General features: G+C 41.8%; 2 protein-coding genes across 4 annotated transcripts; one reads left to right on the top strand and one right to left on the bottom strand.

The window, feature by feature from the left end:
* Nucleotides 1-15,567: 15,567 nt before the first annotated feature.
* fam120b (family with sequence similarity 120 member B) lies at nucleotides 15,568-35,964 on the bottom strand. Of its 3 annotated transcripts, XM_074667220.1 has the most exons (15): nucleotides 35,881-35,964; nucleotides 35,522-35,659; nucleotides 34,231-34,421; nucleotides 33,956-34,089; nucleotides 32,726-32,848; nucleotides 32,377-32,568; nucleotides 32,022-32,286; nucleotides 31,744-31,927; nucleotides 30,841-30,936; nucleotides 28,693-28,865; nucleotides 26,101-26,193; nucleotides 23,516-23,722; nucleotides 22,782-22,929; nucleotides 17,066-17,378; nucleotides 15,568-16,856 (listed from the first exon to the last, which is right to left on the bottom strand). In XM_074667220.1, the coding sequence occupies exons 2-15, from the start codon at nucleotides 35,655-35,657 to the stop codon at nucleotides 16,826-16,828; spliced, it is 2,286 nt and encodes a 761-aa protein (XP_074523321.1). In that variant the 5' UTR covers nucleotides 35,658-35,659; nucleotides 35,881-35,964; the 3' UTR covers nucleotides 15,568-16,825. The 3 variants fall into 3 exon arrangements, with proteins under 3 accessions (XP_074523321.1, XP_074523322.1, XP_074523324.1); XM_074667221.1 differs by lacking the exon at nucleotides 35,881-35,964 and having other exon boundaries at nucleotides 35,451-35,537; XM_074667223.1 differs by lacking the exons at nucleotides 35,522-35,659; nucleotides 35,881-35,964 and having other exon boundaries at nucleotides 33,956-34,102; nucleotides 34,231-34,393.
* Nucleotides 35,965-44,434: 8,470 nt separating this feature from the next.
* dldh (dihydrolipoamide dehydrogenase) lies at nucleotides 44,435-52,639 on the top strand. The gene is made up of 12 exons (XM_074666428.1): nucleotides 44,435-44,880; nucleotides 45,047-45,352; nucleotides 46,065-46,125; nucleotides 46,955-47,212; nucleotides 48,666-48,726; nucleotides 48,818-48,948; nucleotides 49,056-49,225; nucleotides 49,324-49,540; nucleotides 49,646-49,819; nucleotides 49,907-50,627; nucleotides 50,732-51,011; nucleotides 51,108-52,639. Exons 1-12 carry the CDS (start codon nucleotides 44,827-44,829, stop codon nucleotides 51,111-51,113), a joined length of 2,439 nt encoding a protein of 812 aa, XP_074522529.1. The 5' UTR covers nucleotides 44,435-44,826; the 3' UTR covers nucleotides 51,114-52,639.
* Nucleotides 52,640-72,089: the final 19,450 nt, after the last annotated feature.

Here is a 72,089-nt window from a genome sequence, read left to right as displayed (position 1 = left end):
CCCCCCGCATACAAAGAGCTATATTGTGTTCATCATCATTATCGTCGTCTGTCAGCAAATCTAAATTCACTTCAGAGCTGAGAAACAAGAAGCAGAAGCTCCAGAAAAATAACTGGGGGAAAAAACTGAACATGTGCTGAGACTCTTAACAGGCAGCCATCAATAGGAGGCATTAAAAAGTGACAGCACTGTCGAGGCGGTTTATGAAAATGATTTTTAAATTCTATTTGGAGGAAAACTTGCAAGAGAGCAAAAAGTTTAAAGCTACAAACATATTTTATTCAAATACACGAGTCCTAGTGTTAAAGATGTCAGTTGAAAAAAATCATTGGTTGGCCACGAAAGATGCAGGTTCTTGAATAGAATAGAATAGAATAGAATAGAATAGAATAGAATAGAACTTTATTGTCATTGTGACAAGTACAACTGAATTGAAGTCACAGCAGCAATAAAAAAAAAAACAAAAGTAAGAAAGTGTATACAAAGTGCAAAAAGGTCCATAAGAAAATAGATGATGACAGCTTGTCCATCATTCTCCAGTTCAGCCAGCCTCCACCTCCACAGGGTCCAGGACTGAGCTTCTTCAGTCACGCTCCATCTCTGTCTCCTAGATCCTGTCTGCTCACAGCAGGTGAAGTTCTTTCAATGTGGTGTTGGTTTCTGATATTAGCTCCATTAGCCATGTCTGTGAATAACATGATGCTACTCTGCCTTCTGGTATTCCCTCTGTTGCTGGGTTAGCACAGCTAGCTTGTCCAACTTATTGGAAATAGCTCTTAGTTCCCAATAACAATGGATGGAAGGGCAGGTCCATGTCGTCACTTCTTAGCTCACACCTGAGAACCAGCACGTTGTCCTCACCTCCTTCTCCTCACCTTGTGGGGAGACATCAGGCCTTACACCAATTAGCATTGACATGCTAAAGGCTGCTAACAGCTGATTTCACATGTAAACAATGCAGCCATGGTTACATGTAGGATCTCTAGACAAACACAGGAGAAAAATTAGTAAAAAATATCACTGAAGTCACAAAAAGTTTGGTGTCCATGACCAACAAATGAGCCAAACAAAGTAATGATCCACTCCAAATACAAAGATTACAAAAAAGAGATGAAAAAAAATTACAAGGAATGGACAAAGAAGAGAGAGCTGCTGCAAAAGGCAGCCATAGCCAAAAGTGAGTGAACAGTATGCTTATTAGAGAGATAAAATGTATGATCCATATCCCTTTTTTCAGAGGCACCTTTTATTAAATTCTTAAATAGTTCAAATGAAGAATGATTAAACAGGACACAAATTTATCTAGATACTCTGCTGCCTAAGGACTCATCTTCCCCAATGAAGCTACATGTCTATGTCAAACAGTCCTCCTGAGAAAACACACCCACAACTGTCAAAACACTAATGTTAACCATGTCTTTTGAGTTTTGTTTTTGTTCTTCGTTGTGGATGAAACAGGCCAAACTTTCTCTTTCTTGGAGCTTTCAGCCTCATAAATCAGGAAACAATTGTCTTGTGGGACAAGTATAGCATGATTCTTTCAATAACCACCATCTGGCATTAACACTAATAACAACGCAAGAATGACTTCTGGAAAAGTCCGCAGTATTCAGGGATTGTCTGATAGTGGAGACAGTGGTGGGAGACTGACAAAAAGGGAAAGAATTTAGGTGGTTGACATCAAACCAGAATCATAATTTGGGTTCAAACACAAAACCCCACAACATGGAACGAGTCTCAGCTGCTAACAACCACAACGCTCCAGGAAGAAGCGTATTGTTTTGTTGAAGGGGGATCCCCCCTTTTTTAATACTGTACTTGAGGCCCTACATGTGTGCCTACTCCTTTTCTATAAGCCTGCAACGCCAGATAAAAGCTCACTTGTACAACACGATCTTGTTGACATAAAAAAAAACAGGAAAACACATCCCGCTTCTGTGAGTAAAAGGCATCCCTTCAGCGTGAGGTGGTCTCAGGGGGCAGCAGGTTAAAGGGCTCGTCCAGATGGTCTTCTCTTTACCCTCAGTGAAGCTCTCAGTAAAAGATTCAGAGGACTACTCGGGTCAGATGGGGAATGATCTCTGGGTCACCATCTCTTCATCCACATGCATGGAATACCTTCACATAAAGACTTCCTACTCAGACCCAGTTTTAACATGGAAATACATACTCCGTGATCAGATAAGACTAAGTACTCATTTTCACAAATACAGAACATACTGATAGCACTCTGGGATTGGATCATGAAGGCAACATTTGTAGGTGGTCTGGTGAACTGAGCATGTACACACACGTGTCCTGGAAGGCCACCCACTCATCAAAGGTACTAATTACGCTGTGACAGACCTTGACCCTTATGGTAAATTGATTAAAAGTGCAGTGTGTGGCAAAATTCAGCTGTGCAAACTTAGCGAAACTGGAATGTCGTATTCTTAAAGGTCTCATATTATGCTCCTTGTCTGCAGTTTAATATGGATCATTGATGTCTTCATGAAATGGTAGAAACATGTTTTGGTCCAAAAAGCCAATAAATCAAGCACAGCAGCATTGTTTCCAGGCTCTCATAGCCCCTCTGTTCAGAACGCTCTGATTTAGTGGGCGTGACCTTCATATGTAAATGAGCCACCGCTGATACCGCCCCGCTCTTCTACATCACTGAGCTGCTCCGAGTGCACAATGTTTAGAAAACAGCGAAGCTCTTTTACCGTAACATTACAGGCTAAAACAACAGGCTAACAGCAGCTAAAGTTAGCATCCTGAAGCTAACACAGAGACAGGGGGACACTGAGGAAAAGCTCTTACATCTGCTCCACAGCACACAGCATTTAAAATACTCACATTTCCAGGGTCCGAGGTTTGTTGGCGGATGGTTGGCAATGCGCCTGGATTCAGGACCAGTCTATTCGCTAGCCCTCTGTTGTACTGTCCAAAGTTGGAAAAGCAGTCGGCCATGAAGTGAGAGATTTCTCTCCAGCAGCAGGGAGGGGAGTAGGCGGGGAGGGGGTTTGGGGGTATCTGCACCGGTGGACCAATCAGGTCAGACTTGCTCCTGATTGGTCAAAAAAGAGAATCGCTGACGTCGGTAAATCCCCAAATTCCAAACAGCTCGTTTTAGGTCAGGATTTTACATCCACAAGCTCTACTAAGTACAGGTTTGGTCATCAAATATTACATTTTGTGGACTGGGAGGAAAGCCAAAGACCCACAAATTTCACTAAAAGACTTAATAAAGTGATTTTTGCATAACATGGGGCCTTTAAGTGTGTTGAAATAAGTGTTAACACACCTGTATTTATAAACAGTTTTGTTAACTCAGAAAAAAACATTTTCCATCTTAATGGAGGCCACCACCTTACACCACCATGTTTCTGTAAAGAGGCATACAAACAAGAACTCTAAGACCCTTGTTTTGCTATGACAGTTACTTTTCTGAAGGCTAAATATCTCAAAATATTCCCCATTTATACACACTGAATATCAAATTTTACAGATTGTATTTTTGTCCATTACAGTCGATTAAATTCACATTGTTGGCATATCTGGATTGTCTGCTCAGTTATTCCTCTTTTAGGATCCAGAAGATGCAGGTGAACAGATCAGGTGTGATGGATGCTACCTCTTACACAAAGCACTCTAGATTTTTTCATTTCTTTTTTGTAGCAATGGGGAGACTAGGAAAGCCCTTTGAGTCAAGAAAGATGATAGACACAGTCACAGAGGATGGCAAAAACACAGTATATGGGGACACACACACACAGCCCAAACATACATGTACAAAAGAGGTGTGGGTCCCAGGAGAGGTGTTTCAGAGGAGATGGGCTGACATATGGCCTGCAGACCATGGAGCTGGGTGGGGCAGGGTGTGGGTGCGTGTGTGTGTGAGGGTGGGGCAGCTGATTGGTCTGACTGAGGGTGTGTGTGTGTGTGTGTGTGTGTGTGTGTGTGTGTGTGTGTGTGTGTCTACAGTAAGTACAAAACTCATGTCTGAATTTTATCTTTTTTGAACAAATGTCAAAATATTTTTCAATTTCTAAAACTGTATGCTTGTTTCATTGCTCCTTTTAAACTTGAGCTCAAAACAAACTTGTCCTTAAAGAAAGGATGAGCGCTCAGTGGAGAAACCCTCCCCACCACTGCCTCTCCTGATAAGTCACCCACTACCCAACACCTCAAGTCCTCCGGACCCAAACCTGAGGACAGAGCAGTGAAAGCTTGTACATCACAGCAGTTATTAAGTGGGCATCTCCTTCCACTCGTGTTTTTTGTTCAGTGGGATAGGCCCAAACCTCAACTGTGGTGTCCCAGAGTGATCACTGCCTATCCTACCCTTAGCCACCACCACCACCTAAAAGGCAGAGCAAGGACAATGGGACGTTCTGGGCTGGAAGGCTCCTAAGAGGAGAAAAAGAAGACAAGCGCTACAAGTTACCATCCTTTACATTTCCTGATCTGGTCATATTTATAATCCACTATGACTGAATATAAACTCAGGAAAAAAAACAAACAAAAGAGGAGTAGACCTTTTTTTAAGAGATATCTGACTAGATACAGCTAATTTTTATTTAATTTAATTTTTCACTTTAAATGAAAAATAGGATCTCAAATGCACCTTTGTCACTGAATCCCACACTGTTTTCCTGCGTGAGTGTTTAAGTGTTAATGTTGTGTTGGTCCAACAGGAGAATGAAGGAAAGAGGAGCGTCAACCTCATTTCATCAACATGTGTGAATTCCTCCACACTGCTGGTTAATTCCTAAACATCAACAAGTGCACACACACACACACACACACACACACACACACACACACACACACACACACACACACACACACACACACACGCACACAGCCAGGGGTTGTTTGATGGGCTATTTGACTGAATGGCCTATTTCCATGGCAACAGCAGCACTCCATCAGTCCATTCAAGGAACAGATGGCCGATGTGCAACAGGAGGCATATGTTTCAATGAAAACACACACACACACACACACACACACACACACACACACACATATTCACACAGGGACAAACACTAATACACACTGACAACATTCTCTGTTGCACACAAATGCACCTACACACAGAGACACACACTCACACACTCATGGACGCGGTCCTGCTCGGAGGGAGGGCATTGAACAACCAGCAGCATATGTTCCACTGGTCAGAGAGCATTCATTCAAAGAGGAGAGGGGGGTTATAGAGGGAGGAAATGACGATGGGGGAATGACAGACTAAAAGAGGGATGAGGCAAAAAAGGAAGATTATTTTTACCTTCCACTTGTCAGCTCTTTTCCTTCTCCTTCTGATACTAAGAGGGAAGAAGCAAAGAAGAGCTGCTTACCCTCAGAGGAGTCACACAATCTGTCTCTGGGGGTCTATGTCAGCCTGGCGATGAAGAAGAAGGCTCCACCTCTGTGTTCAAACATGTTGTGAAGGTCAAGGAGCCATGACTTCTAAGTTGTGTGTGTGTCACAAGTAAATCCTCATGTGAAGATACAACTGACAAATAAACACTGAAGTAACAAATACTTGGGTTTTTTCGGTGAAATTTTACACTTTTAGAAAACGGTTTGCAAAACCTGTGCAAATTCCCCCTCTCAGTGAATAAAAATGGAAATTCCTTTACAGTTCAGGCATACCTCTGCTCTTTCTGTTCTTATCTTTCCTAATTAATCAGTTCCAATCCATCCCTCAATCTTTTGTTTACCAAGAACCAAAGACGACACAGTTCATGATCTGTAGAATAACACTTGCTCCTTTTGGCCCTGCACACAGCACACGCTATTCAAATATGTTTAGCAAGATGCTCTCTGGCTGTTAGCTAACTAAACGTACCTAACTACAGACCCTATCAGATTGATAATAGTGAATTGTATTGAAATGAAAGCAGTTTCCTTAGGCTTGACCAGAGGTGTCAAGTAACTAAGTGAAAATACTCCATCACCTTACTTAAGTAAAAATTTTGATTATGTTGCAGAGATGGCAAAAGTACCTGGATTCCTTCCTTGAATAGAAGTAAAATACCTATGTGAAGAAGCGGCTTGAGTAAAAGTTAAAGTTCTGATCCAAATGTCTACTGGAGTAAAAGTAAAAATTATAGGCTCTAAAATGTACACAAGTTATAAGGTTGGTAAGAAAGCTATGTGATAACACTGAGAGTTAGTGAGTAAGGGGTTCATGTGATTCAGGGTTAGGGTTAGGGTTCATGTGGTTCAGGGTTAGGGTTAGGGTTGGTCTGTTTTAGGATTAGGGTTAGGGTTAGGGTTTGTGTGTTATAGGGTTAGGGTTAGGGTTGGTCTGTTTTAGGATTAGGGTTGGGGTTTGTGTGTTATAGGGTTAGGGTTAGGGTTGTTTTTTTTTAGGATTAGGGTTAGGGTTAGGGTTTGTGTGTTTTTGGCCGAGGGGTTGGTCTGTTTTAGGATTAGGGTTAGGGTTAGGGTTTGTGTGTTTTAGGGTTAGGGTTAGGTTTAGGGCTAGGGTTGGTCTGTTTTAGGATTAGGGTTAGGGTTAGGGTTTGTGTGTTTTAGGGTTAGTGATGGGGGAGGGTTGGTGTTAGGGTTGGTCTGTTTTAGGATTAGGGTTAGGGTTTGTGTGTTTTAGGGTTAGGGTTTGTGTGTTTTAGGGTTAGGGTTTGTTGTGTTTTACGATTAGGGTTAGAGTTCATCTGTTTTAGGGTTAGGGTTAGGGTTGGTCTGTTTTAGGATTAGGGTTAGGGTTGGTCTGTTTTAGGATTAGGGTTAGGGTTAGAGTTTGTGTGTTTTAGGGTTAGTGATAGGGGGAGGGTTAGGGTTCGTCTGTTTTAGGGTTAGGGTTAGGATTAGGGTTTGTGTGTTTTAGGGTTAGGGTTCGTGTGTTTTAGGGTTAGGGTTAGGGTTGGCGTTTGTGTGTTTTAACGTTAGGATTGGGGTTTATCATCAGCCTTATGTGTGCCTTTCCTCTTACACACAGGGTGAGAGAAAGAGCAGTCAGGGAGTTGTTTTCTTTGTGTTCTGGCTTCAGTTAAAGAAGGCACTTTATATTTATAGTCACTGGTGTAAATACAGAAGGGTTATATTTGGTCACTATGGCTCTGTTTATTTTGGGCCCTCTGTGTCACTTTGGTGCGTGCGTCTGTTAAATCAGAGCAAAAACAACAAAATAACAGAGCTGTTTCTGTGGCTTGAATTCTTTTTGTCCGTGCACAGACACACACACACACGCACACACACACACACACGCACACACACACACACACACACACACACACACACACACACACACACACACACACACACACACACACACACACACGAAAACAAACAGTCCCCTTTTCTTGCATACATGTAAGGCTGCTATCACAGTTTACAGAACATAGATGTATTTAAAATAATTGAGTGTTAATCCCTGTTTTTGAAGAAAGTCATTACCATACGATTGGTATTCAAATGTCTTTTTTATCTGTAATCATACATTGCATCTTTCACGTGAGATAGTGAAAACAGTAATTAGAAGGTCTTACATAGCAGCACTTTAATCTGAAGGTACCTGTTAACTGACTCTAACATGTGTTTAACACCATGTTATAATAATAATTATGCTCTGTAACAGCACACGCTGCTGTTAACAAACTGTGCTGTGGTCCAGGTGAAGTTGCTCCCACTCGCCGAGACTACTGCTACTAATAATGTGATTCGACACGTCTAAACACCAAGAGTGCACCATGCCCATTAGCTTTCAGGAAGTTTAACTTACCTGGATAAAAGGAAGAGAAACTTATCATGACTTGAAATATAAGGAGGTTGCCAGTATATGCCACACCACAGCCCCTGTAGCACTATGTTACACCTGTTCTGAGGTGAGTGTGGAAGGTGACTGACAGCTGAGTCCCAGTGGATATTTTCCTGTGTAAAGATTTCTGAGGTGGTTTGTGGTCATGATGAGATCCACTTCGATGCTGCACATTGTGGATGACACTGGACACCACCAGGGTGTAAACCTGGTCTGCTGGTGGTAAGATGATACAAATTGTTGCCTCCTCTGAATGAAAAGTTTTTAATGACATGTAGAGAAGCCGTAGAAAAAGTTCAAGACTGAATCTAAGTCTTAAACGATGAGCAATGGAGAAAAGACAAGGTCTAGGCCCAAGAGGAAGCCTCCAGAGTGGGTTCCACTGTTGCTGCTGGAGCGACCTTGCCCAGACCCACACACACACACACACACACACACACACACACACACACACACACACACACACACACACACCAGACACACACATACACAGGAAGCTGATCTGTCGGGCAGCCAACAGGGTTTCCTGTGGTTGAGGCATGACTACAGACACAAGCTGCTCTTGATCCTTCACCCTCCTGTTTTCTCCACGCCTTTAAATTAACCTCTTCTCTTTTCTCCACTCTTATCCGGTTCTCTCTTTTCTTACTCTCCTTCTTCTGGTTCTTCTTCTTACTGTTACTCTCCTCTCTCATTTATTCCCTTCATTTCTTTGTTTCATTCTGTTACTTTCCCTCTTCCTCCCTTTTTAACCCTCTCCATCTTTTGCTTCCTCTTCACCACAGAATGGAGAGGGGGCAAACAGATCCAAGTGTGTGTGTGTGTGTGTGTGTGTGTGTGTGTGTGTGTGTGTGTGTGTGTGTGTGTGTGTGTGTGTGTGTGTGTGTGTGTGTGTGTGTGTGCCACACCCATGTCTCACCCCTCCTCACATACACCCACCCCACTCACCGCAGTTACTAACCCAAACACACACACACACACACACTCACACACACACACACACACACACACACACACACACACACACACACACACACACACACACACACACACACACACACACACACACACACACACACAGACTGTCGTTCCCTCTGATCTGCAGCCTCTGGACTGAGGGAGTAGATGGGGAGTGGACTCTTACATGTGACTCTAATAATCATTAAGCCGAGCCCAATAACCCTAAAATACGCGGAGCTGCATCAAAAACATGTAACTTTTCCAACATCTGAGCGGTTCATGGAGAAGAGCTCTTTAAACACACAGAAACACTCTGTTCATACTCACACAGCACCATCCCATGTGTACTCAAAGTAGTCATATTCAGAGATAGAAACTTTGTCAAAAAGTGAGTTTATGCAGTAGACTTAACCACGAAAGTTTCTCTGTAATACTTTTGAGAAAGTTGAACCTTTTGAAAACAAACATTTGGATCAATTATGAATAAAGGTATTACCTGTTATGCCTTTGGTTAACTCCCAGCTCTAGGCTCACCCTGATGGATTTCCTCTGCTCCAGTGAACCACTCACTGGTCATTCTGGTTTCTACATGGCATCTTTCACAGAAGTTTATGATTTTTTCCTTATTTGATAAGAAACTCACTCTCACACACAAATAGAAGCTCAGGGTCTGTGGGATTTCCTCTGTATCCTTTAACTGAAGCCAGAAAAGAAATGAAACAACTCCCTAAATGTTTTTCTCTCACCCTGTGTGTAAGAGAGAAAAAGCACAAACAAGAATGATAATAAAACCCCAATATTAACATTGAAACACACACACCCTAACCCTAAAACACAAGAACATGTACCCGATCCCAAACCCTAACACAAACAAACCCTAAATGTAACCTTAACCCTAAAACACACGAACCATAACCGTAACTGTAACATTAAAGCACACAAACCCTAACCCTAACCCTACCTGTGACCCTAAAACACACGAACCCTATCCCAAACCCTGAAAAACATGAACCCTGACCCTAACCCTAAAACACACGAACCCTCACCCTAACCCTAGAACACACAAACCCTAACCCTAACCCTGAAATATACAAACCTTAACCCTAACCCTAACTGTAACCCTAAAGCACACGAACCCTAACCCGAACACAACCCTAACCCGAAAACACGCTAACCCTAACCCTAAACCTAACCCTAACCCTAACCCTGAAACACACAAACCGTAACCCTAACTGTAACCATAAAACACACGAACCCGAACCCTAACCCTAACTGTAACCCTAAAACACATGAACCCTAACCCTGACCCTAAAACACACAAACCCTAACCCTAACTGTAACCCTAAAAAACATGAACCATAACCCTAACCCTAACCCTAAATCTAAAACACATGAACCCTAACCCTAACCCTAACCCTAAAACACATGAACCCTAACCCTAACCCTAGCCCTTAAACACATGAACCCTAACCCTAACCCTAACCCTAAAACACATCAACCCTAACCCTAACCGTAACCCTAACCCTAAAACACATGAACCCTAACCCTAACCCTAAAACACACGAACCCAAATCCTAACCCGTACTGTAACCCTTAAACACACAAACCCTAACCCTAACCCTAACTGTAACCATAAAACACAAGAAACCCTATCCCTAACTGTAACCCTAAAGCACACGAACCCTAACCCTAACTGTAACCCTAAAACACATAAACCCTAACCCAAACTGTAACCCTAAAACACATGAACTCTAACCCTTACTGTAACCCTCAAACACATGAACCCTTACCCTAACCCTAACCCTTAAACGCATGAACCCTAACCCTCACCCTAACCCTAAAACACACGAACCCTAATCCTAACCCTAACTGTAACCCATAAACACACAAAACCCTAACCCTAACCCTAACTGTAACCATAAAACACATGAAACCCTTACCCTTACTGTAACCCTAAAACACACAAACCCTAACCCTAACTGTAACCCTAATTCACAGGAACCCAAACCCTAACCCTAACTGTAACCCTAAAACACATTAACCCTAACCCGTACCCTAACCCTAAAACACACGAACCTAAATCCTAACCTGTACTGTAACCATTAAACAAACAAACCCTAACACTTACCCTAACTGTAACCATAAAACACACGAAACCCTATCCCTTACTGTAACCCTAAAGCACACGAACCCTAACCCTAACTGTTACCCTAAAACACATAAACCCTAACCCAAGCTGTAACCCTAAAACACATGAACCCTAACCCTAACCCTGACCCTAAAACACACGAACCCTAACCCTAACCCTAACCCTTAAAGGCATGAACCCTAACCCTCAACCTAACCCTAAAACACACGAACCCTAATCCTAACCCTAACAGTAACCCTTAAACACACAAAACCCTAACCCTAACCCTAACTGTAACCATAAAACACATGAATCCTTAACCCTTACTGTAACCCTAAAACACACAAACCCTAACCCTAACTGTAACCCTAAAACATAGGAACCCAAACCCTAACCCTAACTGTAACCCTAAAACACATGAACCCTAACCTGACCCTAACCCTCAAACACACGAACCCTAACCCTAACTGTCACCCTAAATCATACTAACCCTTACCCTAACCCTAACCCTAAAACACACAAACCCTTACCCTAACCCAAACCCTCTAACACACGAACCCTAACACTTACCCTCACAGTAACCCTAAAACACACGAACCCTAACCCTAACCCTAACTGTAACCCTAAAACACATGAACCCTTACCCTAACCCTAACCCTAAAATTCATGAACCCTAACCCTAACCCTAGCCCTTAAACACATGAACCCTAATCCTAACCCTAACCCTAAAACACATGAACCCTAACCCTAACCCTAACCCTAACCGTAACAATAAAATACATGAACCCTCACCCTTACCCTAAAACACACGAACCCTAACCCTAACTGTAACCCTAAAACACATGAACCCTAACCCTAACTGTAACCCTTAAACACACAAACCCTAACCCTAACCCTAAAAAGCACAAAACCCTAACCCTAACCACTACCCTAAAACACATGAACCCTAAACCTTAATGTAACCCTAAAACACATGAACCCTAACCCTAACCCTAACCCTAAATCACACGAACCCTAACCTTAACTGTAACCCTCAAACACACAAACCCTAACCCTAACCCTAACTGTAACCCTAAAACACATGAAACCCTTACCCTTACCCTAACCCTAAAACACATGAACCCTAACCCTAACTGTAACCCTAAAACACACGAACCCTAACCCTAACCCTAACTGTAACCCTAATACACATGAACCCTAACCCTAACCCTAAAACACATGAACCCTCACCCTAACCCTAACCCTAAATCACACGAACCCTAACCCTAACTGTAACCCTAAAACACTTAAACCCTAACCCTAACTGTAATCCTGAAACACACGAACCCTAACCCTAACCCTAACTGTCACCCTAAAACACATGAACCATAACCCTAACCCTAGCCCTTTAACACATGAACCCTAACCATAACCCTTACCCTAACCCTAAAACACATGAATCCTAACCCTAACCCTAAAACACATGAACCCTAACCATAACCCTTACCCTAACCCTCAAACACATGAACCCTAACCCTTACCCTAACCCTTAAACACACGAACCCTAACCCTAACCCTTGAACACATGAACCCTAACCTTTACCCTAACCCTAATGCTAAAACAGGTGAACCCTAACCCTAACCCTAACCCTAACCCTAAAACACACGAACCCTAAACCTAACCCTAACCCTTACCCTTAAACACACAAACCCTTACCCTAACCCTAACCCTTTAACACACGAACCCTAACCCTTACCCTCACTGTAACCCTAAAACACACGAACCCTAACCCTAACCCTAACTGTAACCCTGAAACACATGAACCCTAACCCTAACCCTAACCCTAAAACTCATGAACCCGAACCCTAACCCTTGCCCTTAAACACATAAACCCTAATCCTAACCCTAACCCTAAAACACATGAACACTAACCCTAACCCTAACCCTAACTGTAACAATAAAATACATGAACCCTCACCCTTACCCTAAAACACACGAACCCTAACCCTAACCCTAACCCTTAAACACACAAACCCTAACCCTAACCCTAAAACGCACAAAACCCTAACCCTAACCACTACCCTAAAACACATGAACCCTAAACCTTAATGTAACCCTAAAACACATGAACCCTAACCCTAACTGTAACCCTTAAACACACAAACCCTAACCCTAACCCTAAAACGCACAAAACCCTAACCCTAACCACTACCCTCAAACACATGAACCCTAAACCTTAATGTAACCCTGAAACACATGAACCCTAACCCTAACCCTAACCCTAAATCACACGAACCCTTACCTTAACTGTAACCCTCAAACACACAAACCCTAACCCTAACCCTAACTGTAACCCTAAAACACATGAAACCCTAACCCTTACCCTTACTGTAACCCTAATACACATGAACCCTAACCCTAACCCTAAAACACATGAACCCTTACCCTAACCCTTAATCACACGAACCCTAACCCTAACTGTAACCCTAAAACACTCAAACCCTAACCCTTACTGTAATCCTGAAACACACGAACCCTTACCCTAACCCTAACTGTAACCCTAAAACACATGAACCATAACCCTAACCCTAGCCCTTTAACACATGAACCCTAACCCTAACTGTAACCATAAAACACATGAACCCTAACCCTAACCCTAACTGTAACCCTAATACACATGAACCCTAACCCTAACCCTAAAACACATGAACCCTAACCCTAACCCTAAATCACACGAACCCTAACCCTAACTGTAACCCTAAAACACTCAAACCCTAACCCTAACTGTAATCCTTAAACGCACGAACCCTAACCCTAACCCTAACTGTAACCATAAAACACATGAACCATAACCCTAACCCTAGCCCTTTAACACATGAACCCTAACCGTAACCCTTACCCTAACCCTAAAACACATGAACCCTAACCCTAACCCTAAAACACATGAACCCTAACCCAAACCCTAACCCTCAAACACATGAACCCTAACCCTTACCCTAACCCTGAGGAACACGAACCCTAACCCTAACCCTTGAACGCAGGAACCCTAACCCTTACCCTAACCCTAATGCTAACACAGGTGAACCCTAACCCTAACCCTAAAACACACGAACCCTAATCCTAACCCTAACCCTTACCCTTAAACACACAAACCCTAACCCTAAACCAAACTGTAACCCTAAAACACATGAACTCTACCCTTACCCTAACTATTACCCTAAATCACATGAACCCTAACCCTAACCTTTACCTTAAAACAAACGAACCCTAACCCTAACTGTAACCCGAAAACACACAAACCCTAAACCTAACCTGAACTGTAACCCTAAAACACACGAACCCTAACCCTTACTCTCACCCTAAAACACATGAACCCTAACCCTAACCCTGACCCTAAAACACATTAACCCTAACCCTAACTGTAACCCTAAAACACACAAACCCTAACCCTAAAACCCACGAACCCTTACCCTAACTGTAACCCTTAAAACACACAAACCCTAACCCTAACCCTAACTGTAACCCTAAAACACACGATCCCCAACCCGACCCTGGCTGTAACCCTAAAACACACAAACCCTAACCCTAACCCTTACTGTAACCCTAAAACACACAAAACCCTAAGCCTAACTGTAACCCTAAAACAAACGAACCCTAACCCTAACTGTAACCCTAAATATCACAAAACCCTAACCCTAACCCTAACCCTAAAACACACGAAGGCTAACCCTTACTTTAACCCAAAAAACACACGAACCCTAACCCTTACCCTTACCCTAAATCACATGAACCCAAACCCTAACACTTACCCTAAATCACACGAACCCTAACCCTAACCCTTACCCTAACCCTAATGCTAAGACAGGTGAACCCTAACCCTAACCCTAACCCTAAAACACACGAACCCTAATCCTAACCCTAACCCTTAAACACACAAACCCTAACCCTAACCCTAAACCTAACTGTAACTCTAAAACACATGAACCCTAACCCTAACTGTAACCCTAAAACACATGAACCCTAACCCTAACCCTAAAACCCACAAACCGTAACCCTAACTCTAACCCTAAAACACATGAACCCTAACCCTAACCCTAAAACCCACGAACCCTAACCCTAACTGTAACCCTTAAACACACAAACCCTAACCCTAACCCTAACTCTAACCCTAAAACCCACAAACCCTAACCCTAACCCTAAAACAAACGAACCCTTACCCTAACTGTAACCCTAAAACACATGAACCCTAACCCTAACTGTAACCCTAAAACACATGAACCCTAACCCTAACCCCAAAACCCACGAACCCTGAGTCTTATTGTAACCCTAAAACACACGAACTCTAACCCTAACCCTAACTGTAACCCCAAAAACACATGAACCCTAACCTTAACCCTAACCCTAAAACACACGAACCCTAACCCTTACTGTAACCCTAAAGCACACGAACCCTAACCCTAACCCTAAAACACATGAACCCCAACCCTAACCCTTACCCTAAAACACATTAACCCTAACCCTAACCCTAAAACACATTAACCCTAACCCTTACCCTAAAACACATGAACCTAACCCTAACCCTCTAACCCTAAGATGCAAAGAGTACACAAAAACTTGAGGTCAAGAAAACCGTGCCGTGATTTTAGAAGACATTGAAGTTTGTATACAAAAATACAAAAACCTGAATTAAAAAATGAAAATGTGAGAAACTTAAAAGAAGTGCTTTTTTATTAAACATGGCTCAGAATTAAGACAATTTATCAATAGACAGAATAAAAATGAGTAATACAAAGATATTTTTCCCACAGATAATGTACATTCCTCTTTTTTTTAAAAAAAAGACATGGCATGAAAATGTCTTCTTTGTTTTTGGCTCTTGCTCTGAGTTTATTGTGTGACACTCTGGACTTGGAGTGAGAAATAAAATCAGAGGAAGATTCTTTTGGTGGTGTGGTGACATAACACTTCCACATAAATCAGTCTAAAACTTGCTACTGCATGTCATATTATCAATATAAAGAGCTCTAGGGATGTGTTTAAAGAATCAGCTTTAAAGCGTGTTTCTAGCATGACTTCTTCTGATGTACATGTGACGGAAAGAGCAGAGGAGACAGCAGAGTCTGATCATTTCCTTCACATTCTGAAATGAAAACAAAGTTCCCTGAAGTTAGCACAAAGCTAAGAGCTAATACCTGAGCTGTGGCAAACAGGATACAAATATTTCATGTGAGATTTTCACATACCAAAGATCTTCCCCTGCTGCTCATGGGATTCACTACATGCAGGTATCACCAGCAAACAGAGGAGAGACTGCTTTGTTTCAGCCAGCATTAAATTTGAAAACGTAACTGACAGTCAAGTCAGGGAGAAAGATTAAATGACGGCCACTAGGTAAAGCATGTTTGTGAAAAATCAGTATTAGTCCAAAAGCTCAGAGGACGAGAGATGAAGAGATGACATGTTGCACTCCAAAATGCGTAATGTGTGTTGTAATAAAGAAAAATAAAACAATCTTCCTCTGATCTTTTCTCACCCCTGGTTTTAGCTGTAGTTTATAGTTTTATTAATGATGCCTTGTTTCAGTCAATACTCGATACCTGCATCACTCTTCCTCTTCTTCAAACTGGTCACACGTGTGAGGATTACGGTGCTTGAGCCACATGGCTTTCAAGATCTTTTCTCTTTGAGTTGTGAAGATAAGAGGTAAAATCAGGCCAGAGGATTAGCCATTAATCCACTTCTCTGTGTTTGGAGAGGCTCATTTCTGTTTGTTTGGAGAGGCCTCATCCCCACAGTCACAGGTGGCTCTCCCTGATATAAAGTGATGCATCTGGATTACTGTCTTTACAGTGAAACATTCCTGACAGATTATTAACTAATCAGTATGTTCAGAAAAATGTGACTCCTTCAAGCCTTTCATCACCATCTCCTCCATCCTCTTAACTCCCCTGATCCTCCTCTTCTCTCCTCTACAGGTCAGGGGGAGTTAGGTTCCTGGACCAGGAGGCTGAGGCCATCTGAAGAGGACAAGAAGAGAGGAAAGACGATGAAGCATTATGACTCTGATGAATGCAAAAGACAAAGGATCATTTTAAGGCTTAATCGGATAGTGGCACCAAGTGGTTTGATTCCTCGTGTTCCTCCTGTTGATGTTCTCAATGTCAGTGGCTGATGGTAAATTCATGTACCAGTAGGAAGAAAATGTTATCAGAAACTTTTTTGTTACCTCGGGGCCAGCTGGTATCTCCCTCTGCTGCCGTAAGACCATCCTCTGGACTGTTTGGGATGATGGTTCGTGTCGTGGGGTCCTCCATCCTGGAAGTTTGGATAAAACTGATGAGGGTGAAAATGTTGGCCTCCTCTCATTCCTCCTCTGTGTCCTCCTCTGTGTCCTCCCCTCTGCCACGCTCTGTCTCTGCTTCCATGATGACTTCTTCCTCCTCTGGTCTCCTCTCTCTCCCTCCATCCTCCTCCATGATGTAGACCTCGGGGGTTTTCTCCTCTCTCCCTCCAGCTCCCATCACTGCCCGAGGCTCCACCTAAAAGAAAGACATTAATTTTTCATGTTATAAATCATGAACACATTCTTTATTGGACAGAGAACTGATACCAAAGTTACATTCCTTCTAAGAAAAAAAAGAAAAGAATTGAAGTCTTCCCACAATTATGTCAAGGCTTTCCACAGAATAGGAGAAACTACAGCCATATCATGACAGAAAAACACTCCCATTATGTCTGAATAACCTTTCCAGTTTTAAACGTTTCCTTAGGCTGAACGCTCACAGATCTACTTGTCACTTGTCATCCATCAATAAACCAGAAGATCAATATGAAACGTTTATTGTTGGTTCATGAAAGTCTGTGATCTCTGCTTCTGTTCACAAAAAAGGGTAAACTGAAAGAAAATCTAAAGTTTTTCATATGATCTACCCTCTTAGTGTCAAGTCACTGAGTGCTTGAAATGAAATACTGAATGCAGCTTCAGGCTCTGCACAGAGGGAGATGAAGCCTCCTAGACTGAGTCAGGCTGCTCTCCAATAACCACTCTGTGAGCACTAAAGTGTGAAAAACAGCGTCATGAAAGGATGTGGTGCATAAGTGGATGTGTCATTCAGGCCACAAGCATCAAACTTCTTTAAGGTCTATTTATGTGGCCTGTGTGTCAGCGTTTTCCAGATAAAGACTGAGGTTAAAACGACAAAAGAAGACAAATAAAATCAAAGAGATTAAAATAAAGGCAAGGCAAGTTTATTTACGTAGCACCTTTTGGCAGCAAAGCAATTTAAAGTGCTTTACCAGGGTATATGCTAAAATCCTGAGGTTGATTTCAATACCATTTTAAGACTTTTTCAAAAACCTTTAAAAAAGTTTTAAGACTTTATCGCAACTTTCAGTTGTTGTTGGCATCCACATTTTAACAGTTGTAGTTTACATTTTTACAGAAATGATGTAAGCTAAGGAGGAATAAAGCTTGAAAGAACAAATTAAACTAAAGGCAGGTTTATCCACACTCCCACAACAAGAAACAGCAGTCATTCAAGGCCAACCTGCTGAAGAAAATGAGAAATTATTTAATCATTTTTAAAATTTAGGACATGTGCTGGAGATTGTGTGATTTGCTTTGATGTTGTATTTCATTTGTCTTTATGAAACTAGAAATGACGTTAATTTATAGCTGTTGTTTATACCGCTCACAATCCTTATTGTTGTATTTTATTGTAACTAGAGTCTTTATGTATTTTCTTTTATTTTATTCTTTTTTATTTTTGTATTTTTCTACTGACTCCATCGATTTCTGCTGTTAACACAACAATTTTCCAGTTCAGGATCAATAAAGTAACTCTATTCTCTTCTATTCTATTTTAGAACTTTATCGGCTGAATGTTTAACGTCCCAATCAGGCGACATTTGCAAGGAGGAAAATAAATATTCATGGATATTTTTTGGGTCAAAGCTTGAATACCTTTGAAGCTTAATACCTCATAAAAGCACAATTCAGAATTTTTAATACTTTTTAAGGGCCTTAATTTTCCCACAGTTGATTTAGTAACTTTGAATACTTTTTAAGACACCACGGACACCCTGTTTACAGAGATTAAAAAGACATTGGTAGATCAACAAAACACATTAACAGAAAACAATTATAAATCAATTATAAATCAAAAAATACATTAATAATAAAATTAAATGACAAAAAGAAGGTTAGAAAAATAAGATAAAGCATAAAAGTTACCGTGCAGAGTTGTGCAAAAGATTTGAAAATGGTTTGTTGAATTATTCTAATAAAAGGCAGCTGTAAAAAGGTGAGTCTTCAACCTGAAATTAAAGGAGCTGAGAGTTTCAGCAGATCTTAAACTCTTTGGGAGTTTGTTCCAGATATTTGGAGCATAGAAGCTGAATGCTGCTTCTCCATGTTTAGTTCTGACTCTTGGGACGGTAAGCAGACCTGTTGACCTGAGAGGCCTCAATGGTTCATACTGGATTAGAAGATCACTGATATGTGTTGTCCTTCTCCGTTCAGCAGGACCAGCAGGAGTATTTTTAAAACCTATCCTCTGACAAACAGGGAGCCAGTGTAAAGACCTCAGAACTGGACTGATGTGATCCACTTTCTTGGTCTAAGTGAGAACTCGGGCTGCAATGCTCTGACTGAATTAATGCATATATGTGATTCTTCTGTCTGAGAGCGATCAATCAACAGAACAGTGTACAGAAGGAAAACGCAGACTGATTTTTATAATTTCTTTGAAAACTGTCAGATTAAATGCTTGAATTTTAATGATGGATCAAATCTGAGCAGCCAAGACAGCTTACTTTAAGAATAAGTACAATGCTGTTGACTTCTTTTCTTGGCTAGTTTGACTCTTCTTGCTTTCTATCCGCCAAAAACTACTGTTGGATAAAAGCTTTCTGGTGAATTAAAACGTGTTTCTGACAGAGATGACAAAGAGGCTGAACTTGGAGTCTTAGAGGCTCAGGGGTTACCAGTCGAAAAGGTCTAAAGAAAAATAACATCTACACTCATATCCAGAGTGAAACATACTTTGCATCAAGTGAGACCCAATCCAAGAGTGGGCTTGTTTTCATTTTCTCTGACAGAAACAAAGTGAAGAGACGTGAGAGCGCAGTTCTTACTGGATTCACTGTCAGAGTGTAATTGTGAGGGCAGGAGGCCAGAGGAGATATTTGCTGAGGAGACTAAACATCGGGCCTGATTCCAAACAAAAACCAAACCAGGCCCTCGACCGTACCACATAGCGCCACCACTACTCTCACGCACACATACAATACTCCACATCCCCACAGTTCTGAAGTAATGATTGGTGTCTGCGTCTGGCAGAAATGAAACACTGAGGTATAGAGAGTGAACAGCCTTCCATCTATAAAACCAGAAACATCCTCAAGAGACCCACAAGGGTTGACTTGGGCAAAAAGCAGACAGCTCGGCGCAATTTCAGAGACTCTGCGCCAACACGGCACACAGAGGAAAGGTTTAAAAGTCACAGTGTTGATTAGAAACTACAGCTTCATGTTTCTTCTAAGACTGACCACCGAGCAGGACTCTCAACTACAGAGGAGGGTTTCTTTTTCCAGCAGGGAGCTCATTTTGGCCAACAGTCTGCACACTGCAGTGAAACGCACAAAATAAGACGGTACCATTTATGGAAACAAACCGACGCGAGTGACTATGTGTGAACATGTGTGTATAATGAGCTGGTGAGGTGTCCTGAGACTGACAGCTCCACACACAGCAGATGAACAGAGAGGAATAAGAGAAAGAAACAGAGATTGGATGAGGAAAACAAAAGGGTAAAGAGTAAGACGGGCTGAGGGGAGGGGAGCAGAGGGAGGGAGGGGGAGGCAGAAGAGAGAGGTCTGTAATCAGATCGTCTTGTTGTGTGTCTTAAAATAGAGCTCTCCCAGCCTATAAACAGAAACCTACTATTACTAGTGCACTGACAAAGCAAGTCTCCGATGCAAGCGTGCACACACACAGTGGTATGCGTTACGGCCGCAGCACACATGGAGCTCGTTACAGCACGGCCCTCTGGGTAATGTGGTTCTGAGGGGCACCAGAGAACTACAACCACAGATGAACTGTCAGATTAAAATGATGCATTTCTGCTTTCTTTCATCAGAATGCAGCGTGTTTTTGCCACCAAGATCACTGGAGGCCTTTTCAGTCTTCTGTCTTTTATGCAGTAATTAGAAACAAAGAAAAGCTTAGAAATGTAAAAACTTAACGACTGGAGCCTGTAAAATAATATAGACATCAAAACATCACTTTTATCCGACTTGTTTTTGAAGCATTTTTGCTTATTTTCACTGGAGAGTTTACAGGAAACATGAAGAGAGAGACAGATATGACGTGCAACTGTGGCAACATGGTATGAATCTAAACCATCATACCACAAGGGTGCCATAGAAACAACAAAACATTTCTTAATTCAGGTCACAATGTTTTTCACTCACTAGCATTTAGCTAACCAAGGTGGTGAAAAACTGTTTTTCCAAAGATTCCTGGACAAAACAGTAGCGTAATTATCTCGCATGAATGACTACAGAAACAACATTTACAGGCAGGGTGAGTGTGCAGGAAGAGGAGAAAGGAGAAGAAATACAAAGACATTGAACTACCTGTAGATCAAAACACAACTCAACACACGTGGACTTATTACAACAACTGACAGCAGGACCTTTGATGTGTGGTGGTCTTTTTTGGAGGACAAAGCTGTAATTTGGATCTTTTTTTTTCACAGATTTTGTCATGTATTCCTGGAAAGTATTTTCTCAAATTTCTTCCTGTTATTATGTCCTCATCAATCTATCGCAGACGACAGCAGGGACAGGCACGAAAAGTAATTTAAAAACTCTGTACTTTTACGCTGATAGTAGCTGATCTTTGTAGGTTGTACAGAGGCATATGTAGAACTAATAAATGATGATAACACTTTACTTTGGAGGTCTGCAAATTTCATCACACTTAGGTAATGATTAAACAAAGGTTTTTCTTATTTCTTTGAAATTACCCCCCGAAATTCCATGAGCATTTGGTGAAAATTCGCACATAACTACTGACCAGATTCTGTTTTGCAGCGCGCCTGTACTCACAGTGTCTATCACAATCAGATAAGGCCAGTTTACAACCCCACTCTTAGTGAATATCACATATGAAGCCTTCAGTTGTATCATGTAAAACATTATAGTCCTAATCATAAAGGTTTATCATTTTGCATGTGATCTCAATTATGCATATCAACAAACTACGTATTAAAGAACTTGGTGAAATCAAATAACAAATAGCTAACTATCAACTGCTTATTGAGCAATTGAATTATTCTCTTAACATTTCAAATTTAATTATCAGAGGAAACAATGAACCTAACTTCTGTTTTCAAGAACTAAGCAGCTATTTATCACCTGCTTCTCTGGAAACAGCAGAAACGTTGGAATACTCCTAAAAACATTTTGTGGTGGGTTGTGATTCAATTTCAAATAAATTATTTGCTAGTCACCACCTTCTTATCTTGCAATTTGGAGTAAGTTTCAAAGAAACTGGAAAAAAAAACAGTTACCTCCCAATTGTGACTTGTGACAATAAATTTGGAAATTATTTTAAAGAAGTTATGTGCTGATTTCAAAGGAATAAGAAAAAACTTTGTCTAATTATTGCCTAAGTGTGATGAAATTTGCGGACCTCTAAAGTTCAGTGTTACCGAAATGATTATTTTGTGTGTGTAACCAACCATGTTAAAAGGGAAACTGCAAAACTTGGCAAGTTTTTTTTTTTTAATTATGCTATGAAGTATTCTGCATCTGCTTGTAAATTTTCATTATATCCGTAACTGTGTCATTTTGGATGATTAAAGACTTTACTTTTACTGAGAGGCAATCTGGTGTTATAAATGCCGTGTTTGACTATAAAGTGTGTCAGATCTCACCTGAGTGTCTCTCCCTGTATCTGGATCCTGGTGTGGTTTTAGGACTTTGCTCCACAGGTCTGGGTCTGGACAGAAGGACTCTGCCGCGCTTCCTGCATATTTCTGTGACTTTTTCTCTCAAGCAAAGAAACAGTTTGAGGCAGGAGGACTGAAGAGAGACAGAGAGAGGGGAGAAAGGCAGATGAAAACAAAACATTGCTGTATACACGCCTTGAAATAATGTTGTTCCCTCAAGGTGAACATAGTGGGGATGTCCTGATCAGCATTTTTTGCCCCCAGTACCCAATCATTTGATATTGCTTATCGGCCGATACCGAGTCCCATTCCGATTTTTGGGGTTTGGAGAGAACTTTGCTGAAGAAGAAAGAAAGTAAAGCATCACAGTTTCTTGTTTTGTGTGTTACCAATACTGAATTGTAAAAAATAATAGTTAAAGCTTATTAAGTCCATTTAACTTAGTCCAGCTAGTTTTGACTTTAAAACCCTCTGGATCCCAAACCCATTGGTTAGCTTTATGATGGCTAACATGAATGATCAGCTGAGAGGATCAGCTGGAGTTCCCTTTCACCGTTACTTTAAAAAAATGCCCAAATTGGCCTGATCCGATACTAGGGATTTGGGATCGGACATCCCTAGAAAACAGTACACATAATCAAACAACAAATATAAAAATGTTTGTTTGTTTTTACACTCACAGCCTCCACTCATACAAACTCATTCCTTTCTCCACTCACGTTGCTCTCCAGCAGCACACTACTCTCTGCACCGCCGTGTGCCAGCAGGTACTTTGAGTGGAACAGACGTCCGTCGAAGCTCTGCCAAGGCATCAGGGCAGCACTGGGCAGCGCACAGCCACTGGCACAGTTAGCGCCAAGCAGGTTTCCCAGTCCACGGACGTAGAGAGCTCCCAGCTGCACCGCGCGGCTGCAGAGGACGGGAAGCTGAGAGGAGAGGAAGAAAAGATGTTTGGCTGATTGTACATCTCTGTCAGGAGGCGATTCATCCTCACTCACAGTGCCTGAACATCACATTTCCAAAACACATAAACACAACCTTCAAGACAAACACAACCATTATGACCTTTACTTTTAACAGTTAAAATCAAAACTTGTGCTGCTGTTTCAAAGAACCATGTATTTTTTCCTGTGATCAGTTCCAGCAAATAACTTGGGTCTATAAACTCATTTCACTCAACAAAAAGTTCTCTTTAAGATCATCAGAAATCCAGAATTATGTGTTGTTGTGATGTTGTTTTTCCCTCAGGTATTACAATTTAGAGTTCAACTGTTAACTTGATCACGAGACACTTAAAAAAGCTTAGATAAATCTTTTTTTTCTTTTATACAAAGGCTGAAGATAGGGCAGATAGAGTTAATGCAGAAACAGGTGGGAGGTTGTGTTGGTTTTGGACACAAAGAGCAGAAAGAAACAAGAACCTGGAGAATAAGAAAAGGAGAAGATGATGAAAAAGGAAGGAGCAAGCTAACGGTAACGACAGCAGGCAGATGTTCCCTCTGTGTGTGTTCTTTCTACTCTCACCTGTCCCATGGCAGATAGGACTGATAACGGTGATTACGTGCACACACACACACACACACACACACACACACACACACACACACACACACACACACACACACACACACACACACACACACACACACACACACACACACACACACACACACACACACACACACACATCCCTGCCTGCCACCTGCTTTCAGTCAAACACAGCTTCACCTTCTAAGCACAATGAACCACTGGACTGATACACAAAGCCTTAAGGCTCTCACACACACATACACACACACAAACACACACACAGAGGAGAGACAAGAGAAACAAGAGAAACAAGAGAAAGAGCAACAAGAGGAGGGGCAGGAAAGAGAAAGTGGCCGAGTAAAAGAAGAGAGTATGAGAACACACAGAGTAAGGAAGAGGAACAATTGTGCGTGCACATGTGTGTGTGTGTGTGTGTGTGTGTGTGTGTGTGTGTCAAGTGGGGTGGAGGGTGCTTGGTGTAAATAGCTTTATGTGGTGTGTGGTAGCCAGGACAGACAGGCGGCTGTCGCCAGCCCAGCACTCACTGCCATTCATACACACACACATGCACACGCACACACCACAATCGCAGTCCCTTAAGGAAGGATGTTGCAACAAAACCAAAATCTACCCCCAACCCCTTTCTCCTAAACACACTCATGTATACATTTTTGTTTTGAATCTTGTTTTTCTCTGAGTTTCGTAGAAATGTGTAACTTGTTTTTTCTGGGGTGAGTAACAGGGACATAAAAACTCTGATGAGTTTTGCGTTGCTGTGATGTGTTTGTATCTGTAGCTTTCACACGTCTTCACCATCTGATTGTAAAAATGACAAAATGACATCTAGAGTAATTCCTTTCTGTGTGTGTGTGTGTGTGTGTGTGTGTTTGTGTGTGTACTTAATCCTTACACTGTTCAAACAGTGACCCCCCCCCCCTTCAGCTCTGAACCTCTCCCAGTCAGCATATTCAAATCAACGCCCAGCTCTAATTATTGTGTAGAAAACAGACGAGCAGCAAAAATACAAATTACCAGATACAAGTATTGTAATTAAGCACTCAAAATAAATGGGACTACAACAAGGCAGGAGAGAGCATGTGTGTGTGGAGCAGCACAGCTGACTCTCATGATTGTGAGAGCTCACATCAGATTGACCGAGCTCAATGAAGACTACAGCCGCTGCCACACATGCACGTGGGAACCAGAACGTGAAAATTCACAGAAATATTCAAGAGTCCTGAAATGTTAAAAACCATCATGATTACACCAAAACAAAAGCTTGAAATGTTTCACTTTGCATATATCACATATCGGTTTACCTAGTTTACCTTCTTGTCATTTTAATAATACAATGAGCTGAGATGTTCACAAGAGCCAGAAGCAAAAGTCTGTCCAACATCTGCAGTTTGTCCACACACAGTTTTAGGAGCATTTTATGGTTTGTTTGCCTATTTTTTCTTGAGACTCAATCTGTTGCTTATTTTACATTTTCTACTCACTTTCTATTACTGGAAACATTTTTTATTTGTTTACTACACAACAACTTGTTCACTGTAAACCGCAAGGACATTGTCTTCTTGCAGCAGGAAACAACAATTTGAGGGTGTGTGAGGACAGGAGCGCAGAGTGAAAAACGAGAAAAAAAGATCACTTTCTTTGACAGAATCAGTGTCTTCTTTGATTGAGGATCATTTGATTGTGAATGAAAATTAAGACTAAACTTTCAATACAACATATGTGTATGTTTTTGTGTGTGCAGGTGCGTGTAACTGACCTTGATGTGTTGAAGCTCCTGAGTGGATTTTAATCTCAAACATACAGCCTGGCTCAGGTAGGCATCCACATCCTCTTGTGACAAAGTGTTAACCTGAAATGCACAAACACACAAACAAAAAAGTGAGGATCAATTTTTTATGGTTGACCATCTGAATCACATCCCTGAGTATCGTGTGTGTGGGTCGATTTGTTTTGTCTGCTTGCTTTGCAACAATTCAACAGACAAAGAAACAATGCTGAATGCAGAAACAAGGCTGCCCGGCTGTGTGTACAAAACAAACAAACCCTGAAGCTGCTTAAATAGAAGAGTGACGAGGGAATGTGAATGCAGCAGTGATCAGACAACAAGAGCTACTGTTGTCTGTCAGCCTGTCTGGACAACTTTGATTGTCTGCCCCTCAAACAGTCTGTGTAACAAGCTGCTCCTCGGCCTGTCAGCCTGCTCGTCCTTCATCCATTTCAATGACTGACCCAGAGTGTGTGTCCGTCTGTCTGTCAGTGCAGAGGCCGATCATCATGAAATTAAATGTCAACTCTGTTTGTGTGAGAACAGGGTGTTTTAAATGCTAATGTGGCCTACTTGAACCCTTCTCATCCAGACTGCCTGGTTAAAATGTCACCTTTTATTTTTTTCCCCTGTTTTTGGGGTCAAAGAAACTGTTATAACACAGCTGTTCATTCATTTTCAACTGTTCAGATCCTGTTGGAAAAAAAAGCTAAGAGCTCAATTTTAATGGCCATGTGGTAAAAACCATGGGTTAATTTCATTACAACACTGGCATAAGGATAAAGCAAAGAACATATTTTAATAAAAAAAACAGTTAATGCGGAAATGTTGTTAGCTTTAAAAAACAACTCATTTTTGCACAACAAACACAATATTTGACATTTAAGGTAAAAAAAAAAAAAAAAAAAACAAGTTGATTGAATTTTTGTTAAAGAACGAGACAATAACATTTCTAATGGAAAAAAAATGAAGCAACCTTTTGTGTGTTTCAACTCCAGGAGAAGCACTGTATGTCTTTAAATAGCATTTTAAATGCTTTTTCACAGTTTTAATCGGTGACTTCATGGCAGCTTATTGTGCTTTATTTTTATTTGATGTATTGTTTCTATTGGTATTTTTCTTTTTTTTCTATTGTTATGAACTCTGCTCTGACCTGCCAGGGACTACAGAGGACAATTAGCCTTATGGCTAACTCTGGCATATTTACATGGATGCTGTCCTGAAATGTTCATTAACATACACTGTCCCTTTAAGCATTATGTGTTGGATACTGAATTTTGTTTTCTCACCAATGAGATTGGAGTAACATCAAACCAGGCAAGAGGACACACACCATGCCTTTTTTAACTGGTGTAGGTTGAAGACAAAATTCAAAAATGTAAATTCCCCAAGACAGCTCACTGTCATATTTTATATGTTGGGACATTTAGCATTAACCTCCTTTAAACATGCAACTAAAACACCTTCTTTGGTTAGATACCTTAGTCAAGGAGACATCAAAGCTCCATTTAAGCACCATTTATTGAGTTGGCAAATGAATCTACAGAATAATTTCTGTTTAGCTTTTGTAAAATGACGCAGGAACCTTTATCCTTGTGATGGGACACATTAATCTCTGTTGTTAAAAAGCTCAATCGCATGACGTCAAGACCAACCAACAAACTAAAAGCACAAATCTCTGCTTCTTCAGATACTTTGAAAAGCGATCACAGAGTCAAAGTGTTTCAAAACAAGGCTTTAGAGCAAGATTACAAAAAGCAGAAATGTTTGTGGTTTAACATTTGCAACCAAAACAAGAACACAATGGTTGTTAATGAGAATCAAGAAATGACTCTTAAGATATTCAAGCCCCCTGGATGGTTATCAGAGCAGTTGTTGACGTAAGAGCCGGAGGTTCAAAGACCAGTGTCTGTGGTTAAACTGGGCATTCACTGGGTGACTGAAGCTGCCATTAAGCCACAACAAAACAACTCAGAACAGACCATCAACAACAAATGTTTAGCTTTAAATCAAGTTGACAAAAGAGCTGAAAAATAATAATGTTATAGGCAAAATCCCAAATCAAAAGCTGGCTTGTGTGTTTGATACCCACTAAATACATTTGGTCCTTTATTGTCTGTTTACACAAATCAGCAGGAGTATCTTTACCTACCACACATTGCATTATCCTGACTGAAATGCTACAATATAAGCTATAAATTATATTGGACTTAACTGGTTCATTTAGCAGCTTAAAGAATGAAGCCCAAAAATGCACAAAGTATCAGCTACTGAAGATGTTTCCAAAGCTTTTTGAAAAAGGAAACAGCACAGAGAATGTTGTTGTGTTTATAATAACCTGTTTAAAAACACTCAACAAGTTAAAAAGAGGAACACAATTAGATTATAACTGTGTTAAAATCCATAATTTGTGTTAACAGTTTCTCTTTTACAGAGGAACTGTTGGCAGTAGAAATATATCACTTTTTCCAGATTAAAGATATTTTTTATACTCTGCAGAGACTTGTGTATCTCGGTTTTCTGTCTTGAGTTTAGTTGTTATTCGTAAATGACAACTAAAAAAGAAGAGAAATATAAAAATACCTGGAGGACTATGTAGGTGATGAGGCAGAGAGCAGCCAGGAGGGAGTCTTCAATCGTTCCATGCAGATCAGAGAGGTCCTGGCAGTCAAAAATTGTAAAGAAGGTCAAGAGGCGTAGAGCAGAAACTTCAGGACCAGTGCTGAACCAAAGGAAGTCCAGAGTGAGCTTTTCACCTACACAATAACACAGATAAAAAGAAAAGTCAAGAACAGCTTGGGATGCAAAACAAAGCATAAACTGTGACCCATTTCTTAAATATGTATTACAGAGGACAGTTCAATAAGTCTCCTCCGTGGCCGCCACCTTAACGTGGTGGAGGGGTTTGAGTACCTCGATGCTCCTTGGAGCTACGTTGTCGGGGTAAATTGCCCCCGGTAGAGTCTCCCAAGACAAATTGGTCCTAGGTGAGAGACCAGACAAAGTGCGGTCGAAGACCCATCATGATGAGTAAAACTAGGAACTTGTTTACTCTGGCCGGAGGGTCCCCAGAGCCTCGCCCTGGAGCCAGGCCTGGCGTTGGGGCCCGCAGGCGGCCTCCTGGTGGACCTTTACCAATGGGGCCCGGTTGGGCCAAGGCTGCATAAATGACATGGGTCCATCCTCCTGTGGACCCATCACCTGCAGGAGGAGCCATAGGGGTCCAGTGCAATGTGGATCAGGTGGCAGTCAAAGGTGGAGGCCTTGGCAGCCTGATCCCCGGTTACGAAACTGGCTTTTGGGACATAAACATCACCTCTCTGGTGGGGAAGGAACCTGAGCTGGTGTGGGAGGTAGAGAGATACCGGCTGGATATAGTCAGGCTCACCTCAACGCACGGCTTGGGCTCTGGAACCAACCAACCTTCTCAAGAGAGGTTGGACTCTCTTCTTTGCTGGCATTGCTCGGGTGAGAGGTGGAGAGCAGGTGTGGGCTTACTCATAGCTCCCCAGCTCTCTGCCGGCATGTCGCAGTTTTCCCGGGTGGATGAAAGGGTTTGCTTCTCTGCGCCTTTGTGTTGTAGAACAGCAGCTCAGAGTACGCACCCTTTCCAGAGTCCTTGGGACGGGTCCTGGAAAACACCCAAACTCTGTTGTCCCACCGGGGGACTTCAACGCTCATGTGGGTAATGACAGTGTGACTTGGAGCGGTGTGATTGGGAGGAACGGCTTGCCTGATCTGAACCAGATCAGTGTTCAGTTGTTGGACTTCTGTGATTGTCACAGTTTGTCTATAACTAACACCATGTTCGAACATAAGGGTGTTCATAAGTGCACCTGGCACCAAGACACCCTAGGCCACAGATCAATGATCGACTATGTAGTCCTATCAGCTGATCTGTGGCCGTATGTTCTGGATACTCGGGTGAAGAGAGGAGCAGATCTGTCACTGATCATCGCCTGGTAGTGAGCTGGATCAGATGGTGGGGGAAGATGCCGGACAGACCTGGCAGACCCAAACGAACAGTGAAGGTTTGCCAGGAACGCCTGGCTGAGGACCCTGTCAGAATGGTCTTAAACTCACACTTCCAGGGGTGGCCGAAATCTGAATGGACCATGTTCAGTGGTGCAATTGCTGAGGCGGCTGTCCGGAGTTGTGGGCACAAGGAGGGTGGTGCTTGTCGCGAAGGTAATCCCTGAACCCGTTGGTGGACACCAGAGGTGAAGGGTGCCGTCAAGCTGAGGTTGGCTTGTGAAACTCTGGAAGCACCTGGCAGGTACCAGCAGGCCAAGCATGGCGCAGCTCTTGCGGTCACTGAGGCATAAACTCGAGCGTGGGAGAAGTTCGGTGAGGCCATGGAAAATGGTTTTCAATTGGCCTCAAAGAAATTCTGGCAAACTGTCTGGCGGCTCAGGAGGGGAAAGTGGCCCCCTGTCCACACTGTTTACAGTGGGGACGGGGAGCTACTGACCTCAACTGAGAGTATAGTCAGACAGTGAAAGGAATACTTCAAGGATCTCCTCAGTTCTACCAACATGGATTTCATTGAGGAAGCAGAGCCAGAAGACTTGAGTCTGGCAGATTGACAGCCTATCAAAAAATAAAAAGAACAGTGTGCAAAAAAAACTCATCCATTGATCATCCTTTCCCACAAGCTGGTGCAACTTGATTAAAACCATATTTTAAACCAAACCTGACAGGCCAGTGCATAAAAATCATCAGGTGCAGTACCTGGGAGGCTGACTGGGACAGGATGGACAATGTCAGGTTCCTGCAGAGGGTTTCCAGGGTAGATAAACCATTCTTTGATGGCTGGAAGGTCTGAGCCTGAAAACATACAAACAAGCCACAGAAATATTGTTCCAGTGGAAAGACCCTCTTCCTCCTAAATATTCACACTGGATTAAAGAGATTATGAAATATGTCAAGCTTGAGAAGATAAGACACTCTCTTAAAGGGTCTGTTTTACAATTTTATGAAACCTGGAAGCCTTTCTTGATATTTGTTGAGAAGTTAGGAGCAGAGAGCATAATCCCATAATATATTATACATCTTTCTGTGTTAGCCGGTGCTAGTGTAGGATGACTGATTACTATAGTACAATACTTGTCCAGTGGGTGGGTTGATGGGTGGGTTTTTCCTTTTCCTCTTTTTTTCTCTCTTTTTGATAGTGGGTATATATGGTTTTCTATATACCTTTTTTCCTGTTTGTTTTGTAAATTGTAAAACTTTCAATAAATAGACCTTGATTTAAAAAAAAAACAAGCCACAGAAACACTTGGATGTAGTACATGCCACTTTTCTGACATGTAGTCCTGTCTTTACATGTGAGTCACAGAAAACACAAAACACACAAAATCTACAACCAAACATGGACTTCTCCTAAAGCCTGAGTACAGTGTGTGTTTACCTTGTTTCTTCAGATGTGTGATTATTTAACAGTCTTCAAGGTGTGCCTACAGAAAATGTGTGTGTGTGTGTGTGTGTGTGTGTGTGTGTGTGTGTGTGTGTGTGTGTGTGTGTGTGTGTGTGTGTGTGTGTGTGTGTGTGTGTGTGTGTGTGTGTGTGTGTGTGTGTGTTTTGGGACCTTAAATGTGTGTGTTTGTGACCTATCTGATAAATTTACTTTCTTACCATCGTGCCCATGCAGCAGCACCAGCCCATAGATGCGTTGTCTGCAGGGCTTAAAAACATGAGCTTGAGGCAGCAGTTCAGTGTCCTCTTCATCCTCCAAAGTGTTGCTACATTCAATGACGCCCTCACACACAACATTGTAAACCATAAAACCCTCCGCTGCTACATGCTTCTCCCTACAGGCCTGGGGAAAACCACAGAAAAAAAAAACTAAACTAAACTTTTCTGGTATTTTTTATGGTCAAAACAAGAGTAAAGGGAAAGAAATAGTGACATACCTTCAATACTTCAGCACTAACATGTTTCTCAAATGCAGAAACAGAGGAAGCTGTAGAACTGTCACTCTGCTGAGAAGCTTCCTGTCCAGGTAGTACATAGGAGCTAATTCCTCTCTGCAGCAGCTCTCTGAGAGGAGCTGACAAGTTCAGAGAAAAGAGCTCAGCCTCTTCCTCCTCCTTACCCCACAATGAGCTTACAAGGTGGGATACAGCCAGCACCATCTGCCCCTGAGGAGCACCAGAGTGTGATGAAGGGTTGTTTTGCCTGGAGAAATAACATTAATGGACATAAATATCTTCATCTTAACTTTAAAATCTTAACCATGACAAAAGCCAGGAGTAAAACCCAACACACCTGTATGTTGCCATGGCGTTGTTTCTAATATTCATCGTCTTTTCTGAAGACACCACATCATTTCCCAGGAGACAGGCCAGCAGTGGTAACTGGTGAACAGCCAATCCAGCAATTTGGCAGAGCCTCTGTCTGTCATACAGGACTGTGGTGAGCCTGTCAATCTGTAGCTTTGCTACAGATAAGTATGGGGCACTTAAAAAGAAAAAAAACTGCTAAAATCAGTCACTCTATTCATATTGTCATCAACTTAGCATTAAAGGGTATTTTAAACTGCACTCAAATTCAACATGTAGGCCGTTCTTCAGCAGTATGTCAAAACTATAACAATGTGATGATAGTTCAAATGAACCTGTCGTATATGATGAAGTCGGAGTCCTGGCCCAGGATACCCAAACAATTATGATGACGAGCATATCTCGCTATCTCATAGTCAGCCTCCTGCTTTGAACAAAACACTTCCTGACCCAGAGACCTGAAGAGAGAGTTAAACATTCAATGAGAAAATAAGAATAACACTGGGGAACACAGTTTTTGTTGAGTTAGTTAGTTAGGTCTGGCTCTCAACTAATTTTTGGGTGCTGATCTCAGTTTTTCTCTCTGACGTCAAGTTTTTTAACTATAGGATCCCCGTTTCCTTAAAAACGTGAAAAATACTATATTTAACAGATATGTGCTTGTTTTATAAAAATATTCAAAGACTGACATGCAATGAAATATGAAAAAAACAGGCACGACTGCAATGTTTATATAACACTATTTTGTTTTTACAAAGGATATAGCTACTGGAGGAGCTAGGCATGACCTGGAACAAAGGAAATGTATACCTACGTATAAAAATAAAACACTAAGATAGAATAGTTACAAGCTTTGAAAAGTACAAAAAACGCATAAAAGGAATTTAAACTTAAAACGGCATGCCCATGGTTACAGGGTTAAGAGAAAAGGCAGCTGAAATCCTCTTAATTACTACTTTGCCAGCTTTGTGTTTGTAGATATTGATCGTACTGACCTATTGGGAGCTGCACACACCTCTCACTGCACCATCTCAATTATGACTGCACAAAAAGTTGCCACATTGCCATGTCGTAAACAATTGGCAAGTCTTGCTTAGGGATAGGTACTTTTCACATTTGAAGTGATACAGTACCGATGCCTGGTAGCTGGCAATTGGTATCGGTACTCAATGGTACCAATTTTCTGTACTTTTGTGTGTGTGTCTGTGTGGCAATAAATATTTTTTTTCCACAAATAAAATGTCAACGTTTTTCAATTTAACATTTTTATTCTTTGATATTGGACCTTGCAATGCTGTGTTCACGTCCAGCATGGAAAATCACCTTCTCTTCCACTCTCTCACAGTCACAGGGATGCGTTTTGGTAGCTAAACATGGTACCATTTGAACCCACATGAATCGGTACTTGGTACTACAGATGGAATTCGGTCAGTACCTATAAAAGTATCCAATTCGATACCCATCCCTAGTCTTACTACAGCTAATTAGTGGAATTTTGCTTAACTGGAGGGTAAGCTGTGGAGAAAAAAACTTAGAGGATATCAATAAAAATTGTGGACACTGACCTGAGAGCAAAGCGTGTGAAAGATGCCAAACCAGAGGGCAGACAGAACATCTCTCTACCAGGCTGCTCACCATGTGACTTCAGGTAACGAAATACTTTAGATATCTCCCCATTCACTCGGCGTCTTCTCTTCACCTGGGAATGATTGCTGAAGATGGTTTATGGGTTTTAAAAAAGTCAACATTTTCAACCGCTGCACTGAAGTTCTTCAATAAAAACTGTAACAGACTGGATAGAGCTGACTTTTTTTTAGCAATGAGGAGATTATTTCCCTACCCACTCCTTTCTTTTCTGCTCCTCCACCACTCCATCAAAGAAGAAGACGAGTCTTATTCCAGCTGAGGTGAAGGCCTCAACCCAGCTCTTCAGCAAATCCATGAACTCCCTCCACTGCCCTCCACATACCCAGTCCTTACATGAGTACCAGTGGCAGACACAGGCCATACCATCCACAACAAGTGTGGGGCCTGAAGAAGAGAGGTTAAAATGAAAATGTTAAAGAGAGCAGGTCTGCAAGATAAGTAACTAAAGTGAAAAACAATCCCACATGATGGACAAGATATGCCCAGTTTATATTTTTGTAGAAATCAATACTACCAGCTCAAGTTTTAGTTTTAGCACTCTATTTTCCTTGGCCCTGGTCTTATTACTTATCCAGATCATGAGTCTTGAATCTGTCTGTCACTCATAACACTCTGTTTGTGCTTCTTCTGCCTTCGTCTTTCTAATAAAGATATATGACTGCTATTAGGACCCACAGTCTAAGTATTGTTGCCGCGACTCACACTGTGTTTGCTATAAGCTGATTATAAATACAGTTGTTAATGTCTATTATCAAATCATTCGTGTTCCAAAGGAATCCCTTGACTTGTATCTGTTTTTATTGAAATGTATGTATGTAAAGAAGTTAAAATTTTGCATGGACACAAACCATATACTCAAATCTGCCTCTCATTCCCACAATGCATGTTTCTCACAAATGGAGCCCCCTTTAAAGGGGAATTACACAGACTTTCCAACAGTATAAGCTTATTGCAAAAGAGAATTGTTCCATTTAAGAAATAGTCAATCAAACACGTATTTTTGTGCTAAGTTTTTAGAAATATAAAGCAAAAAGGCTTAGCAGCTGTACTGCTACAATAACTTACAATAGCAACTGCTACAATAATATTATCAGTGGATTTATGTTAACCAGCACTTAAATGTGTTAGTATAACCTACCAGTAACTAAACGCTGTGAACAAATGTTTACTTTATGTATTAGTATCAGCAGGGCAAGAAATGTAATTCAATATTGTGTTAGCTTGTTTCATATTGTGTTTTCATTTCACTTAAATAGTCTACTCTGCATTTTATCAAAGATATGCGTTTATTATGTTTTATCATTTGCCCATCTATGCAGCACCATGATGCTTTAGTCAAAAATGACTGATATATAGCTTCAATACTGATTTGACATTAAAAACCTTTAACAATTTCCCATCCCCTCCACTGACCTAAGAGCGTAAAGTTTTTCTGTGATACAACCTCCCATTCTGCCCCTCCTGCACACTGAAATACACTCAACTGGAGGTGTTATCTGTGGTTGTGGAGTCCTGCTGGGTTCTGGCAACATGCTGACTGGCCAGTTCTCTCAGGTCCACAGTCACACAGGTATCCGGGAAGCAACGCTCCATAAAATACTGAAGACCTTTTACACCCATGTCTGCAGAGAAAAAAACAGAAACCGAGAGAAAAGGGGATTCATCTTGCTTAGTTCAGTCAGACTAGACCCTTAATGCTAACAGTTAGCTTAGCTCATAGCCGATGAACTCATTCCTTCAAACGCTGCTGTTGTTCTTGCCTTTAAAAAACAACTCGTCTTGTACTAGCCTGTGTCTGTAGTCGTGTTTGTTTCTGCTAGTGGCTCGCCCAGCACAAACTTACTTCAGTCTCTACAGGTGCAGCATCTGTCTGGGTCTTGTTTACTAGCCGTTAGATGCTAGTTACTTCCTGACACTGCGTGTGGCGTCATCACGTTGCAAAACAATGCGCACGTGCTAGGTAGTAGGAACTCATTAAGGATTCAATGAAAAAAGGTCATTTTTTATTTGGGATTAATGCAAAATTGACGGCATGGTAAGATATTGATGTGAATTTTTTTTCAGAGAAGGACAAATTTGGCTGCTCCTTTGGATAGCCATAGTATCAGAAAAAAAAGAAGTAAACATCTTGATGAGCCATGAAAGAAAATGAACCACTGAGGGTTCTGTGGGCTCAGTCCACCCATAATAACTCCCCAGGCTTGGATCAGAGGCAGGCTAATTGCCCTCCAGGCTCTCCTGGAGAATAGGGGCTCTATTCTGGAGTCACAAGCTATTAGGTCCACCTTCTCCACACAAAGCCCCCAACCCTTCCATTCTATTGTCTGAGAGGAGCAAGGATAAAGAATGGGACATATGCTGGATGTCACTCCAGCTGTCAGCATCTGTCGTTCCTCTGCCAGATGCTCTGTGGGTTTGGAGGACAATCCACCCCTCCCAGTCAACTGATCTTCAAGTAGGGAGGGGCAATGTTGTAAATCCAAGCACCCTGGAGAGTAGTGGCCAGTCACAAGGACCACAGGGATTTAGGTTTCTAGAGCAAGTTTGTCAATTTTAAGTTCAGTTTTTCTGTTCATCAACAGTTAGGCCTTGAACTGACTAATCCAGTTTGGCTCCAAGTTGGTGGCCAGAAAATCCAAGAGACTTACTCCTTTCATTTGTTAAATAAACATCAACACACAATACACCATGACACACAAACATCAGTACAATACAACAAAACTAGCTAGGACAAATTAAAGATAATGGATATTCTGGGTTCAGAGGCACCATGTCAAGTTAGGCTCTCACCAGCTCTTAAGGTCCTTTAAATTTATAACATGATCAAGTCATCCAAAATCAATCCTATTTATATTTCAGTCTGATATAAAGTGCAGACAGTCATCCAGCTGTTAGATGATGAGAGAGAAGACAGGTGCCGAGGTAGTAGCCCTCAAAATAACCACTCACTATAGAATAACTATAGAGAAAATGCAGTTATTAAAGGATAAGAAGTAGAACCTGACTTGTAGTAGTGATAAAATCTTGATATATTGAAATACTAAGATTAAAATGGATTGCATATCCTAATGAGAAAAGAAGCTTGGATTCCTTTAAAGTGAATGTTCAAAAATCAGAAACAACACAGCCTTGCAAAGAAATTTAAAGAAATCTGTCTCTGAGAAGTCATAACTGGTTCATGATAATGTGAAGAGATGTTAGACATTCACCCTCCGAAAACAGTGTTATTAATCAGTGAAAAAAGCCTTACTCAGTTTTTTTAAACCGGATACAGTTTGAGTCTCTTACAGCTCACACAGTGATCATAACTGGTTCCTTTTAGACCGTTTTGTGTCAACCATGAAAAATATAGATACGAAGCATAAACCAACTGTATCATTTTCTATGTATATACCATCTACACCTATATCCATTTACTATGACCACAAGAGATAAAAAGTGAAAGGGGTTTTTATAATCCTTCATCACATATTCAGCAATCACTGTGTTTGGGTTTGTTGTCTATTCATGCTGTCTCTTTTCAACTTCCTTCTCCTCCTACACAGACTCTTCCTTCACCTCTTCAATCCCCCCCCCTTTGAGTCCCTCCCCCTGTAGCATCCCCCTCCTCTTCTCTGCTTCTGACCAAAGCTTGACTCAAGAGAAACAGAGGCAGATGTTCCAGGAGCACACGACTGCCCTCAGCCCTGCCCCCCAACACCTCCCATTTGTACTGGATCAGCAGTTAACCCCCGGAAAGAATTGACCATACAAGTACACACACACACACACACACACACACACACACACACACACACACACACACACACACACACACACACACACACACACACACACACAAAGAACACCACTGCACAAATCTGTACAGGCTCAACAGTTGTCCAACTGAACGGACAATACATCCACACACACACACACACACACATGCATCATGCACACATGGAGAGACACAAACATTTCTGCACACCAAATGCTGACCAAATCCCTCAGTGTGCCTGGTAGTAGCCACCCTGGGGTCAGGCCTAGTGTCAGCGTCCAGGGCCCAGGGTCTCTGTGGGCAGCTGGTCTGGCTAATCCTGCTGCTGCTGGAGGCCACTGGTTCTCAAACCAAAGGCCAAGGACCCCTGGGGAGCCACAGGCCTGGGATCTCAGGGAGCAGGTTTGTGCATAATGAAGGTGTGTGTTTGTTTAAAGTCTATTAAAGATTACATACTAAAAAAATGTCAAGGCTTAAACTGTGAAAACAGTGTCACATCATATAGCTTATAAAAAAAAAAAAACACTTTTATAAAAGATACTGTAACTCTCTAACGTTAGAAAACGTTAATACATCTGTGGAATAATAACTACAGCTGTACTTAATAAAAACAAAGATTTTGAGGGAAAAATAGATATATGAAGATATATTATTATTAGCATTATTATTCCTCTTGTTGGCTGTTTTTAATTTTTGAAAAAAATGAAATGTTAAAAGGCATGTTTGCCTGCAGCTGTTCTGTGTTGTAATTTCTATTAATATTATTGTTACATGATTGTTGATTTGTATCCTGTGAAAGAAGGGGCAGATACAATAAGAGTTTTCTTCTTCTGTTCCTTTTCATTCAGTTTTGGGGATCTTTTATTTTTTCTTTGTATCAATTTGTATTTATAAAGGAATGAAATAAATAAATAAATAAATAAATAAAAAATATTTCACTTATCGCAGTTTACTTTGACATGGTTGTTGAAAATGTAATAGACTTATTTCCTTCAAAGCTAGATGGGGTTTGTTTGTACTGTACATCCCAGATTGAGACAGAAGGTAGACAGCCTCAGGTTTATGTCTCTCATGGAGAGGGGGCGCTGATGTTGCTGCTATTAGTCCACCCACATGCCCAGCCCTCTATCTTTGTATCATTTGTTTACATTTTTAAAATGATAAAATTGAACAAATGGTACAAGAGTGTAGTGAATCTGACCAATGACCAATGATCCAACTTGCAACACTGGAGTTTGTGAATATGAGTGTCTCTTCGGCCTTTCTTGCACTCTTTCAACCGGGTTACAAATTAAATATCCCAGGCAGCACCCAGCTAATTACAGTCTGATTTTGTCTCATGCATGTGGAAACATGGCACAAAGGGGGTGTCATTTGTTGTGCCTCAAACTAAGAGTCCCTGAGAACTCTGATTCCTATAACTGACCACACCAAATGCAGCATGCTGTGTGCAGCAGTGTGTTATGTGTGTGCCTGTGTTCATGTGTGTGTGGGTGTCGGTGTGATGGCAATATTGTGGAGGTTCCCACGATGGCCATCCATCCATCCATCCATCCATCTCTTGGCACGCACACACACTCACACTCACTCACACTCACACTCACACACACACACACACACACACACACACACACACACACACACACACACACACACACACACACAGAGAGAGAAGCCATATGGCCAGCTACAACCCCTTGCATGCCTCCACTGTGCTTTGGCCCATCATGCAACCAGTGGCTTCACCTACAAAGGCATCTGGCCTGGAAATGAGTGTATGGAGAGAAAGGAAGAGAAAAAGAAGATGGGGGAAATAGAAGTGAAGTATAAACATGAAGTTTGGTGAAGGGAAAACTAAAACGCAGAAACAGAGTAAGACTTAAAAACAGATAATAGGGAAGCCATTTGGTAGTTGGTTGGTGTTGTGGTGTTTGGTGAGCAGATGGCCAGGGCTCGCGAAGGGGCGTGTCTTGTCCTCGCGACCCTTCACAAATCACACGGTTTCTTCCCCGAGGGGCTCGCGACTCGCCGTTCAATAAGAATCAATGGGAATTACTCCGCGAGAGAAAGGGATGAATGGGCGGCGGGGCGCGAGACCTCTTTCTTTGTTGTTCCCCTGCGTGTCACAGAGCTCCTGGTATCACACACACACACACACACACACACACACACACACACACACACACACACACACGCGCGGGGAAAACACACGCGCACACGAAGAAACACGTACACACACTGACAATAGGAAAGCACTTCAGTTAAACAATCGACCTCCAGTTAAACAATTTTCTAACCCCACACACGCGCACGCGCGCACATACACACACACACATACGAAGGGGGATCAGGTGGGAGGAGTTTGTACTTTCTGCTGTTTCCTGAAGACACAATTAGAGAATCTCCTAGCATAAATTATGTTTTTAGAGGAAAATGAACGGGAAGAGAGGGGAAAGGAGGGGTGACTTTCTATCCCACCATGCTTTTCAGTCACGCTTTGCTGGAGTAATCGGCAAATGTGTGCCACGTCATGGTGATGAATGACTGATGGTATATTGGCCTAATACAGGGAGGGAGGGAAAGCGCACCGAGGACCTCTGAAAGTCGGGATGAGTGTAAATAAAAGGCCTCAAGAGAAGGATTTTACGCCACGCCACATAGGGGCATTGTACCTATTTGAGGAGGGGGCTGAAATCAACTAGTTAAATGAAATGAGCAGCGTCCTATAGCTAAACACACACAGGCTATACGGGTATCTGGAAGGACTGTGGCAGGGCAAGGATAATAGTTTTAGAGCTTAAGGTTAAAGGCCCTTCAATCAGCCAGGAGGGGTGTAAAGAGCACATCATGGACACACAGCCACATTAGACATAGTATAAGACACAGGCTTCGCATTTATCTGCACACTGACCCAGAGGGGGTTACAACTCAGCAGGGTCAACAAAATTATGCAATGATAGGATCACAGCAGCTCCTCGGGCAGCCATGCATAGAGGTGAAAGTGTGGGTAGGAAAGCTGCGGAAAGAAACAGCAGACAGGACCAGACGAAAATATCAATGAAATAGCTTCAGTTGGAGTTGTTTATGAAGACCCTCGCATTCTCATCTCATCCCATGGCCAGGTCTGTTCTTAATGTGGGAGTGAGTACTCTTTAGTGGGTTTACCTGTTCAAAAGTTTATCTGCAAATGTCCTCATAAATGTCACACATCACTTATAAAACGAAGGCACTGACTTTTGCAGAGAGAAGTATTAAGTCTGTTTTAACACGTGATTAATAGCATCTTGACCCACCTTTTATCCTTTAACAACTGGCATGAACTAATACAAGTTTTGGGGGAAACTGCAGTAACGAGGAACCTTAAATATCCAAAATACAGTCTTTTGGTCAATATATCCACAACCCCTCAGCTTCCCAGGCAACAGATGAAGTTCACATTTTGTCCCTTACAAGATGAGATGCTGATAGAGTTTGGAAGGGTCACACTTCACCATGTGTTGAGCATACCCCTCGATGACTGAATGTTGGCTAGAATGTGGCTGGATGCTAGCATTAGCCACTGGGTTCTTAAATATACCACTTAATTTGAGATGTGTTCCTCCATTTAGACAGGCTAATTAATCATTAAAAAATGTAAGTATAATGATTAAAAGACAACTTTAATTTATACAGCCTATATCCTGAAACACATTGATGGATGTGTTAAACCCACATGGTAAAAAAGGCAACATGGCTATTAGAGAATTATAGTTATTGCACCTTGTTTACATGGGGAAACAAAAACTACAGGAATCCAATGGTATGTATGTTAGATGAGTAGTTCGCTGTTTCTTAAGCAGACAGCAACCTCCTTCAGAAAGAAATGAAGCTAATACTAAAGTGCTGAAAACTGCAGTCCCGTAAGTGTCCACTAGAGGCTTCATAAATCAAATCAAAGAAACAGACCTTTATAGCAAAAACATACTTGTTTACAGTCTGGTACAAAAATAAAAAACTCTGAAACGTTAATCTCTTATTTTGTCCATTAGTGGCTTCTCCTCTTTATCTCTAGCTTGGCCACCCGAAGTTAGGTTGAGTCAGCATTTTCAGTTTTGTAAAAAGGCCAAGGAGAGGCTTCAAAACTCAAAAACATCTGTGAACTCTACACTCTAAGAGACAAGGCTCCTCTTAACTTGTTTGTTTGTACTTGCACTCACAGAACTGTGACAAGAACACACCTAAAAACGTTAGCTTTGTGTGAAGAAGCAAACTTGATAAAGTTACCAGTCCAAACATGGCCTGGTGGCCCATTATTGTTGTTATGAGGTCACTACTTGTGCATGACTATATGACTGGGAACATACCACACATGCGTAAATGAGGCTCTGTATCAGACTGTAGATTTAGTTTGTTATCTTTCTGTTTCTTAAACTAATTGATGCTGATTCAGGATTCCAAAATTGGAGACACATTTTTATTACTTTTAAAAACACAAAATTAAGACATCCATAATCACTACACTTATTAGAAACAGAGACCAGGATAGTGCTGCAGAGAAATATGAACCCTAATGATACCAAATATAAAACTCCACAATCTGAACATAAGCTTTCATTGTAAAATTGGAGTGAACGATTTGGCATTCTGTCTCACTATCAAATAAACACATCGACTGGGACTTTGATATGGATGTAAACTACTCCACTCTGCACATTATAGTCACAAAAAAAGATATTGATTATTATTAAGATACAGTTTCTCAACTTTTCAAATGTTGAGGAACTGTTCTGTTTGGATTTTAGAAACACATCTCACAAAACATCACTGTAAGTGTTAAAAAGGCTGCATTTTATCCCAATGGGCAAAAACATTTGCAAATACACAGCAAATGATACTGAAGGTTTGTCTGTTTTAGTTTGTTAATTTTGTTTTGATCCCTTTTTTGTTTTGTTTTTCTGTTTTTATTTTTATTTTTTTTCTGTTTTTTTTTTCTATGTATGATGTGAATCATATGATAATTGACAAGTGTGACAACCAACTTATTAGGACATGGATAAGTAGCTGGCAAACATCTGGATGTAACATAAACAAACAGAGCTCATCGTGAGATTTGCATCTGCAGTAGTTTGACAATAGCTGAGGGGTTTAACATCTATAATAATAATGTACCTATTCTTCTCAGCCAGAGATGAGCTCATAACCACACCCTGCCAACAAGTGGGAATTCTTCCCCACATTTTTCTGAGGATAAACACAGATATGCAAATGAGACAGTGTGTCCATGTGTGGAGTCAGAGTTTTTCCTAAAACTGTCCCAAAAAGAGTTTACTTGGAAAGAAATCTGTTATGTCAACTCTTGGATGTGATTGATCTCCTCTGTCTGTAGGAAGCATATTTAATAATCAAACACATTGTAGGTTTCTGTTTATAAAAACAGCATCCTATCTCTCCCTATCTAGCTCGTTCGCTCTCTGGTGTTGCATTATTGTGGGAGAGCAGGTGCTGCTGCCCCAATTACCATACAGCTGAAAGCACAAAGAAAAAAACTTTACTCCCTCCATGCCTCCCCCCTCCTCGTCCTCCTCCCCCTCCTTCCCCTCACAAAGTCCCTTAATGACAGCCACGCGAGTGACACACCACCAAGTCTTTTTTTACTGCCTCTACCAAAGAGACAGTAAGGGAAATCGAGTGGCGTGCGCAAAAGAAAAGAAAAACTGTTGGAGAGTCAAGGTGTGCGTGATTCGGTGCGTCTCATTGATTGGTTTTCTGACACGAGTGTTTTACCTGCAAGCTCGTAAGGTTGGGCTCTGCGCATTTTAAGTGTTTCAGATGAGATTTAGAAAATTGATTACAAACAAAGAGATTTAAGAATTGATCACCTGAAGCATTCAATCTAGTGTAAAGGTGGAGTGTTCATACATGTGCTTACACCTGGCATTAGGGTTGAGGGTTCATTTTTTGCTTGCATTTCCGACTAAATTAGATGATCATTAAAACAGCACAGGAAGGTGAGAGATTTTATATCATATAGGACATGTGAAAGGGAAAAATGGATGAATCTACAGATCAACTTGTTCAGGGATGTGAGAATGTGAACACCACGGCAGGGGTAACACCATAGGAATGTGGCGGAGCAGATGGTCGTTGTAGCGCAGTTTGGGACGGCTGGCTGCCGGCTGGACATGCAGCCAGAGACCGGACCAGCCAAAGCCCTGCCAAAAAAAAAGTTATGAGAAGCCACGGGCGGACTGGCCGCTATTTTCTAAACCACTTGATGCTATGTGTAGGATTTCATGCAGAGGTTAAAGAATTTGTCGGTGTGTAAATGGGCCCTGTGTGCTGTGTTGTGGAGGAGGGAGGCATCAGGGGAAGCTAGGGGTTGTTGCACATTTAACAGCTCACTAGCCATTTGGTCTGTCCCTTTGAGAGAAAGAGAGCACGGGGGTGTGGGGGAAGGGGGGGTGCGGGTTTGGAAAAGTTGTGCGCACCCCCCTTTCTCTTTCTTTGTGATAGCCCCGGGGCGGACTTGTGGTGGTGGAGGAGGGAGGGGAAGAAGAGGAGCAGAGGGGCTCATTTGCATCTTATTACCCTTCGCCTGCTGGCCCGGTATAAAACCCTGAGCAGAGCTGAAGACCCATCAGAAGCACACGCTGTAAAATCAAGAGCGGTAGTAAAAACGGAGAGTTGGGATCTGAATATCATTATCAATCCAGTGGGAAAATAAACAAGACCACCACGAGCTGTTTTGACGACTCATTGGAATTAATTGTCGTGATTTTCCACCCGGGATTTCATTCACGCTTCTCCAAGAGGATCCCTCTGCTGCGGATTAATTTACACTGTAAAACTTTTTCATTTTCAGCAACTTTTGCCTCGTATGGGAAAGCAGAGAGGCTGAAAGGACAAGTTTCTCTGCACCTCACCTCGTGCGCGTCAACTCTTCACCTTCACTGTGACATAACGGAAGGCTGTCCAAACTTTCTCCATGAGTGTTTGAGCCGAGCTACACAGACGTGTGGAGCTTTCACTGCGTGTTTTAGGGCTGTCAACACAATGGGACGCCTGTGTTTGCTCCAAGTTGTCAGCCTCTCCCTGCTCACCTGCCAGGTAGGTCCGATCATGGGGCAGAACATAATGAAAGGGAATTCATATCAGGCTCTGTTAACGTTGTGTTTATATAGTTTTATGGGGAGCTGTCTTTATATTTCCTTAGACATCTCCAAGTCACCTGTCTTAGACCCACAGGATCTAATGGTGTGCGTGTGTGTTTCAGGTTTTGTGCTCCGGAGTGTTTGAGTTGAAGCTGCAGGAGTTTCTCAATAAGAAAGGTGTAGCGGGCAACGCAAACTGCTGCTCCGGAGGCTCCGCTTTCCCGCAGGGCCAGCACCAGCAGTGTGAGTGTAAGACTTTCTTTCGGGTGTGTCTGAAGCACTACCAGGCTAACGTCTCTCCCGAGCCTCCCTGCACCTACGGCGGGGCCGTGACGCCCGTGCTCGGCTCCAACTCCTTCCAGGTGCCGGAGACAAATGCGGAAAGCTTCACCAATCCGATCCGCTTTCCCTTTGGCTTCACATGGCCGGTATGTGTGCCTTTTTTATACAGACTGTTTCAAGTTTTTTCTTCCAAGGTTTCAAGTAGCCTACAAACTTTATGAAAGATTGCGTCAGGATATTCCCCATCTCAATACATGTGTATTATTTGTTGTAGTTTTAGTGATAGTAGTTCTACTTCTTTGATTTGGTCTATATTGTGATCAGGGTTACAAAGGACTACTGAAAGTATGGACAGACAGTGAAGTTATTATAGTTTTATTCCATTGGGACACATTAGCTTTGAAGAGTGCAAAACGCAACAGATGCTCCCAAACTCCACACTTGTGGGGGTCTTTGTCAGCACTGTGTGAGAGGGCCTATTGTAGTATTTCACTGCTCTTTGGTGGGATAAAACGGGGAGGGAGGAGGGCGTGTGTGCAGAGAGGGGGGGGGCAGTGTTTTCACCAAACGCTCCTCTCCTCCGACCAGCCGCGGTGGGAAATTTAACATCCTCTGAGTTGGCACATCATTGGCAGCGCAGCGTGAAATTCCGCCTCGTTTGGTTTTACGGCGGTGTCAGAGTGTGATAGTTGCAGGGGTGTGAAAAGGGAGCAGGTAGTAGTCCTTATTAGGCCCCTAATCAACACGGGAATTAGGCTGTGAAGTTTATTGGGAGGCCTCCTCATGGCTCTCTGCTGCTGTGCAGAGGGAGGGAGGCTGCAGGCCGAGCAGCTGTTGACTCTCTGTTTCTCTCCTCAGGGGACGTTTTCACTGATCATTGAAGCCCTGCACACTGACTCCCTGGACGACCTGACAACAGGTGGGTGACAGCCAGAGAAGGCAGCAGTGTAACTCAAAGACAGGCCAGAAGGCTACCAGTGGCCTCTTGGTTGCATGTTTTTTTTCACTGAAAGCTGGGTCAGAAGAGCCAAACAGGAAAACAAAGTGTGCTGTGTTTTAGATTCCTTTAAAGTCTTGTAAAGCTCAACCACATGAAGGACTTTCTTACAACTGATGAGACAAATTTTTAACTGTGCTGTTGTATTTGTCATCAAATAAATCAAGATGTCACATTGTATTGTTGAAAACGTTAGTCACAGACCCAGAAGATAAGGTGCCAAATAACTCATTGAGTCACTGTGTCAAGCTTCAAGAGAAAGCTTGAGCACGGCCAGAAGTTTATCTAACGTCAAATGAAGTAAATGACCACCCACAGCTCAGCAGAATGTCTGCGTTATCTTGATGCTCTTATCACTGACTTAACTAATGATGACTAACTGATCACAGCACTGAGATGTGGATGTCTGTGTTTGTCACCAGGTGTAACCTGCACTTGGTTTCTTTAAGCAGAGTACACATTTACTGTCACACAGACAGATTTACCCCCTTACTGTCTTCTTTCAAATCACTCAACTCCCTAAAAACACATTCAGTAGAAACATGCAAAGTGACATCTTCAGCATAAAGGACAAAGAAGTGAATATAAGAAAATGTAACAGAGCATGACTCATGATTCAGTCATTAATCTGACTATGGCAATGATAGTGGGTCAGTCCTTCTCAGTGTGTCTCAAAACATCAATGATTTACTCAAGTGTTTTAGCTCTATTCCATCATAACTCTGACAATAACACTCCTTGACTCTTGCAGACAACCCAGATCGTCTGATCAGCAGGATCACGACTCAGCGTCACCTCACTGTTGGAGAGGACTGGTTCAAGGACATGCAGACTGGAGGAAGAACTGAGCTGCGTTACTCTTACCGTTTCCTCTGCGATGAACACTACTACGGCGATGGCTGCTCTGTCTTCTGCCGACCCAGAGATGATGCTTTCGGGCACTTTACCTGTGGAGAGCGAGGGGAAATCGTATGCAACTCTGGTTGGAAGGGACAGTACTGCACTGAACGTGAGTGTGTTTGCTTTTAAATCCAACACTATCATTCAGGGTGTGTTTTGCAACAAGTGAAGGCCATAAAGCCATTGTGAGGAGTTTATCTTGGTGTTGCACTAGTTAATATTTCGATAAAGCTGCAGCTGCATGTGTGATAGATAAGATAAAGAAACAGCAGTCATTAGCAGCAGGTGGTGATGTTTACCTGCAAGCTTATCCAAAACTACTACCATACTACCTCAACAGCTATAACAAGACATAAGGTCTCTTTCTGCTCTAAAATGTTATTGAATTTCCTGATAGGGGTCTAACTTTATTAGGCACAGCAAAGACTTCCGTGAAGTTTTAAAACTCACAATTTACATTTGATTGTTTGCCTGTTTTTATATTTTGGGGCACTGTTTTCCGCCTCCTAATGCGAGGCCCGTGTGCAACAGGCGTCAGTCAGTTATCCCATAGCACCAGAGGCCTCCATTCTAATGAGCCGCCGTGGCTCCTCAGTAATTCACACGCCGCGTGCCTTCCATTAGACCACTGGGGCCTCCTCGCCCCCAAACCTCCTCCCCGATTGGCCAAGTGGGGGTCCTGTATTGTTGAAGCCGGGGTTGGTGATTGGCCAAGCAGGGTTGTGTATTGTTGTGGAGGGGGCAGCTGCTCGGTGAGAGGAGACAATGGAGCAGCTGTCTGGTGGTTAGCTCCACACAGACCAGCTGGCCCTGGGGGGAGGAGGAGGACGAGAAGGGGAGTGAGGAGAGAGACGCAGGAGGAGTGGAGGAGGGAAAAGGGTGGATGTAAAGGAGAGGAAGAAGAGAGGAGGAGAAGATGACAGGGGATAGAGTGATGGAAGAGGAGAGGAGGATCAGAAGTAGGAGGGGAGAGGGCTGAGTGGAGGAGAAGGGCCAAGGGTGAGAAAAGGGACTTCTGACCCTCAGTCAAGGGGAGAAAAGAGGCTTTGTATGGGATGCTTTTGTATTGGGGAGCAACCACGGTAAAGGAAAGGGTTTGTTGGCTGGTTCTTCTGTTTATTGACTTCCTTTGGGCTGTAAAACTGAAAGGTGACGTATCCACTAACTTTTGTGGCATTCAAGAATCAAGTCAATGTCAGAACTGACCTGATGACCCTGGTTAATTTCTAAATGCTATCTTTCTTCACTAATGCAGACATTTTTAATCCAAGAAGTCTTTAACCCTGAGCAAGAGCCAACAGGCACCTTTCTAGTTTAACAGCCTGTGTGACAGAAGCTAGGAAGGGACAATAAAAGAGTCTGTGGACAGACAGGTAGACAGCCAGGGCAGCAAACATGCTGAAAGGCTTGCAAACAGATAAGAAGGTCAGGGCGCCAAGCAGACAGCCACACAGCAAATTGAAAATGGCCTCAGTGAATGGTAGACTGATGGAGGGCAAACCCATGTTTCCAAATCTGGATTTCCCATGATTCACCTGTCATTTTTTGTTTCCTCCATGCAGCAATCTGTCTCCCTGGCTGTGATGAAGAACATGGCTTCTGTGATAAACCAGGAGAGTGCAAGTAAGTCATGAAAACAATAAAAAGTCATGCTCAGGTCACTGTTGTCTGCATTTTTATTCTGGACAGTGTTTAATGACCGTTGTGTTCACAGATGTCGTGTGGGCTTCAGTGGACGTTACTGTGATGACTGTATCCGTTACCCAGGCTGCCTCCATGGCACCTGCCAGCAGCCCTGGCAGTGTAACTGCCAGGAGGGATGGGGCGGGCTCTTCTGCAACCAGGGTGAGTTTATTGAGAGATTAATTACTTCTTCCGGACTGAATCAGCCTCTATTGTTTCACTTTTAGACTGTGTTGTTTCTAAATGTTGGTTCTTGTTGATGTCTCCAGATTTGAACTACTGTACACACCATAAGCCCTGCCTTAATGGAGCCACCTGCACGAACACTGGCCAGGGCAGCTACACGTGCTCTTGTCTGCCTGGGTACACAGGAGCCAGCTGTGAGATCCAAGTCAACGAGTGCTCTGGAAACCCCTGTCGTAATGGGGGAAGCTGCACTGTGAGTATCCATCAACTCAAGTCATGTGTCAATGAAAACAAGCTTAGTCATGGGAAACAGGCCTGTGTGTAACCACTGTTTACTGTTTTTAAATACAGGACATTGATAATGGCTATAAGTGCACCTGCCCACCTGGTTTTTATGGTAACAACTGCGAGTTGAGTGCCAATACCTGTGCAGATGGGCCTTGCTTCAATGGGGGACGCTGTGCTGATAACCCAGAGGGTGGCTACTTTTGTCAGTGCCCGATGGGATATGCTGGCTTCAACTGTGAAAAGAAAATCGACCACTGCTCCTCAAACCCCTGTTTAAACGGTAAACTATCATCATTTGTCTACATGTACCTACAACTGCAATTATTCCAACCTTCAGATCAAATATCTGGAGACTAAGTCTTCTTGTCTTTCTACATTTCCACAGGTGCAGAATGTGTGGATCTAGTGAACTCCTACCTTTGTCAGTGTCCTGAAGGATTTTCAGGTCCTAACTGTGAGGACAGCTTTGGCATCTCTGGGTACTGTCTGTCCTTTCCTTGTCAGAACGGTGGGACGTGCCAGGAAGGAGCTAACAGCTACACCTGTACTTGTCCTCCAGGTATGACAGCAGCACTCAGCTGATTTGCCTCCGTGTGAAGTTGCTTATGTTTGTGTTATAGACTCTAAATCTGTGCTTTTTCTGCAGGATACACAGGTGAAAATTGCAGTACCCCCGTCTCCCGCTGCCATCACAACCCCTGCCACAACGGAGCCACCTGTCACGAGCGTGGAGGCCGCTATGTGTGCGCCTGTGTGCCTGGTTATGGTGGTCACAACTGTCAGTTCCTCTTACCAGAAGTACCCAAAGGTCAGCCTGTGGTGGATGGACCAGACCGGAGATATTCCCCTGATGATCAGGAAGAGGATGATGATGATGGCACTGGGTTCCCCTGGACAGCTGTGTGCGCTGGGGTCTTCCTTGTTCTTGTGATTCTGATTGGCTGCTCCGTGCTGGTGGTCTACATTAGGGTCAAACTACAGGACCGGCATAGTCATCACGGTGACAGTGTTCACAGCGACAGCCATGAAACCATGAACAACCTTACAACCACCAACAACTGTCTACGCAGCGATAAGGAACTTGGCTCTCTGATGACAACGTCAGTTAAAAACACCAACAAAAAGGCAGACTTCCACTCAGACCTTGCTGGATCACTGGGTGGCCTGAGTGGAATCAGTGGACTCAACGGGCCAGAGAAGAAGGGCTTCAAGACTCGCTACCCCAGTGTGGAGTACAACCTGGTCCATGAGCTACGGCCTGAGGAGCTAACGCTGTGCAAAGAAGAGAGCCATGATGAGCCAGACGTTAGATGTGACATGCTGGATGACTCAGACTCAGAGGAAGAATACAGAAAGAGACAAAACAGGTACTTTGCAGTCAAATCTCAGATGTCAGTCAGTGAGAGTGTGCCTTATATTTAGCTACCTTGTTATGTCTTGTGTGACTGACAGTTTGTTCTCTCTTTTACAGTGACGCATCTGAAAAGAAACAAGTTGAGGAGTCACCAAGCTGCAGTGAGGCAAAATACCAGTCGTCCTGTGATTTAAACAATCACACAGCAAGTGATCTCAAATACCAGTCAACCAGTGACATCAAATACCAGTCATCCAGTGATGTCAAATATCAGTCAACCAGTGATGTTGACTACCACAGTCCCAATGACAGCCGGTACCACTGTACCACAGACACCAAATACCAGTCCGTCTACGTCATGTCAGACCAAAAAGATGAATGTATCATTGCTACAGAGGTGAGTACAAAAAGACAGAACCATCTTTATGGCAAATGCGCAGAAACATCACCACATCCTCAGAAAGCAAACTGACCATGTTTTTATGTGTTACAGGTATGATACGAGTCCAGACCAGATCAGACCAGATTCCTTTGGTTAATAGTGGTCCACTGAAACCAGCCTTGAGCAGTAGAGCTCAGCTTGTCTCCAGGAGGTTTTACTCCTGCTGTTTGCTGCTGTTCCCTGGGATTTACCGGAGGACTCGAGCCAAGATGCTACTGAGCCATTGCAGAGCTAGTACCCACTTGGTAGGACTCAGTACTGCAGTAGTCCTTTGGGTGAACACCAGACATTTAGGATCCAAAGGTCTGATGCTGACTCAGCGCCATCAATGAAGGACCAGAAGATGATGTAAGCACTGGTACAGTGTTTGTACAGTAACAGTGCTGAAGGAGCTCTTCAGTTGGATGGTGCTGTGGGAGAACTGTTGCCTAAGTGGGGAATATACGGCTCATGCGAGGATGAACTCTTCTTTCCTGATAAACTCTGGAGTATGGACTTAGAAGATGACAGATGATATGGTAGTACTGTAGAGTACTGATTAAATGAACAGTGTAGTACCTGTGGTGTACTGAGAACTTTTGAAGTACTGTTGAAGTACTGTTATGTGCTGTGGTTTTACAATGCAGTGTAAAAGCTGTCATAGATATTGGACAGTTCATGTTCTGTCCAGTGCTGCAGAGTAAAAGATCAAGTATTTGCTAAAGAGAAGTCCTTTAACATCAAACGTACTTCAGATGTTACTGTTGTGAATTCAATTAGAAATAATATAAAAAATCTGAATTGGAGCTTTTTAATCAAACACACAGACAGGTGGACTTCTACTACGGCTGAACTTGGCCTGATGCTCTGCAGCATTGACAGTGACAGTGTTGGCTGAGCTGGTTCTCAGCAGATAACAGAGAACTGAAGACTCCAGTAGTTACTGCACATTGATCCAACATGGATCCAGTTGGGCCATACTGGCCCCCAACCCCTGATGGTTGTGATACACGGGGCAACGCTTTGGGCAGGGCAACTTAGGCAACACAACAGTCAGAATGGGAGAACAAACAAAGGGAAAAAAGACTTTGAAACAAATCAGAAAAAAAATAGAATTTTGACCATTTTTTACACAGTCACCTAAAAAATACAAAAGTCTCCTGAGCTCTGGTGATGCTGTCGTATTTTTAAAAAGGCCAAGCTTTTAAGGACTGGTCTTAACTGCCTTGAGCTCATTGCACTATGGAGGTGTGTGTGTGTGAGTAAATGTGTGTGAGTAAATGTGTGATTGAATGTGTGTACAGAAGAGGTGATACCTGTGTTTGGTACCATGTGTATGCACTGCCCACTCCCATCACCCCCAGTCTTCCACTACTGGCCAATTAAAGGACACCATCACCCTGTCTGTCATTGGTTAGGATCATTTGTTTTTATTTTATTTGTTATGTAAAGAAAGACGTATTCTTTTAATTTAACTATGTAATTATTTGTGTTCAACCCTGTTGTGATTTTTTGTTAAACCTGTTATAATTTAAGTTTGACTGTTTTTATTTGGCAGATAATGTAAGTATGTATGTATGCATGTATGTGTTAGGCACTTGAGACCCCTGTGACTGTGTTGTATTTAAAAGAAAAGTCGTATGTACAGAGCCTGTCATTTTTATTACTGGAAAACAGCGCAATATTTTTCCAAAATAAAAGAGGAATGAAATCATGATCAGCTTCTGTCTAGTGTGCACTTCCTAGTTTTGTTTTCATACATCTGACAAACAATTTAGTTTGCCTAGATGCACTTAAATCTGCTTCTGTTCAGATCTGTAAAGTGACATTGGTTTAATCTCAGATATAGATGATATAGATGTGCATTTTGAGAGTGTAAAACTAACCTTTTCTCTAGCAGAAGAGTAGGAGGAGCTTTGATTTGTCACAAAAAGAGAACATTGACAAGATACGGCACAGATCTTTTTAAATCCACTCCTAGCACAAAGCTAAATCAGACAAATTCAAGCTGAGGGAGGGATTTGTTAGCTAGCTGATGGTGTTTTGGTATTTGAGTCTGTGTGTGTGTGTGTGTATGCGTGTGTGCGTGTGTTTGTCTGACACAGCAGAAGACTGTCTCCTTGTGGAACCACTAAATGAGACAAAGACACACCCCATAATCATAGACCGCTTAGCTAGCCTCCTCTGAGGCCAGAGCCATCTCTTTGTGTGTGAGTATTTGTGTGTAAAAATATATGTGTGTGTGTGTGTGTGTGTGTGTGTGTGTGTGTGTGTGTGTGTGTGTGTGTGTGTGATGAGAGAGAAATAAATAGAGAGATACAAAGAAAATGTCCATGTGTTAATGGCAGTCTGTGTGTTTACGTAAACTGAGATTCTTAATGTCTTTCAATGAGCCTTAAGGAGTGTGTGTGTGTGTGTGTGTGTGTGTGTGTGTGTGTGTGTGTGTGTGTGTGTGTGTGTGTGTGTGTGTGTGTGTGTCTGTGTGTAAGTCTGATCTTGTTTTAAGCAGAGGGGTATTTATAGCTGGGGAGAGAAACCACCAGTCTGGATTTAGTCCTGGTTGCCCCTGCCTGACTACTGTGTGTGTGTGTGTGTGTGTGTGTGTGTGTGTGTGTGTGTGTGTGTGTGTGTGTGTGTGTGTGTGTGTGTGTGTGTGTGTGTGTGTGTGTAAGCGACCACTGGGAGCGTAGAAGTAGTCATCAAAGAAACTCATCTGGTTGGCAGTCTCATTTAAATGCTTGCACGAGACAGAGAAATTGGTTGATAGATGATCGGAAGTTCAAAAAGCATAGAAAGTGTCAACATGGAGTGCACACACACACACACACACACACACACACACACACACACACACACACACACACACACACACACACACACAAACTTGTGTGTGTGTGTTAAAACAGGGGGGTGGGGGTACTCCCAATCATGATGAAATTCATGTAAAGTCTCAGTCCCAGTTATAGACGGACGCACACGCTGTAGCAGTGACCTGCTCTCCGGTTGTAGACACTGGGACCGTTCCCTTTCAATGACTGCAACTGTGACTGCTCAAAAAGTATTTGCTTGTATTACACAAGCTGCAGGCAGTTGTTAGCACATACCATGCTAAGCTTTTTAACTTAACTTTTTTCGATGCCACAATAGCTTTTCGCTGAGTTGGAAAATCACAGGAGACAGGCTCAAAGCTAGTCTTTTGTTGTTGTTAGGCTGTCCTCCGGCACTGAACAGTCGCACACACTCACATCCTCCCCTCGCTCTATCTCTCTGGTGTCAATAGTCAGACAAAGACCTGGTTACTGGCTGCCATATGCTGCCCTGCTGCAAAGAAAGAGCAGCGCTCTTTGAACTTCTGAGGGACAAATCCCAACTTCTTCAATGACAAACTTTATAAAGAGAGGCAAGAACAGTCACATTTTTACAGGGGCAGTTTATCCCATACAGACGGATTGTGTTGTCTTATTCATCAGTTCCATGAACAGTGAATGCAGAGGTTGTACTCAAAGAGGAAACAACACATAAATAGCAACAGCTTTTTTACCATAAGGTGACAGGTAATGTTAGCCATCTCCTTTAAAAAAAAGTATGCTGTTATGTTTAAGGTCCAAAAGCCAAAATTACAGGTTATTACATGTTATTACATGTTACAACCCTCCCAAAAAAATCATTAGCAGATTTTTGTTTGTTTTAACAACACATTTGATAAACCATTTAATTTGAAGCAAACTTTAGCATTCTGCCACTTTCTAGCTAATGTAACTTTAGCTAAAAGGTGCTGGGTGCTTACACTGAGACCACCTTCTGAGATTCAAAAGAACAAAACAAGCATTGACAGAATTTACATTATAAAAATACTATACCTCATTCATTAGCTGCCATCAGATCACACTGTTAGCATTCAGCCACCTACTGGCTACTAATAGTATTTGGTAGAGATTAGCAGATTCATAATGTCTCCTCTTGAAGAGGAGAAGCAGGGTTTTGTGTTCACATTTCTATGATAGAAAGTAGGCAAAAGCCCCAGAGGATGTTGCAGACTCCAGAGATGTTGCTAAGATTTCAAGACTTCTGCTGATATTAAAGGGGCTGTGAGGAGTTTGAAAGTGATCTTTAAAAATTCTTCCTTCTAGATATATGCCTGATGGCAATCCACACTTTAAAAAATGAGATTGTCAGCACCAATATTGCTGGTTATCGGTTATTTTAAATTGCTACTTCTTAGCTTCCAGTTCGGGTCGGCCAGGACCGGATTGATATACGGCACGTCTGGGTCTCTATAGCTGCGTTTCCACCAAGCAGTCCGGGTCGGTTCAGTACGGTTTGGGACAGAGATCTATGTTTTTCTTTGCTGAAAACAACTTCTGTGATTAATTTTGTAGTGATGGTGGACACAGGAGCGTAACTGTCAGACAGCAAAAGGACAGAAGAGCAGAAGAAAGCTAAACAGGAGAGTGATACAGCCCAAGCTAAGGGCTAATTAGCCTTTAGCTCAGGCTGTATCACTCTATAACACAGGAGCTAAACTGTTTGTGATAATGTTTATTCCAACCCACAGTCAGCAGTTATTCTGCAGTGGTCTATTCAAACTTGAGGGTCTATCAATAAAATGAAGAGTGAGGTTACGTTAGCTCTGCTTGGTAGATGACTGGCAGGACATAGCTAACCAGGATTTACTAACATTACAGACATGTCTTAGAGAACTGGTCCGCCAGGTGCACTAAATATAAAAAGCTACTAAACTACTTACAAACACAGTGTTTACTTGTTAGATATGTTGGAGCACTGGGCTGCGGATGTTGCCATATATAGCCAGCTGCTCTGCCTGATGTCACGTTTCAAACCGTAGCGCTGAGTAACTGTACCTAAAACCTTGACGCGTTGTATCCAGTAAAAAGTTGTCTTAAACAAAGAAAATTTGTTTCAATCCAATCTCTATATGATTCCAAAACAAACACACACCTCACTAAAAGTAATTTACTACAGTGTGCGAAGAATCCAGGCCACAAGGTGGCGAGGGAGTGCAATTAAAACAGATCCTCCTTATAGCATCTTTAAATTGAATGGTTGATTGCTGTATTTTTACTCTCACCTTCCACTGGAAAGGATAGGTCTGGCTTTCCCCCCCAAGGAGTAGGAAAACAAATACCATGCCTTTTGGTAGCATTTAACATAGTGGGTCTAATTTAAGAGAGACCCCTTGATTTGGCAACTTTTAACCAGGTATCTCAATTTTAAAAACTATTGAAACACGGAAAAAAAATATTGGGAATGCAGCTAATCTTTTCAACATAATGCTGAAATATACTCATGAGAAATGTCTGATGAAAAACTGAAGTATTTGTGAGAGATCCATTTGGAAAAAAGTTGACAAGGTCACCGTTTAGACCATAACACCGACTTCAAGACACTAACTTAGGCCAGACATAAATTGACTCATGGGTTGACTGGGAACAGGAGGTCTCGTGCCCCATTGAATGAGCTGATGATGTACGATAAATGTTGGAAACCACTTTAGTACTGTATTTTGGATTAGATGGAGGCCAATGAGTTATAGAACAAAAGAAATTAGCATTTTGATTGATTAATCCACTGTTAATATTGTTTTGAATTTTCACTTTGTCAGGGAGCAGTGAAAAGTCAGCCACTTCCAGCAGTGTGACAACATCCATGATATCTTCATTAACACATGGGAGGCAGTTTAACAGACAGCAGTAGCTCATAAACCTCCACACAAAACAGAAAGGAATAAGAAACTCTGATGGAAATGTTTTATGTTCCCACAATGTTTTGTCATTAATCTGGTGCCACAGAGCTGCCCACTGTGGCTGCCATGCGAACATGGGGAACAATCTGTTTTGATTTATAACCTCCTGTTTTAGGGCACATTCACTGAGGTGATGTTTAATGCCAATAAAAAAAGTTTAGTCACATATAAAAAGCAATGCAATGTCCAAAATGATAAATTGCTGTGTGACTCCTCCTCTCTCTTTCCATACACACTCTCTCCCACACACACTTTTTCTTCTGACAGGGAGTAGGCAGGACCAGAACTAATCCAGAGAACAGGCTGTTTAAGTGTGTCTGCTATAATCTTATTAATCTGTCCATTCATAAGCTTCTCTCCTCTCACCAATCTGTTGGAGCTAGAGAGAGAGAGAGAGAGAGAGAGAGAGAGAGAGAGAGAGTGTGTGTGTGTGTGTGTGTGTGTGTGTGTGTGTGTGTGTGTGTGTGTGTGTGTGTGTGTGTGTCCGTTAGTTTGTGAGTGAGTGTGTGAGAGAGAAAAGGAGAGGTTGCTGGGAAGGGAGTGACAAGAGGGAAAGAAAAGAGCTCACACTTGGCCAGTGACCCTCCTTTTGTCGACACACTGGTCACCTGTCATGCACACACACACACACACACACACACACACACACACACACACACACACACACACACACACACACACACACACACACACACACACACACACACACACACATCTCTTTTCTGGGGGCTGTTGGAGCTGGGGCACTCTTGTGTCCTATAGGGGGTTAAGGTGCAGATCATGGTTCACAGCCTTGCTGCTTTTCGTCATGCTATGGACCTTTGTGGCACATCCTCTCCCGTCCTCTCCCACACTCATTCTGCTCAGTTATTTGAAGAAAGGCTTGATAAAACCATGAGCAGCTTTGTTGTTTAGAAGAAAATCTTTTTTACGTTTGGCCTGTGTTTCTATCTTGACAGTTTCAAAACTTTATATTTGTTTTATCAATTATATGTGCCCCATTTTCACATATGTATGTGACTGGTGTCCTCTGACTGGCGTCTGTACAGTTATTGCTTTGATTCCTCTGGTGTCTAATACAAAAAAGAGCATTTCCTTGTTGAGGGGTAGAAACCTGATAGAAACTACTTGTAGACACATGGAGAGGCTAATTTTGTCCAATTTTCAGCATTCAGGGGTTTGGAATCAAAACATTTCATCATAAATAGGCTGAACAATATTCTTGCTGTGATTTTGATCGTGGTTAGCTATAGCTACATTATTTTACATGGGAAAATGGCACTTCTTATTGCACTTGATGGCAGCACTTGTAGCACTTTGATGACAAAGGTTTCTCTTTAGTCTAAATTCTTGTTCGTTTTGCTCGTTGCTTTGGACAAAAGTGTTTGCCAAATGAAATTGTAGAAATGTAGAATATATTCAGACTGATGAAGACCACACTTATTCTGATTATATAATGTATCCATCTTCTGCAGAGAAATTGTACTCAGATGTACAACATAAGAAAACTAGACTCAAATAAATATTTCTAATCACACAAATTGGCATTTCAGTTAACAGAAAACTGAAGTAAAGGGAACAGTCTGTTAGCTAGTTAGCAGCCTGCTAGCACACTGTTATACTATCTGTCCAAAGCCAACACAGACTTTACCTTTTTAATGTAACTTTGAGATTCTGGACTGACACATTTTGGATGGGAGAAGTTTCACCTGAACCTCCAGTTGACTTGACTTTGTTAACATAGTTAATGAGAAGAGACAGTGTCCTTAGATTATTAAGAGGCAGACCTAAACCTTATTTCATCCTTAAAGATACAGTACATGTAAAATGCTGACTGACATGCCATGTTTGTTCCATAGACTGTATAAAACATGGACGTAGCTTCCGCAACGTCACCCGTCTGTTCCTGAAACTGCAAAATAAAGTCAATCTGTGGACGCAGCCACATCTGATATGACGCCAGCTGTGAGTTTCCTTTCAAGCAGCTATAGGGCGCCTGGCAGTCACATGACCTGAGCTGTGTCTCTGATTGGACAATCAAATGATCCTAATAACTTCTAAACTGGTGAGTTAGAAAAAAAATATTCACCGTACAGTGTGTGTCGATAGAGAAATCAGTGTTTTAGACCCAAGCTGTTTTTGAACCAGGCTGTAAATGTGCTTTTTAATGCTGTAAAAGTCTGTTTTTTTGGCTGGGTGTGTATGTGACTTCTGGTCTAGCTGCAGCCAGACTCAAGCAGATTCTCAATGAACAGCAACTTTTAGCACTTCTGCATAGGCTTCATTTTTATGAACCGGATGTTGCCCCTTGGTGTTCACTTATTTAGGTCTTTATTAGGTTTGAATTCCACCGAAGCAAGAACTCATTCATACACTTAACTTTGTTTTCTTTTGCTCAAAGGTAGTTTCAGTAATGACAAAAAGCACCATGTGACAGTGGCTGATTTCTCTGCGGCTTTTATCAGTGTTTCAATATGTCACCGGGTCAAATCCTCGCACATGCAGCATCACTGACTGCTGCATTTTTGGGGCTAAATCTTGTGGGAAAACAGATATTTCTCTCTCAGCCATGCTCCTTTGTTGAGTTTGAACAAACGAAGTGACCACAGCAGCCCGAGTCACACAATGACAGACAGCTTATTCAGCTACTTCATCTGTCGCAGCTCCCCAGGGACCACGCTCTGATCTTTTCCCAGAGCTCCATCTCCCTCTTTCACCAAATCTTTCTCCCCCTTGTCCCACCTGATTGTCTCTCCTTCTGACTCTGTTCATATCAGCAAGAAGTGACTCCATTAAAGTTGTATTTACCTCTGTATAGGTGCATGTATTTTCACTACAGAAATCAGAGTTTGGCTACAGCTGGAGGTCAAAGCACAGAGAGCAGAATTTATTTCTTAGTTTCTGTTGAGTAAGTCATTGTTTTTGTTTTTTCTTGTTTACTGTCATTTGTCCCTGGGGGTTAGAAGACAAAGTCATTCCTTCAGAGACACCAGCTCCCTACAGCGCCTTCTGGTCATTACTAGTGCATCGTGGGAACAGCTTGGCGAGGACAATGATTGGCTAGAACAATGAAGCTAGGGGGCAACACAAAGGACACGCCCACTGCATGATGGGAAAGATCAGTGAAGGAAGCAGATGTTGCCACAGAGAGAAGGACGGAGAATGGGTTCCTCTCTTTCTGGTTTGTATTCAGCTCTTTAACAGTAGGTAGGAAAGGACATGAGATCACCTGCTTTAGGCAGAGGGACGACGCTGGTTTGTTTCACGTGATGCTCAGACATCAACATTTCTCTGCTGCACTGTCTCTGTTCTTCTGATGAACTGAGAAAGTTATTCTATCTATATTGAATGCATAACTTCCCAATCAACTGACCCTAAATGATGAAAAAAGAGAAAAATAAACATTACAACTGTACATTAACAATGCAACAAGTTTAAGTGATAAGAGAAACATGAAGAGAGTAATTCATGTTTCCTCAAACTGTGTAAGAATGGCATTGTCAGGAATCACATATTTCCTTTACATTGACTCAGAGTCAAACTGGAGAAACATCCAGAAAGTGTTAAAGCAAGATTTTATCTTGCATCAAGTTAGCTAAATATCATTTTTTTATCCAGTCACCTTGATTTGTGCACTCTACCTGCTGCTCTTGCCTAAAGTTATCTGATGAATACAAGAAGGCATTTCCACTGAGTGCAGCAAGTTGTGTGGCTAGCCCTACAAACAGGCAGTAAATATCTTTTGCATGACATGAAATATGTTTGCCTGCTGTTTACACTTGTTATGCACCTCTTATGAAATATACTTTGTTAAAGTTTTCCCCCTTTTTTTTCTTTTTGGACTTTAATACCTTTACTTTAGAGATAGGATAGAGTATGAAACTACATAAAGACAGAGGGAATGATATGCAATAAAGGACTGCAGAAAGGAACCAAACTCCAAGTACAACAGTCTCCATACATGTATCACACAATTCAAACAGTCAACCACTGAACCGTAGCTTACACCATTTGTCTTTAGAGCTGATCTGAAACAACGTGGACCACATGAAAGTTCAATAAGGTATTGGTTGGAAAGCCTCAGGAACAAAGTCAAAGCTGGACTTTTCCCCCTTTGCATGAATTTGATGTGTTTTTCATCTTAATCCACCTTATTTTGTGCTGGCACCTGAGAGTCAACATATCAGTTCCTCATCCAACCTCCAATCTAGACAGGAAGTTCAGTTGTTACGTACTGTGGTCAACCCCTAACAGAACTAATAGCAAAGCTAACCAGCTAGCAGCAGCAGTTAAAGCAATGTTTTCAACATCAAGTGAAGAGATCAGATGAAATGAAAATAAGCAGCCTTGTTTGTTTCATTTTGTGGATCCATCATATGAGCCCCCTTACCCTGAGCAATGATGCCCAAGAGTGCAGAATAACTGGGAAAATGTTTTCATATACAGTAAACCAGATTTATGAACTCATGATGTGGTCCCAAATGGCACAACAGTGCTAAAGTTCTTCATTGTTAGCACTTGATTTATAGTTACATTGCCACCAACTGTGTTAAGTTACCAATCCTACGATGACACCAAAGCTCAACAGTGTGCTAATTTACTGTAAAGTCAAGTAAAAGAAAGGTTGGCAAATCTTCAAATCGTTACAGAAACAATACTAATCTTGCTTTTGTTAACGTTTTTCAAGTTTACATATATCCCTTGATATTTTTTAATCATAAATGGATGCTAAAGAAGTGGTCTTACAATCAGCTTGGCTTTTTGATTTTGCTTTCCAAACCACAAAAACAACAAAATACACCACAAAACAGATCAGACAGAGCAGTCATACCACATAATACTTAATTAAAAAAACAGTATTAACTACATACTGCCTACTGAGCACTACATTAGTCAGGTGTATGTAGCAGGTGCAGAAAACGCTTTCAGTTTCCTGCTAACCTACTACTTCTTTTGTCCTTAAGCTGTTTATTGTTTAAAAGGATCCTCATTACCTGCCACCAATGTGACCAGCCAGTCTTACTGGGGTCCACACAGAAAAAACAACACAAAACATAACACACATAATAATCACAATTCACATAACTCACAATTCAGACCTAAAAGCTTTAAACATTATAAAGATCATTAAAACATAAACATCATCAGATTATTTACAATTTGCATCCGGTGATTAAACATATGCCTCCCTACATACAGTACAACAGCAAAAATAAGCATTCCCTCCCCTACTTAAAGTACTAGCTCAGGTATTTAGGTAGTGCTTTCTCTGGTGGTACTTGAAAGATGGCTTGCCTTTCAATTTACACATGTTCAGGGGCAATTATTCCAATGATTGATGGCACAATAAATAACTCTTTCAGGCATTTGACTTTGGATGTGGTAACATAACCTGGCCATCGTCTGCTGTCCTGGTAAAATGAGAATGAAGCTGCATCTGACAATTTATTAGAAGAGGAAAAACAGGCTGAGTAGAAAAGAAAGCTTTACTGAAAAACTGTGTATTGAAAACAAGCCCATTCTCCACAGTTAACCATGAAAGTTGACTGTGTGTACTTACAGCGTTTGTTCTTACGGGGCAACGCGAGACCAACCTGGCAGCTCTGTTCTGGGCAGTTCACAATTTCTTCAGTTGACCTTTAGACATCTGTGACACTCACCAGTCAAAATGAAACAACAGAGAGGCAAAACAGGCAACAACTAAAATCTGAAGATTTTCTTAAAACTCACATTTCCAATTCCAGACCCAGAGCCGTGCAGTTCATTATCTAAGATACTCAGGTTTCTTGTTGTATGCTTACGGCTCTCCTACATACAACTTAATTTAACACAAAGTGGTCTGCTTATACACTGTCAATGTGTCCATTCATGGCAGCTTCACAAATTAGACAACAAACTCTCACAATAGTTGCTGCACATTCATCCCATGAAGATAAAAAGAAGAGGACAGCTGATGGGAACAAGTCTCCCTGTGTTCTCAAACGGTGCCACAAGGGAACAGGGAACACTCGGAGTAAAAAGAAATGAAGACATCACTTTGTTGCCATATTTTAGCAGACAAAACTCTGGGTTGCCAGGTCTGATCCTGCGAGACGAGAGGTGTGGTCGAGATCCACTAAAGTGTGCCTTTCTGTGATTAGGCGCCGTGTCTGTGTGTGTGTATGCTCTTTGTTTTCATCAGTGTGGTGTGTATGTGTGGGAATGGACCCTGGTCTGACTTGTTGATTAATGGCCAGTGTGTGTATGTGTGAAAACGCCCCGAGTCCTGTTTCCATGCTAATGAGGAGCAGCAGATGGGAGAGAGGAGGTCGGACCAACAATGAACAAACACACCAGTGGCTGTACAAATGAAACACACGCACACAAACTTACACACACTACTCTCGAGTATGTTTCCTCACACACAAATACTCCCAATGTTATGGCTTTTATTGTGTTGCTTGTATGAACAAAGCTTAATAATGCCTTAATAGTTCATGTGTGGATGTGTATGGAGCAGGGATGGCTGATGATCAACTCTCTGTGACTCCCACATCTCAGAGTTTACTAATGCATTTTTTTAGATTAACTCTGTCCTGGAGCGTTTGTGATCCACTGGACAACAACATTTACCTGTGGTCTGGTCCTCTGTTCATACAGTTTTTCTGGATCTAATGTGATTCAAATGATGTTTTGACTCATGGTTACAAGGTCAAACATCCAAACTTAATTGGTGTTGCCACATTTCAAATGCATTTGGGAGTTGGTGTATCTTGTTTATCTATTTCTTTCTTTCTATAAAGACTATCTTTTAATCATTCTGATTGGTGGGACCATTCCCTTTTTTTCTGCAAAATGCTAAGTGAGTCTATGTGAAAATACAACAGGAAAGAGCTGAGAAGATGCACTGTGAGTGAGCTGACAGACAATGATGACTTCTACATCATGTGACCAGAGCACAACTAGTTCAGTTATGACGCCAGTGACAGAGCTGCTTTAAACTTTTCCAGTTTTGATTTGTGACTTCCACATAGAGTGGATATTAAGGTTTAAAACCTGTCATCACGAGGTAAGACTCTGCTTTCCCTGAAATATTAGTTATCTTGTGAACATCACATACAATCCTGAGGCCCTCCCCCAGTCATCAAGGAATGTAAAACATCTTAAGTTTTTGTTGCACTGTCCCCAGATTTTCTAGAAGTGTGTGTGTTAAAAGAGGTTTAAATTAGCTGAAGCTTTGCTGGAGTCAGGTACAAAAAACTTTTACACAGAACAGTTTTCTTCAGGGTTTTTGCTTTGACAGTACTTCCCACTGATTTAGAGTAGATAGGACATCTAGGTATTGTGGCAAATGGATGAAAAAAAATATGAACAACTATCAATGAAAGACAGAAAACCAAGCTAAGCTCTCACAAATGACTGCACATCTAAGATATAACTCTGCTTTAACACTGTTATTTCTGAATGCTATTTCTTAGCTTCCTGATTGGTTGGAGAGGACCGGATTGATATGAAGTCTTTGACAACACCACGCCGGATGACAAAGTTTAGCAGTGAAAAGAGGCATCCGTGTTTTTCTTAGTTGAAAATGTTTTTTGGATTATTGTTTGTTGTAATGATGGACACTGGAGCTGAACTGGCAAAAACAGAAAGGACAGGAGAGCAGAAGAAAGCTTAACAGGAGAGTGATACAGCCCCGAGCTAAAGGCTAACACAGGGGCTAATCTATTTGTGATAATGTTCATTCCAACCCACAGTCAGCAGTTACTCTGCAGTGGTCTGTTCAAACTTGAGAGTCTATCAATAAAATGAAGAGCGAGGTTACGTTAGCTCTGCTTGGTGAGGTTGGAGTTGGTAGATGAGCACTGGTAGAACATAACTAGGATTTACTGAAGTTACAAGTTACAGACAGGTCTCAGAGCACTGGGCTGAGAGGAGCTGTAAATACAGCCTGGTGCTTAACTTTGCTACAAACTGAGTTTTCAAAGGTGCAATGCACTACATAACTGTCAATCTGGTAAAAAGTTGTCTTGAACAAAGAAAAGTAGTGTTTGAAAAAAGAACTCCATTAATATTTGAGCACAAACACACACCTTGGGAAGAGTCATGTCATCACAACAGCGTGTGTGCAATTCTGACCAAAGGTGCAGGTGCAACCTACTTCAAATGGATAGTCCTTGTGGCCTCTTTAAAGCAAAAAAATAAAAATCAACAACTTTATTTGTATCTGCCATGAGGTTAAGGTTATTACTGGTAGGTGATATCAGGTTAAAATTCCATCATGTCCTATTATTAAAACATGTGGAGGGGGTCTGATAGGAAAGTGAGAAAGAAAACAAGCAACAGAGGCCATGTGATTAACAAGGTACTAAGTTAACAAGAAACTATGTTTATCTATAACTGAAATAAGTTGGAAAAAAACAACTTTTTCATATCTTTATAACTTTAAATTTCATGATGTAGCTTGAGCTATAATATGTTGTTGCTGTTTTTCTGAACGTATTTCTAATGAGAGTGAGTCAGGGAGATAATATAATGTCACACAGGAGATGGTTTCCTGTCCAATGCTTCATTTCAACTTGGCTGGCTTTAATATTTATTTTGGCTTTTCGTTTTGTCAAGTCCAGTAAAAGTAAAGACCCAAGTGGAAAATCTTTATCTATGTGACTCAGATATAAAGCACAGAAGTTAAGAGAACCTGTGACTTTGCAAAGAGAAAGAAGAATATAGATTATACTGAAAAGTAGTCAGGCTTAAAATGAAGCAGAGAGGTGAGAAAATGTTGCACATTGGAGCAGTGATAATACTTTCAAAGTGTTTTACTCAGCAAGTTTGACTGCCTGTGTTGTTTGGTAAAATAGTATTTCAAGTAAATGTTATATGAAGAAGACTGTGTGTGATTATGGTGCTGCGCTGCACCCTGTGTTACATGCATGTGTGTATTATTTGATTTGTGTAAATTGACTTTAAAGGGGCCTGTCTGCGTTAATCATGTTTGTGAGTGTGGGCGTGTGCGTGTGCGTGTGTGTGTGTGTCATTTGCCAGCACTGTGTGAAGGTCCAACCTTCTAGACAAATATAAACACTTCCCCCCTGTTAAGCCTGATAATGCTGCCGCTGATTAGAAACATGACTGTGTGTATGTGTTAACACCACAGGAAACCAGGCCTGTTTCCTGCCAAGAACCTGTTTTATTTTTCAATCTGTCTCTCCCCGTCCTGATTTATTTTCTTTCTTGGATCTCACGTTTTTGTCAGTCAGTGTTTCTGTAAGTCCCCTTCACAGCTAATCAGACGGCAAAAAAACTGTGTGGCATGTGCAGTCTGACTGACCTAGTTACCTGTGCGACATACTAAAAGGTGATAAAAATGAGTGTCTAATTCTCTCATGACAGACCTCGATAAGCAAGCAGTTGTTCGCATCCTATTCTTCATACAGCAAAAGTATTAAATCTAAATCATGTCAATAAGGACCAGTCGGTAAAATCAGCATGTTTTAAGTCAAATTACCCTGATTTTCTCTTTCTCTCTAACACACACACACACAGTCACACACACACAATCAGTGGGTGAGCCATAAGTCAAACAGGACTGTGACACAGTCATTAAATGCATGTAAACTTGTATTGTGTGTGTGCACGTGCACTTTAGAGAGACTCCTGAGGAATGCTCTTAGTGCTGCTGTAATAACTGCGGACAGGAAATGGATTCCCAGAGACAGGAAGTAACTTCGTGGAGAGAGGAAGTGTTTGCCAGCATCCGCCCTCTGTCTGCTGATGGGGAAGGAAGGGAAGGGGGAGCAGGGGAGGTGTAGGGTAGAAAAAGAATGAAATAGGAGTTGAGGAAGAAGAGAGAGTGTGTGATGGAGTGTGTTGGTGTGATGATCACGATCAAACTTTTCTGAGAACAACAGATATGACAACGTTTCTGCAGCAGAGCAGCTGCTTCTCTTCTTTCTGTTTTTGACATCTGGCTTCTCTTTAACTCCAGGAGCGACAGAAGAAACAATGGTGCTGTTGTTTGAGGCACATTTTATGATCTTGTTTTCCATACATGTATAGAAAATGATGGTCTGTATATTTTCTCCAGTCGGTTTTTTTACATTCTGTTAAGACCCAAACTAACCCCAACTATACACATGACGTACAACGTGCTTTATCTGTACAGATCCTTCGTCCAGGTAAAAATCACAAAAATTCACACACACATAAGAAATGCCAGCAGTACTGACCTCAACCACAAGACAGCTGTTTACCTGTGACCTCAGAATTATGATGAGAAACTTGAGCATTGCTATCACGTCAAGAAAACGAACAGCAAAAGTTAAGACATATTGTGCCACCTCCTGCAGTCAGACGTTGAGAGGGAACAAACATAACCGCTTAGCCAACAAATATCATCTGAGAGTATCCAGACCTTGTCATTTTTTGAAGTGTTGAGATAAGATTTGTCATACATATGTGCAGCATAGAATAAGTTTAGTTGATTGATTGGTAAATTCCTTGTTCAGATTCCTGGTTGTACAACACAGACGACCCATACAAGAAGGACCAACGTTGTACATTTGTACCATAGTTTAGTAGCCGTCTATATTTAGTGCAGCTGCAGCCCGGTGCTCTAAGACAAGTCTGTGATGTGTAACATTAGTGAATCCTGGTTATGTCCTGCCAGTCATCTACCAAGCAGAGCTAACGTAACCCCACTCTTCATTTTATTGATAGACTCTCAAGTTTGAACAGACCACTGCAGAATAACTGCTGACTGTGAGTTGGAATGAATATATATTATCACAAACAACTTATCCCGTGTTTTAGCCTTTAGCTCGTCATCTATCACTCTCCTGTTTATCTGCTCTTCTGTCCTTTTTCTGTCTGACAGTTAGGCTCCTGTGTCCACCATCACTACAAAATTAACCACAGAAATCTTTTTTAGCAGAGAAAAACACAGATCTCTCCTCTCACTTCTAAACTTTGTCAGCCGGCGTGATGTTGACCTACACGTCCAGCTAATCAATCCAGTCCTGCTCGATCAGATCGGGAAGCTAAGAAGTAGCAATCTCATTTTAAAGTGTAGATTACAATCAGGCATATAGAAGGAAGACTTTTTATAGATCACTCAGAAAGTCCTCACAGCCCCTTTGTCATTAACGTTTTTTTGTTTTTGGGTTGTTGCTTTTTTCTTCTCTTTAAACAGTCATTTATAAAACGTTGACTGCATGCTACAGACACATGAAAGCATTCTTATCTTCATCATGTGAAGATAGTGTTTGCACTGACATCTTAATTTGAGTAGTTACCCAGATGTACAGTTGCATTGGAGGTACACAAATGTAAATATTGGATGGACGGAGATGGAAGTGCGCAGTAAAAGATGATTTTAAGATGTCATATTTGCCAACAAGCGTGGAAAAACGACGGGGCACAGTAAAACTCTTTTTGAAGGACTCAGGCAACAAGAAAAGAAAGATATTTTGAAAATTACACCTAATAAGCGGAGAGACCCATACGAGGGGTTGGCATCCTTATCATTATATACCCAAGGGTATGAAAACAAAAATGTTAATACTGTATTTTTCATGGAAGAGGAGGGCCACGGAACAAATGATGTTCTTTTGGGAGAGGCTCACTTAGAAAAAGCTCCTGAAAGACTCTGAGTTAATGTACCATTTATTGCCGTGAATTACCTTTTAACCAAAGTTATACTCTATCACATTATATTTACTTTTACTAAAGTGTGATTTTTAGATGCTATGGACAGAGAACATGACCTGTCTGACAGGAAATGCTGTGAACAGACACAAACGTGTAGATTATTACCGATTATTGGAAAGTGGATAATTCGAAATCCTGATGTAGCTTAGCTAACCACGATGTTCTCCATTCTTCAGACAACTATTTTCACTCCTCACCCTGATCTGCAATAATTTTTGGTAGCGAAAGGCATATGAAATGTTTTTCTCTCTATAACCCATATTTGAGCTGCCATAGTAATATTTGAATCTTTAATAAGGATCCAGATTGTAATTAGATTTTGTTTGTTTGGAGCGTTAGTATAAGGGAAATGTTTCTTGTCTTTCCTGCTATTTTTACACAGACTTTACTTCATACAGCTTCAACCAGAGAGCTGATGCTTTAAGGACAAACATCTGCCTGGATATGTATCATGAATATTTCAGGGGCTTTGAGTAACACCACTGTACACTGGCACACATCCTGCAATCAAATCAATGTTGAGAAAGTGTTTTCTGTTAGTCTGGAGGTTTTAACACACTGTCAATCCAGCACTGCATCCTCACACTCGACAAAAACTCCCTCGAGAGAGTGTTTGAGGTGAAAGGTCAGCGGGTAGCACAGCATGTCTCTGATTGTGAGTGTATGTGTCTCACTAAGTTGCTGCAAAGTTGAAACATGTCTCTCTCTTACACACACACCCAGTCTGCCTTTGTCACACTTTGCTTCTCTGGACACACTCTGGACGGTCACCCCATCTTCAGTTTGTTTTCATCCAACAAAAACAGTTTCAGCCTATCAGGAGGGAACTTTTAAAAAACATTCAAACTTAAAGCACCAGAGAAGGATGCAGGGAAAGGAAAGTTTAATGTAGCGCGCACAAGTGTGTGTGCGTGTTGAGATGGCACTCGATGGACAGATGGTTCTTTGTGACTCCTGACACCTGCCAGCTGCCGCTCAGCTCCTCTTCACCTCTTCTCTCCTTCTCTTCTCACCTCAGGTCTTTTCTTTTCACTGCTCTCTTTCTGCTCTGTGAGTCCGACCCTTCTTTCTTTTTTTTATCTTTTACTTTTATCTGCATCAAAGACTTTCAGATGATCAAATAGTTGAGCAAAAGGAAAGTAGGCATGCTGTGTTTATGGGATCTGGGGCTGAGGGCAGGCCTGATGTGTTGAGGTGTCAGGGGCCATGTTCATATTTTGGTAAACTATTCATAATTAAATTTCTTAGGCAGGCACAAAAGAAATATGTAAAACTTTTAAGTGTTTTCCAATCAAAAATAGCTATTTCCACTTCAACATGGCTAAATCCAGTCCAGCTAAAAACTGTTTTTATGTCCTCATTAAGCGGGTGTTTGCCTCACCCAGAAATAGATGTTTGTTTTTCTTCAAAGTGGAAATGTTGATCTGTTGCTGCTTTGTGGCAAAGAGCAAGGGTTTTGCAAAAATGCTGAGGTTTGACAGTCATTTGACCTGTTTTAGAGCATCCTGACTCACTGGCACAGTCGGGTTTTTTCATGTTTATTCTGTAAACAACAAACAATGCCATCAAGCCATCAGAGAGCCGACTGGCCAACAGTGCATAAAGCTGCTGAGTGTCTTTGCACCGTGAAAAACACAGAGATTAAGAAACAGGAGTGTTCAGCAATAAATCCAAATTAACCCCGGGTTAGTGTCAGAGGCTGAATAAGTACCTACCACATTTTAATTTGTAATATTACTATCCTCCAAAAGATGCAACCGTCTACTGCCAAACATCAGCTGAGAAACGTCTGGCTCCTCAAATCCAACCCTCTGCAGACATACAACGTGGATGGATGGACAGACGGAAGGATGGAAGATTGATGGATGAACCAATAGATAAAAAGATGGGCTGACAGATGGATTGGTGGGCTGGTGGATATATTTATGGATGGATGGATGGATGGATGGATGGATAGATGGATAGATGGATAGATGGATAGATAGATAGATAGATAGATAGATAGATAGATAGATAGATAGATAGATAGATAGATAGATAGATAGATAGATAGATAGATAGATAGATAGATAGATGGAAATCCTCCAGAAGCCAAGACATCAGTTGTCTCTTTCATATAAAAAAGTTTGGTGTCATCAGGAAATTGTCAGAAAGTAACAACACGATCAAATGTATGTGAAGTTGATGAATATTTGAAGAAAAAGAAATGAGTATCAAGGACATGAGCAGCAAAATTCTTTACAGACTGTTCAAAAAACATTTAAACTCAAAATGGTCTCCAAAGAGACAATGTTTTCTCATAAGGGATTTTATTGTTCGCGAATCCTTAGAAGCCTGTTGAACTGAAAATATTTCAAAGAGAATGCAGACAACGTTGAAAGTGAATGTTCTTGTTGTTTCATGAGAAGTTGATGCTCATTGTGAAAAAAAATGCTTAAGCGTGAGGTGTACTTACGCATCAGAAGGAGACTGTAGCTGTCTGCTATGTTCTGCTACACAATCATAAGATCGCCTGTTTCAAGCCCAACTCTTTCCTGTTTGTTTTTTCCGCTGTGATTTTGAGTGTGTTTTGTTATACTACGGCCGATACGTGTCGTTTTTTAATTACACAGCAACTATTACATGGAAGATTAGAAAGGAAATGTTGGAGGAAATGAAAGGTTCAACAGATGTACGTGATTCCCAAAATGTTCAAATGATGGAAATATGTCACTCAGCGGACCAATCACAGGGCTTGCAGCCCATGGCTGTTTTCCACCTACTACCTATTACATATGAATGTAGTAAACAGAAGGTACTGCGTACTGCCTTCTGCTTTTGAATGTAAAATGTAGCCTGAATGTCTGAGGAGGTGCACGTCACCTAGTGAAATGTCAGGTCATTCTTACCAGATACAGGATTTAAGCTGCTCAACAGTTCAGGGTATCTTTTGTTATATCTTTAATTTCATGATGGGGAGGATTTTTTTTTTCGATGGATGACATGTTGGGAATGCCTATAGGCCCTGTAATCCTCAACTATGGCTCCATGCTGTGGCAATGAGTGCAAAATGTAGTTTGGTGTTGTCTTGCTGAAATCCATATGTTCTTGCTCGAAGTGATGGCAGCACACGTGGTGCTCCACAACCTGTACATGTTCTTCAGCACTAAGGGTACCCTCTCCCAGATGTGTCGGCTGCACATGCCACAGAAAATACCATCCATACCATCAGAGATGCCAGCTTTTGAACTGTGAGGTGACAACAAGCAGGTCTGACAACATGCCTTTTCATGTCACCATGGCTTAGAGGTGGGAGACATCTTCACAATTTTGAGACTGGTCACACGATGTCAACCTTGGGATGACCCTTAGACCCAGGTCTTCCTTAGTGTTGACCAACCTGCAGTGACTTGCAAACCAAGAAGCAAGAACTAGGTGGGGTCACTACTGTGTATCACGACTGCTTCAGCAGTTTAACTATTCTGTGTGCTACGAGAAGAGCCTGTTTCTGGGCTTAGCCGCATTACATCCCAACAAATAAGTTGTTTATCTCATTGAATAGTACCACCTGTTCAAGACAAGGTGGTTTTCTTTTCTCCTGGTTCTTGGTGTCAAAGTAATTT

Source organism: Halichoeres trimaculatus, unplaced genomic scaffold (assembly GCF_033239565.1).
Source record: "Halichoeres trimaculatus isolate MK-OKI-2021-1 unplaced genomic scaffold, fHalTri1.1 fHalTri1_scaffold_3, whole genome shotgun sequence".
NCBI classification, from domain to species: Eukaryota; Metazoa; Chordata; class Actinopteri; order Labriformes; family Labridae; genus Halichoeres; species Halichoeres trimaculatus.
The sequence above is the reverse complement of the archived record's forward strand: the minus strand, read 5'-3'. Positions and strand labels throughout refer to the sequence as shown.

Coding starts and splice junctions, on each gene's coding strand:
- fam120b (XM_074667220.1), bottom strand. CDS start 35,657: ATGGGTGTAAAAGGTCTTCAGTATTTTATGGAGCGTTGCTTCCCGGAT. Junction 31,928..32,021: donor TTAGTGCTGAAGTATTGAAG/GTATGTCACTAT, acceptor GGTTTTCCCCAG/GCCTGTAGGGAGAAGCATGT. Junction 28,866..30,840: donor TGTCCCAGTCAGCCTCCCAG/GTACTGCACCTG, acceptor GTTATTGTGTAG/GTGAAAAGCTCACTCTGGAC.
- dldh (XM_074666428.1), top strand. CDS start 44,827: ATGGGACGCCTGTGTTTGCTCCAAGTTGTCAGCCTCTCCCTGCTCACC. Junction 44,881..45,046: donor TCTCCCTGCTCACCTGCCAG/GTAGGTCCGATC, acceptor TGTGTGTTTCAG/GTTTTGTGCTCCGGAGTGTT. Junction 49,541..49,645: donor CTCAAACCCCTGTTTAAACG/GTAAACTATCAT, acceptor ACATTTCCACAG/GTGCAGAATGTGTGGATCTA.